At 38.7% G+C, this 60,089-nt stretch overlaps 6 protein-coding genes across 9 annotated transcripts in view; 3 read left to right on the plus strand and 3 right to left on the minus strand.

Moving 5' to 3' along the window:
- Window positions 1-4,945, minus strand: part of LOC105056659 (pumilio homolog 23) — a 19,888-nt gene extending 14,943 nt beyond the window's left edge. The window contains exons 1-5 of one of the 2 annotated variants that reach the window (XM_010938943.4): window positions 4,737-4,945; window positions 3,648-4,011; window positions 3,085-3,448; window positions 2,706-3,011; window positions 2,445-2,612 (exon numbers count right to left, since the gene is read on the minus strand). In XM_010938943.4, coding sequence (XP_010937245.1) covers window positions 2,445-2,612; window positions 2,706-3,011; window positions 3,085-3,448; window positions 3,648-3,982 — 1,173 coding nt within the window. In that variant the 5' untranslated portion in view covers window positions 3,983-4,011; window positions 4,737-4,945. The remainder of the gene's footprint in view (window positions 1-2,444; window positions 2,613-2,705; window positions 3,012-3,084; window positions 3,449-3,647; window positions 4,012-4,736) is intronic. The other variant, XM_010938945.4, reaches the window with a different exon arrangement.
- An 8,003-nt stretch (window positions 4,946-12,948) lies between these two features.
- On the plus strand, window positions 12,949-19,915 carry LOC105056661 (pectinesterase). The gene is made up of 2 exons (XM_010938947.4): window positions 12,949-14,133; window positions 19,002-19,915. The coding sequence occupies exons 1-2, from the start codon at window positions 13,083-13,085 to the stop codon at window positions 19,697-19,699; spliced, it is 1,749 nt and encodes a 582-aa protein (XP_010937249.1). The 5' UTR covers window positions 12,949-13,082; the 3' UTR covers window positions 19,700-19,915.
- A 4,545-nt stretch (window positions 19,916-24,460) lies between these two features.
- LOC140853081 (uncharacterized) lies at window positions 24,461-25,060 on the minus strand. Its single transcript, XM_073247185.1, has one exon. The coding sequence runs from the start codon at window positions 25,058-25,060 to the stop codon at window positions 24,461-24,463; it is 600 nt and encodes a 199-aa protein (XP_073103286.1).
- Window positions 25,061-28,241: 3,181 nt separating this feature from the next.
- LOC105056660 (probable pectinesterase/pectinesterase inhibitor 13) lies at window positions 28,242-31,619 on the plus strand. The gene is made up of 3 exons (XM_010938946.4): window positions 28,242-29,258; window positions 29,366-29,526; window positions 30,732-31,619. Exons 1-3 carry the CDS (start codon window positions 28,408-28,410, stop codon window positions 31,430-31,432), a joined length of 1,713 nt encoding a protein of 570 aa, XP_010937248.1. The 5' UTR covers window positions 28,242-28,407; the 3' UTR covers window positions 31,433-31,619.
- Window positions 31,620-37,091: 5,472 nt separating this feature from the next.
- LOC105056662 (alanine aminotransferase 2) lies at window positions 37,092-44,031 on the plus strand. Of its 3 annotated transcripts, none has more exons than XM_010938948.4 (15): window positions 37,092-37,465; window positions 38,169-38,219; window positions 39,390-39,440; window positions 39,606-39,671; window positions 39,746-39,807; window positions 41,093-41,171; window positions 41,255-41,359; window positions 41,452-41,562; window positions 41,738-41,875; window positions 42,268-42,342; window positions 42,487-42,607; window positions 42,706-42,860; window positions 43,029-43,103; window positions 43,361-43,564; window positions 43,716-44,031. In XM_010938948.4, the coding sequence occupies exons 1-15, from the start codon at window positions 37,295-37,297 to the stop codon at window positions 43,830-43,832; spliced, it is 1,581 nt and encodes a 526-aa protein (XP_010937250.1). In that variant the 5' UTR covers window positions 37,092-37,294; the 3' UTR covers window positions 43,833-44,031. The 3 variants fall into 3 exon arrangements, 2 of the variants coding, with proteins under 2 accessions (XP_010937250.1, XP_029123827.1); XR_003802390.2 differs by having other exon boundaries at window positions 37,108-37,465; window positions 43,018-43,103; window positions 43,716-43,817; XM_029267994.2 differs by lacking the exon at window positions 41,738-41,875 and having other exon boundaries at window positions 37,118-37,465.
- A 3,584-nt stretch (window positions 44,032-47,615) lies between these two features.
- LOC105056664 (proteasome subunit alpha type-5) lies at window positions 47,616-59,254 on the minus strand. The gene is made up of 9 exons (XM_010938949.3): window positions 59,098-59,254; window positions 58,919-59,000; window positions 58,745-58,825; window positions 52,603-52,716; window positions 52,414-52,515; window positions 51,800-51,858; window positions 48,509-48,611; window positions 48,251-48,316; window positions 47,616-47,991 (listed from the first exon to the last, which is right to left on the minus strand). The coding sequence occupies exons 1-9, from the start codon at window positions 59,109-59,111 to the stop codon at window positions 47,899-47,901; spliced, it is 714 nt and encodes a 237-aa protein (XP_010937251.1). The 5' UTR covers window positions 59,112-59,254; the 3' UTR covers window positions 47,616-47,898.
- Window positions 59,255-60,089: the final 835 nt, after the last annotated feature.

Below are 60,089 nucleotides of genomic sequence, written 5' to 3' on the forward strand. Positions count from 1 at the left end.
AGCTCTTAACAGATAACTCTAAAACTAGATTATTATGTTAAGTTGAATCAATTGTTCCTAGTGAGGGAGAGAAAAAAAAGAATCAGACTTCACAGTGATGTGAGGGATTGGGGCATAATGTGCCCATTCCTTGTGGAAGAAGCCCAGCTGAGAGCATGTGAATAGTAAAATCTAGGAACAATTGGAAGCTTCCACAACTTTGATAAGTCGCACATTTTGTGAGGTATGGGATATGATTGGAAGAATGGAGATCTTTCTGACATATGCTTATGCTAAGTGAGATTTGATGGGCAGCCTCATCCAACTAGTATGGGACCACAAGGTATGTGGCAGTAGCCAATCTAACACTCACTATACGAAAGTGACAACAATTTAACCAGATTAAACCCAAGGAATTGTGGTTTAGACTGTGCTAGATTCATTTTGCTTGACATCCAATCCAATGCCTCTGTAGAAATTTTTGTGGAGGAATATTCTTGTCAGAATAAAAATGGTGGAAAGCAAATTTTCAAAAGGTTAGAATCAAAAAAACTCACCTCAACAAATTTTCACTTTATTTGCTCCACCAACAACAAACCTAGGCTTGACATTTGGAATGGCTTAACCCTCTAAAGACACCCATCCAAACCATGGGCACCACCCTATTTCCGAGCCAGTTAAGTTTATAAATTATAATATCAAGCAAGCCACTAACATCCCTACCTCCGAACTACTAACATCCCTTTACCCCAAGAGCACAAGAATTGCATACTCACAATAATAACTAGCTAAATAATGCAGAAATCTAACTTCTAATCTTTGCAAGCCTTGATCATGTGCCTATGAGCCCTACAAGCATCCAGGCAACTCGCGACCATGCCAGTAGGCAGGTTAATTTAAGCCTAAAAGATCCTAGCATCTAGGGAGTCAAAGTCATAGTTTCCTGCAGAGAGACAAAAGAACAGAGTGGAAAAAGAGATTTCAAAAATATCATTATCCCATCACGACAGCCCCAAGTTTACCATTATAAACTGTATAACAAAAATGACAGCCTCATTCACTCAATCCAGCCTTCGACTATATTTTTTTAAAATAAAAAATGCTTGCAAAAAATAAGAGAAAAATGAGCTATAACAATTGCTATTGGCTGAAAAATAGCAAGTAACATCAGCAGAATAATGGTGTTACATAACAAATTCATAGTTACTAGAATATAATACTACTTAGGACATGTTTGGTTGGGGGGAGTTGGGCGCTGGAATGGAAATAGGAATGAGTGACTCCCACTCCAGCCTTTTTGATTTGGGGGAGTCTCATTCTCATTCCAAGGGAGAATGGGAGTGCCCCAATCCCCAAAACCCAATCCCAGCTCTCCCCCTGGTATGCAAATCCCATTCCACTAAGTTTACTTTAAAAATTGATTTTCTAGAAATACCCCTCTATTTCATTGATTTTTCAAAAAACACCCCTCTACATCATTGGTTTTCCAATTCCAATTTCAGGTACGAACCAAACAAGTTGGGGAATATGGTCATTCTGATTCCCATTCCGACCTATTCCAATTCCGATTCCAGTTGCAAACCAAATGCACCCTTCATATCAATATGTATACATATCTTTAAAAGTATTGAGAAAACCAAATAGAGACCAGTATGACAGTTATTAACATCATTAGTATGCCCATAAAGTACCCATGGTAGCTGTTAACAACATAATCATGAATATTAACTTAAATAAGGGCACAAATCAGCAACTGCAATTATTCAGGTAATTATTTATTCAGTTAGTATACCCACTTAGTGCCTTATCCACGTGATGTTACACTAATATGAATGATGATTAAGAAGATATCATGATATCATCCCTTACTCAACAAAACCAGGATGCAGTAAGTATATATCCACCCGATAACATGGTAGACAGGACTATAAGTAATATCTGAAGGTATAAGCATTCAGTAATTCTCATAGATTAACAGTTGAGGATCATAAACTTTGTAAGTCACTCACAGTAATTTGTTTGTAAAGTATTCGTCCCAGAAACTGATTTAGGATCAAATTAACCAAATATGATGTATAATGAGGTGTTGGCACTCCAACATGGTGTACAATGATGCACATAAACCAGCAATTAGTGCCTTAAACGTACATTACTAAACCAAAACTAAGTTGTTACATGTCACTGTTCCAAACTATGAAGGAATATAGCAAGTAAAGGTAAGTTAAATAGTTTCGATTTAACATGAGGTGTATGCACAAGAGTTTAAATTTCAAACAAAATTACATAAGAAATTGCACTCACCAGCGATAGAAACAAAATCCAAAATATTATTCTTAAAGTATATATGAGAGTACAAGTGGAAACACTAAGTCCACAGAAAGACATACGAGAAAAAACTTTTGCATTAAGATGTCAATTTTGAGCAAGTATAATAGATTATTAAATCAGAAGGATGAGAAAAGCACCTCCAATAGATGGCTAGAAGCAGTATCCTCAAGCAAAACTATAATTTCTTGTTTTCTTGCACTGTCAATGATATTTTCCTGAGCAATGTTTTCCTCATAGCAACCAAGAACGATCAAAATTGCATGCAACAATTCTTGATCATCCCCAACTGACAACTTTAATGCACTCTGCAAATGATGTAATTAATAAATAACACAAAAGCCACCATATAATAACAGTCACATACAAACACTATTTATGTCATGTGATGGAACACATGCCTGCAAAACCAAACTGCTATACTTGTTGAGTCTTAGAGTTGCAATCTCGTCTTTGGCATGGTTTAGCAATTCCCTGACGAGAAATTTAAATGTAACAGCAAACCCATGTTGAAAATTCTTGGAATTCTTTCCACTTGATTGTGCTGGCCCACAATTCAACCGTTCAGCGAGAACAGCAGATGACTTAGTAACATGAAATTCTTCCAAGGAATCTAATGGAACTCCCTTACAAAGACAAAGAAGACTTCGGAGGACATGAGATCCACAGTGGCTGCACATCACATTGACAGCATCAAGAACAACCATCTGACAGAACATAAAGATGTGAATTAGTACAAGAATACCCTCAATGAGAACTTAGTAAGCATATAAGATATACCTGACATAACTTGGTCAATGTTTCTTCGATATAAGAATAGGATCCTTCATCCAGAAGATGTGTGGCTACAGACTTGAGAGCTGTCTCAGCCACATGAGATCCAAACTTATCCATTGCAATGGCAGGAAATTCTTTTGCACAGTTTTGTAGAAACCCACATAGCTGATCCGAATCACAACCTTGTAGAAGATTTTGCAAGGTGTGACTAATAATCATGTCGGTTGCGAGTTCCACTTCTTTCCCTCTAGTTTCTTCTAAGGCATTGCCACAGATGGCAGAATGCTCCTCCAAGTCAACGCCACCATTTTCAAATAGATTTGCAATTTCTGAGAAGTACTTTGCAGTTTCTGGATCAACCTTTTTTCTGCATGACAGCTGTGATCCATCAGCTAGAATGAATAAATGATTTATCAGAAATAAGTAGCCTTTGTTAATGGGTAATCATGCCAAGAAAATATAATGTCTCGGCTTAATATCAAGGAAGAACTGGAATTTGTGGTGTTAAATTTGAATACAAACACCAGAACTCATGCGAGAAGTACCATAAAAGAGTTGACTCGAACCTGAGTGTGGGGGCTTTTGGTTCTGATGGATAATGATGCTTCAAGGACCCCTTAGTTTTCACACTTTTGCAGGCTACCCTTGATGAGTTTTTAGGGGAACCATCTTTAACTGCATTTGAATGCCCTCTGCTCTGCTTCTTACTCTTGTTCTTTTTGATTCCCCCTTGCTTCGATGAGAAATCCTCAGCCACATTGAGTGGCCCTTTTCTAGGCTTTTTATTTTTATCCCTCTTCTTTCCTCTTCTCCTGGATAATTCCTCCTCTTCACCCATATCCAATGAAGTATTTGATTTGAGTTCTTTCCGTCGAAGGGTTTTTGAACCAAAACAAGCCATAAAATGTTCGATCAAACACGGTACAACAACTGAAAATTTGAAAAATCAGCATATTTAAACTCCAAAAAGTAATATTGTACTAGAATAAGCAAATAGAGGAAATTCAATTAAGCAGTGCAACTCATCATGTTGCAATTGTCATCTTTTTATCATGGAAAAAAGTTACTATTTCCCAGCACATATTACAAGCTATCCTCCCAACAAATCTATACATTAGAATAATTTAAGCAGCAAAACATATCCTATTCGGTTCAACCTTACAAAAACCAACCGCATTGCAATCATTTACTTGATTTTAAGTTTATTTATCAATTTTGGCAATTCAGTACTTAAACGAATTAGATAGAACATGGAGATAAATAAGCACATAAGGAGGGGATAGAAACATTATTTTTAAAAAAAATATATTTGTTTCTTTCATCAAATTGCCTGCAGTATCAGACATACTAGCATTCTGAATCGAAGGCATGGAGAAATCTTATTTGTCATACAAAACAATATCTTAACCAGAATTATCCATTAGAGTTGCAGAAAAATTCTTATTTTTTGGGCCATAAATTTGATGATGCACTTCAACTTCTACCGCACCACAAAGTCTAATCTTTTTTCTTTTTTTTTTATTTCCACCACTCTATCGTTTTCTTTAAGTTAAAAAAAAAAAAAAAAATTATCGACCAGATAAACTAACATGAGAAGCATTAAATTCAGAAAAGGGAATGAGATAGAAAGTTTGGAGCCGAAGAAAGATTCAGACCTTGGAACCACGACCGGCGATGTTGCGCGGGAGGTTTCGTGGAGGGAACTGACTTCAAAAAGCGAATACGAAACCCTAGCTCCCCTAGAACCCTTAGAACTGGCTTCGTTCCGGCGGAGGGGTTCGCAGGCCCAGCCCTAGATCCTTCTCGCTTTTGGCGATCAGCTGTGAACGGCGAAACGGCAAAGCCGCGCCTTTCATGCGGCTTTTCGTTTTTGTTACGCCTCCCGACCCGGTAAAAGAAAAGCGGACCGAACCAGACCGGTCCTCTTACCCACTCCGGAACTGGTCCGCTTCGGTCCCCTTCATAGAATTTTCTTTGTGAAAAGTGAAAATCCCTTTGTTTTCTTTTTCCTCAGTCAAGTAATAATAATAATATAACAACAACAACTCTCGTAGACTAGGTTTTTACAAAATAATAAATATTATGATAATACACAAATTTCATGCAAAAGAGTTATTTCACCTTTTCTTTTAAGTGGCATTGTGAAATACACCTGATTGAGAGAACATAAGAATCGCATATTATTTTTTTATAAACTTATTATCATTTTATCTGGATTTTTAGTTATGTGGGCAATATTTTTATGTTACCATATCATGTCATAACAATCATGAATAGCTTATACACAGAGGGCCATCTTTGTTTTGCAATGTACAATGCGAACCTTTCATAAACCATGGCACATGTGAGAATTTTAATCTACCTTTTGCTTTACTGATTATTATACGTAGAAACTAGCCAAAGACCCATGTAAGGATGTATAAAAATAAATTTTTTTTATGATCGAATTGAAAAAAAAATTATATTTAAATAATAAAATAATATTCATTCAAATTGTTAGAATCACTTCGTATTCTCAACTACCTATATAAATATATTTTAATTATAAGAATATAATAACACCATATATTAATAAGATAATTTAATATGAAGAAGTGTTCTTTCCAGATGGCACAACAAAACTCATTTGAAAAACTAAGTTGGCAGTACTTTAATACTCCTTCATAGAATATTATTTTATATATATATATATATATAGTTTTCAAATATGTTTAACGAGAGTTGTGAGTTGCTGATCACAATGCTAGTGGTCATTACTTTGAAATTATTTTTCAAAAATTAATATCACAACTGTATAACCAAGATGAGGATCAATTTAATCGACCTACCAAGCAAGGCTATGTTGTGGAGTGCATAAGGGAGGAGACGAGTTTGAACTAAATGGAAACTAGATTCAAGCCAAAATTAAACTATGGTCCAAATTACAATATTGCTTAATAATGACCCACTAATGTTGGGTTGAGAAGGAAGCGGAATAGGAATAGCCTTATCGCCTAATATGTTTGATTCTTGACCAAAATCAAAATCAGAATGAATTTGAATATCAAAGAAAAATAGAAATTGGGTTTGGGAGGATTTGAGACATTTCGATCCTCTGGAACCGAAATGAAACGAAACTTCCTCCAACCAAATAGTTAAAATGGAAATCACATTCCTATTTCCATTCAATCCAATTCTCCAACTAAATATGTCCTAAGTTTGAATGTTCCTCTTTTTTTCTCTTTATTTTCCTTTCTATTTTCTTATATTATCACTAGGTCAGCTCAAATCGCCTCCCAGGAATCCTTTGCCTAAACCTTGAGTCAAGCATGGCCAAGTAAGTGCACCCCTCCTTAATTTGAAGGAGCTTCTCAATATGAAGTGCAAGAATTTCCTTGAAAAAAAAATTATGAACTTTGATGTCAAGAATGTGACTACAAAAATTCTAATGGGTGTAAATTCCTTAAAAAAAGAGAGAAGCATAAAGTTGGTAAAAATTATAGACACAAGGCCTATGTTGGCATTATTGTTATCATTGTATATTTGTTTCTCGACAGATTTAGAAAATATCACATGGAGACGTGATGCCAAAGATGGTATTTCAATAAAGCTTCTCATATTTCTTGCTTTTATCTTGACTTACAACAAGCTCTAACAAAGATTTTATGAAGAATTTCAAGAAACAAAAGGATTTAGCTAGACGCTAAGAAAGATGAGTTCTTGCACCTAAGCAAGGAGAATATTTGGAGAAGAGATCGAGAAGTGTCATTCTTAGAACGTGAAAAGGATTCTCTCTAGGATGAGAGCAAGAAAATGAGATAACTTTTGTACACCCCAATCTATTATAAGTGCCTTGGAACCTGGACAAAGTTCAAGAGATTGTAATTCCCCAAAATCTATTGCAACCTTGAGTTGATAGCATATCTAGTGCCAAAATTGGTGCATAATGTGTAGTCGTATTATATAATGCTGGAACTGGGGTTGGAACTAGGCTGAATTGAATTGAGTTTTCCTATTGCTCAGACCTAGCTTGAAAAAAATTCTAGATTCCAAGACAAGCTAGGCCCAAAAAGTCTTATTAGGCTCTGACTGAAGATCGAAGCTAGAACAAATTGAGCCTAACCTTGTTGAAAGGCTGGGCTTGACCTGGTCCCAAATCCTTACAACTACTGAAAGTAAAAGGTTGTCATTGCCATCGATGTGCCTTCCACCCTCCTCATCCTATTGTGCAGGATCCGATACCACATGGTGCAGCAAAAAAAAAAAAAAAAAGCACAATACAAATACGTAGATTGACCTCAAACCTATCTCTATGGGGCGTGCAAGCTTCACTATGAGAGAATAAAACAAAAACAATATAAAAAAACTCACCACTCAATCTTTGTATAAGAGTCTCTCAACAAGAAATTTCAAAACTCTCACAAAAGCTCTATAAAATCTCTCTTGAAGTCTTTCTACACCTCTAAGACATCACCAGCTATCCAATGCAATAAACGGCTCATCAATCAGAGCTATATAGATTCCAAAATCTCAAAGACACTGTTACAATAGAAATACAGAGTCCCAATCAACTTTAGAACAATCCATGGCCATCCGATCGTAATCGATTTGCACCAGAGCCATCCAATCATACACTAGAGCCTCTAATCACGCCTGATCACGCTTAGATTGAGTTCCAACCATCCGATCATGACTGCATGTGATCTGGACCGTCAGATCGCATAAAAACATCCATAGACCGTGGATGGACTGCATGATCGGTGCACGCGGTCTCCATAGACCACCCAGCACCCTGCGGTCCACGGTGGACCACGTAGGGCACTAGACCTGGGCGCCCACATGTACTGGACCTACCCACGTGCGCTCGCACTGGACCCGCCTGTGCATTAGGCCGCGTGCGCATCTCCACCGGGCCCGACCACACTACTGTCGGCCTCCGCCATCTCGTGCATCGTGCCATCTGCTTCGAGCTTTTTTTGCACGTATCTTCACCTTCTGGACTCCGTTTGAACTGTTCTAAAACTCATTAGACTCCATTTGTCGTCCTGAACCTCGTTGTGGACTCAGTGTGGATCGAATCTTGAGACATCAAATCTCAACAATCTCTATCTCGACTCGATATTCGACCTCCATCTGTCTCTGAGAACCTGTGATCCGTCTCACCCTACACCCTAGGGCATGCCTGCTGTCTCATGGATAGGCAAATATGGGAGTCGAGTCAGATCATTCGATCTTACCTCTATCATGGGCTGTGTCTACTTTGATCCTGCTCGGGATATCATCCTGCAGCAATAGGAATATCATCCTACGATGTCGTCTCTCGTCCTTCCGAGTCTCCTGTCTAGTGTCCGATCCACCTTCACCTGGAGCTCCACCTCGTTTTGGGCTCCTTCTGACTCCTGAAACTCCACCTCGTAATGGGCTTCTCGTCAGGTAGTAATGTCCTCCCGTCCTCTTCTTTTCCTCCAGAATAACTCTATCGCCGCGCAACACCTTCAGGATTTCTCCATTAGTTACCATCCTATAGCCTCTCGAATCCAGTCTACTCCGTAAGATAAGATTCTATCTGAAATTGGGTATGTATCGGACCTCCTCCAATCTTCTCACTATACAATCATGTGTCCTCCAGCTGATCGTTCCAATAACTTTGATCGCATAGCTCGATCCATCCGGTAGATAAATAGTACCCTCACTGCTCTCTAGGGAATCAAACTACTCCTCTCTGCAACATACATGATAGATACATACAAAATCTAAAATTTACTACTGGAAAGAAGTAGATATCTCGTCAGATATCTCTAGGACATCATCCTCTGACTCGCTACTGACCGTCGCTACAATAGCCCTCATCCGATCTCTAAATTGAGGACAATCTCTGCTAAATGTCCCAACTCGTCACATCGATAATATCTGATCTTGCTCAAGTCTCTCATCTTAGACTTTAACTATCCTCATCGCGATCTCCTGTCATTCTGTCTGCCGCCTCCTGTCCCTCCAAAAACCACTAAAGCTGAGCTACCGCCTGAACTCGAAGCTAGGTCCTCCTTCTTGAGAATCTCATTCTAGAGAATCACCACAGTGACCTCGTCTATCTTGATAGTGCTTTTTTTCACTAGAAGAGCAGTCACAAAAAACTCATACGAAGAGAGAAGCGATTTTAGCAAGACCAGTGCCCTAGTCTTCTCCTCAACTTTCTCGCCAACGCTGAAGAGATCGGTGAAGATCTTTTGGAAGTGGTTGAGATGCTCTTGCATGCTCTGTCCTTCAGTCATCCACAGCTGGTAGAACTATCTCCAGAGAAAGAGAATATTGGTGAGAGACTTCGCCATGTACAACTCCTTGAGCTTCGACCATAGCATCATTGAAAAAGTCTAGCCAAGTACATGGATCACCACCTCATTCATTAGGTACAAGTGGATCGTACTCACCGTCTGCATGTGGAGCCACCTCCAATCCTGTACCTCCATAGTAGTCGACTTCTCCTTGCACAAGAGAACATCAATCAATTTTTGCTAGATGAGCACGTCTTTCATCCTTGCCTGCTATAAGGAGAAATTACTCTTTTCATCAAACCTATTGATCTCTATCTTGATTGTGCTTATCTTCTCCATCTTTTATTTCGATCACCATCGCTGCAACCTATGCTCTAGCACCACCTTGCTCTGATACTAATTATTGTACAGGATCCAATACCATACGGTACAGCAGAAAAAAAGAAGAAACAAAATAAGAAATATAATACAAATATATAGATCAGCCTCAAGCCTACCTCTACAGGACGTGCAAGCTTCACTATGAGAGAATAAAATAAAATCAATACAAGAAGAACTCACTATTCAACCTTTATAAAAGAGTCTCTCAATAATAAGTCTCAAAATTCTTATAAAAATTCTCTGAAACATCTCTTGAAACCTTTCTGCACCTTTAGGACGTCACCAACTATCCAATGCAACAAACGGCTCATCAATCAGAGCTATATAGGTTCAAGAATCTCAAAAATACTGTTACAATAGGCATATAAAGTCCCAATCAACTCTAGTACAATCTGTGGCCGTCCAATCGTAACCGGCTCGCACCAGAGCCGTCCGATCACACACTACAGCCTCTGATCATGCCTGATCATGTCCGAATTGAGTTTCAGCCGTTCGATCACGATGGCATGATAAATCTAAACCATCGAATTGCGTAAAAATATCCGTAGACCACGTGATCGATCCATGCGGCCTCCATGGACCACCCAGCACCCTGTGGTCGATGATGGACCGTGCAGGGCGCTAGGCTTGGGCACCCACATGCGCTGGGCTGGCACATGTGCGCGCTTGCACTGGGCCCGCCTGCGCGCTGGACCATGTGCACCTACGCGCATGCATCTTCGCCAAGCCCGACCGTGCCACCATCGGCCTCCACCGCCTCGTGCATCGTGCTATCTGGTTCGAGTTTCTTTCATCCGTATTTTTACTGTCTGGATTTCGCTTAGACTGTTCTTGAGCTCGTTGGACTCCGTTCGTCATCTTGGACCTCGCTGTGGACTCAGTGTGGATCGAATCTCGAGATATCAAATCTCAATATATCTTGCTTATGGAGTGAGAGCAAGAGAAAGAAAGAGGGAGAGGAGAGAAATGTGAGATAGAAGAGAGATCAGAGAGGCCAAGAGAGGGAAAGAGAAGAAGGGCTGAGGAGGGGGGGAGGGGGTGGCCGCGAGTCAAAGAGTGGAGAAAGATTAGGAGGTTTGGGTGGAAGGAAGGGGGGGGGGGTGGTTGTGTGTTGGTGCGGGTTGCGGAAGAAATTAGAATAGAGAGAGAAAGGTTAGAGATTGGACCAGGCTGTGCCAAGTCGGGCTCTAATTGAAGCTCCAGTCCTATAACTCGAGATTGAAACATTTTGGGTCAGATCCAAAACATAACTCTATGATGCCGGAGCTATCCATTTCCATCTCTAGTTACTAATGCCAAGATTAGTATATATTCCTGAAAATTGGTGGCTATGAAGGAGATATTTTTATGATCTCGAATATATAAAAGAACCATTTACATGATATATTGTCACGATGAACCTAGTTACTAGTGCCAAGATTAGTATATATATTCATGAAAAATGATGGCTATGATGGGGTTGCTTCTACATTTTGGATGTGTAGAAGAACCATGTGTAAACATACTGCAATGGTAAATATATTGACATTAATTATCACTATTACAAAATTCAATCCAAGTGCATATCCCTTTTTATCAAAACATTACTTTTAGCATGAACAACATTACCTGTATATGAAATATAAGATAATTTTTAAGAAATAAAATAAATAATAATATCATATTTTGCCAATTTCTTTGAGGATGGTCTAGATATATTACCCATCATTTTTAAAATTTTGATAAGAAAAAATTATGCGAACAACAAAAGAAAACTTTGCGCAAGCACTCTCAGGTCCGGCAATGTTACGTTTAAACAAAGGTATGAAAACATGAATGCATATTAGTATTCTTTTGATAATATATTTATTAAATATATTATACCATTTAGGTATATTGTATATATACAATTGCAAGAGTCCCGATATAAAATATTTAAAAATTCAGCAGAAACATCTGTTGTCGAGTCCCATACTAATTTATATTTACAAGCAATTAGTATAATTGATTGTAAATATGTTTGAAAGACTGAAGACTACAATACATTACCGAAATTGCCACATCCACGCCAAGACAGGCAGATGGAGATAATGGAATCGGGTATTCCGATATTTTATTTTCTCCGGAAACGCGCGGAATCCATGCCAAAAAAAAGGAATATGTAAAACTAAAACATGGAATCCATGCCACCACACTTGCAGGGTTGTCACGCATCTATTCTGGTGCAGAATTAAAGTAGGTTCAAATTGTTAAAATGTCCGAGTGCTCATTCCCGGTGGAAACGAGGCACGTTGGGTTCCACATTAAGTTCCTTTGATCAGAGCCCACATGGGCCTTTTTATCTTTTATCTTTTCTTAGGCATGCAAGCTAAAAGGCCATGTGATGGATGTTGTTCCAAGGAACAAGCTGACGACAGAGAGCTATATGTCTCTCCCTCTCTCTCTCTCTCTCCAACTACTACATGATCTGGTTGTGGGGTGACAACTCTCTTTTGGAGCTAGCATGAACCTCCACGTTTTCTACGCAGCATGCTAACAAGAGACAACTTGTTACATGTCGTTGTCTCGGTATATTATCGCATATGCAGACAACTCATGCTCGGATTAATCCAATCAACAAGTAGTTGACACAAGTTAAAACCAACAAAACCCCTTTCAAGTCAAGGCGCAAATCACAAACGCAAAGAAAAATCGTATTTTTTCTTATGCCGGACACGTTTGCAAAAATCCACCTGCGTTCGATCAGATTGAAATGCCAAACCCAACTCACTTAAGAGTCGCTGGGCCTGGACTCCCCACAATTAATAAATGGCCTGGTACATGTCTCTGGCCTCGGAGATATATTGGAAACCTATATCATGAGAGAGAGTTTGTAAACGTGAAGTAGCATTGCAATTTGCACGCACTTCAGTAAAATAACAAATTTAAAAATTACTTCAAAGAGAACAAAACATGTAATATTGGAGGAGGAGAGCATAGAAAAAAAAAGTAAATTTTGGAGATGCGGAATCTAAATTTATAGAGATCGATCGGATCCTTTTGCACCAAAAAATGTACAGTACCATAGTAGATAGCCTTCAAGGGATGGCTACGACGAGAAATCGTTAATGCGAGATATGATATTTTATAATAACGAAGAAGAACTGTCCACCTTCAAGATGGCTATTGATAATTTCTACTCTGCTCTGTGTACAAAGTAAAAGCTGCACCACTGTACAGGCTTCCGTTTCAAATCCATCACTGGAAAGTAGAAGAGCACGAGTTAGGCTCCATGTCGGTAGATGGGAGGATCGGTTAGCCCCACTTCTTGCTCACCATAAAAACGACGATTCTCTCATCCAAACTGCTTCCGTTCCCAGTCTCCACTCTCTCAAAAGAAGGGACCAGAACATGACAACCCACCATAACTCCGATTCCAACCCAAAGAAGAGGAGGAAGCTCCTCCTCACCTCCTTCCTCGTCCTCGCTGCCCTCATCACCACCACCTCCATTCTCATCGCCCGCCGCACCGCCACCGCCTCTTCCGACGATCCCACGGTCTCCCACGCCATCCTCCGCTCCTCCTGCCGCTCCGCCCGCTTTCCCGACCTCTGCTACTCCGCCATCGCCGCCACCCCGCCACTAGTCCACACCATCTCCAAACCCAAGGACGTCATCCACGCCTCCCTCAACCTCACCATCACCGCCATCGAGCGCTCCTTCCGCCACGTCGAGCGGCTCTCCGCCGCCGCCGCCAACCTCACCGCCCGGGAGCGCACCGCCCTCCATGACTGCCTCGAAATGTTCGACGAGTCGCTTGACGAGCTCCGCCTCACCGACGCCGACCTCCGGGCATACCCCGCCGGCAAGCCCCTCCGTCGGCACGCCCTCGACCTTGAAATTCTGGTCAGCGCCGCCATGACCAACCAGGAATCGTGCGCCGATGGCTTCTCCCACGGAGACGTCGACCGCCGCCTCCGCAGCGAGCTCGTCTCCGGGCTCATGCACGTGACGCGCATGTGCCGCAACGCCCTCGCCATGATCAAGAACATGACCGGGGCCGACATTGCCGCTGCCGAGGCAGTGGTCGACGGCAGCATCGGCACCCGGGGGCGGCGGATGTTGGGGTTCAATATAGATGAGGAGGGGTTGCCGGATTGGATCGAGAAGAAGGATAGGAGGCGGCTGCTGCAGGCGGCTGGGGAGGTGAAAGCGAATGCGGTGGTGGCGGCGGATGGAAGCGGGGATTACAAGACGGTGGGGAAGGCTGTGGCGGCGGCGCCGGCGAAGAGCAAGACGAGGTGGGTGATAAGAATAAAGGCGGGGACGTATGAAGAGAATGTGGAGGTGCCGAAGAAGAAGACGAACTTGATGTTCATCGGAGATGGGAGGAAAACCACCATCATCACCGGCAGCCGGAACGTGGTCGATGGGAGCACCACCTTCCACTCCGCCACCTTAGGTCAGTCCATTCTTCCTCCAAGCATTGCTTTGATCTCTCTTTTAGCTAGTGTGACTCTATTTACTTGATTGACTTCCATTTTGTTATGTTTAGACGTTCTTTGCAGAGTTTTTTGATGCTTGTCTCTCTGCACATTGATGCCCCATTTGATTTTTTTCTTTTTTTTTTTTGACAAATTTATAAACCAGTCAGGTATTAAACATAAAATGACCATGAAATTAAGAACCGGAAATAACTGTCTCAAACAGAGACTGGCAGTCAATTGAGCTGTGAAGCCTCATTTTTTTCATTTTGATTAAATATTGGTTATCCTAGGAGAACTTAACATGCGGTACTTTAATACTGTTTTGTCGGTTGATGTTAGTCCTTGAATACTTAGAATATTTCCCAGACCTGCACATTTAAGTCCATGTTTTGCACATATTTATACATGCATGTTCAAATACATATTACAACTATTTTATAAATAATATTATATTCAAGTGTGTACACGGGCAGGGACAAAAAATTAAATGATCATTGAAATCATAAAGCTAGAACATTATTTGTCAATCAAATGGCACTGCATCTTAAATTGGATTTACTCAAAGGAATGTGTGACAGTTACCCCTATCTCAAGATTGCATTTGGTGCGTTGTCGGATAGCAATAATTTAAATTATTTGATTATTTAAATTATTTATAATTTAAATAAATTATTAATAATATTAATTATTATATTTAATATATATAGATAATATTATAATAAAATTATTAAAAATTTTGATTGACATATTTGATATGACAATCATATATAATATTAAATTTTTAAAATATTTTTAAATTAAATTTATTAAAAATTACACTCCATACATAAAATTTTTAAATTTTCAAAATAAAAGAATAAAAATATAATATATATTATGAAATATATTATATATTATATTATATATATAATATAATATATTATATTATATATATATATATTATATTTTATTATTATTTTTTTATTCTTATTTTTCTTCCTTCTCCTTTCTCTGCACGCCACAATCCCTCCAACCTCCAGTTGCTCCGCCCTTATCCCTCTGGCCACCTGCCCTCGTACCCCTGGCAGTCACGTCTTTGGCACTACCTCTGGCCCCCTGACCATTCGTGCCACCCCCTGCACCATCTTCTGGCGCCCCAGCGAATCCGCACCCCATGCCCTCCACAGCCACCTCTATCGTCGCCTTCACCTATATGCACCGCCGCCCTCACCCGCGGCACCGATCCCCTGCACCCCACCCCTCGGGGTCATCCGACACGGCGCTGCCAACGGCGACTAGCATCGCTTGATCTCCACAAAGCCCGATCTTCTCATTTCTCATATCAAACAAAAAAAAAGGAGAAAGGGACAGCCGGCTCCTCCACGCTGTGTCCTTCTTCTTTACATAGTGACTGCAGGCCACCATTCGGAGAGGCGGCGGTGACTCGACGGCAACATCTGGGCAGCCGGTGGTGTCGGACACTGCTCGCCGGCGGTCCGATTAACCAAACAAACAAAAAAAAAGAGAGAGAGGGGTCGTTGGATCCCACTTTGATCGGTGTTTTCTTTTTGCTTTCCAATAGTTATTGACGGCCGGTGGTTGAGAGACTGCGGCGGCCCACCGATTCATCGATTTTGAAGTCGCTGTCGGTTGGATTTTGTGAAAGAGGACGTCGGTTTTGGCCTTCCCTCTTTCTACTGCCCATCGTAAGGAAGAAGATCGTCTGAATTTTTGAAGATATTTTTATCTAAAAAAAATTATTATAAAATTATTAAATACGTGATAATCTGGATAATCATTTTTTCTTTAGTAATTCAGAGAATCCTCATAATTTAAATTATCAATCCAAAAAATATATCAACTGTGATAATTTAATAAAATTTTTTTAAAAAATTATTAATAATTTAAATAGATTTTCAGCTATCAAACATAAACTATACTGTTCAGTTAACTATTTGACAGAGTTTATTCTGCTTGTTGAATTTGCGATGATGATAGATTTAAAATTGGTGTTAAATGGCAATCAACCTCCGTAGAGAAACCCAATCTTTAAGGGCCTCATTGCCGGCCATCCTTGAAACTATATATATATATATATATATATATCGGTCGTGTTTCTGTAATCTGCATTTCGGGAACGCTTATTGGGTTTCGTTGCGTGAAAGGCTTTTGTGGACCCCTCCATGTGAAGGTGCGTCCACTTTTGTTCCAAAAGTCTTTTCTTTGGAAGAGAAAAAAACAAAAGAAATCTTTTTTTGGGTAAAGAAAATCTCTTTTTCAAGTGTCGAGCTGAAGCTAGTAGGGTTGGAGTTGGCGTCAGGACTGCACATGGCGCCAACCGAGTTGTTTCTTTTACCGATTTAAGCACTGGTTTGGTGATTGTTCTCATACGTTTTTTCTGCTAGCTAGGCTTTGGGCTACTACGAATGTAAGGTGGCCCAGACGCATCAAATCAAACAACGCTAGGACTCTGGAAAAATTGTTCGCAAAATCATGCACCGTGCTCATTAAAGAAAAAAATTAAAAAAATTAATGATTATACAACTAGAAAGGTTCCGTCCATTCTAGAATGTAAGCCTGGTAAAAGGAAGGGAAAAGAAAGACAAAAAAGTCCAACACACTGCCCATAACCATGCAATAAAGTCTACTTTAAATAGGCATCGTAGGCTGTCAGAAAGCACCAAAGCTACTCATTTTGCGAGAAGACGAGGCCATCTGTGGCTTCACACGGCGTAGAATTAGGGTACGGTGAATAGCTACGTACCGTCCGTCCTTACTCGAGCTGCCACCACCTTGTGGAGAAAGGGAGCGAGGGATGTACGGTGCCTTTGTCCAATTACTGGTGAACGAGGGAGACGCATTCACTTGCATGGGTCCATCTGCTAGGAGATATTATTACGTTAATTAGGTTGAAAAATATTTGCGTACCAGCAGGAATTAACTAGAAAACTCACTTGATTTTGACAAAATTAACCACGTCGCAGCAGGTCCTCCTTTCTTGAGGGGAAAGCTGGTCTTGTATAAATAAGAAAACAGATTAGGCCGCCATGCGCACCATGATCGCAGTATTAATGTTTGGACGGATGATGTGGGATTGAGATCCTCCCAACAACCTTACAACGTGTTGCACACCATTTCAATATTTTTTTAGATATTTTAATTAAGTGTATAATCCTCATAAATCATGATAAATATTTTAAACTATATAAATATTCTCATAAATTTACTATTTACCTATATACACTCATAAATTATTTTTTTTACATATATATCTTTATAACTATTTACAATTATATATATCCTAAAAAATTTGCTACTTGTATGTAAACTCTTATAAATTATTTATTTTTACATATATACCTCTATAAATTATTCTTTTTGCCATGTATATATTTAACTTAATAAATGTAGATGGGTAAACAAAAAAAAAATGTATGGATATATATAAAAACAGTACATTTTTGTGAGAACATATATATGCAAAAAAAAAAAATTATAAGGTTATATGTACATATAGCAAGTTTGTGTGGATTATTTGTTGTTGTGTATGCATTTTTATATTACTTCTTTTACATGTATATACCAATAATTCAATAATATTGGCAGATTCATAAAAAATAAATTCATACAGATATACATATAAATAGTAAATTTGCATAGGTACACACATAATTTTAGATATTTTTATAAGGGAATGCATGCAGAAAAATAGTATATAAAATTATGCAGACAAATTGCAAATTCATTTGCAAGAGTATGTATGCATGCCAAAGATAATTTTTTGATCCATAACATTACTCATTTTTTATTGAATTTTTATTAATTGATAATTTTAATTTTATTCTTATTTTTTGATTTTGATAGCATGAACACGATTATATTCAAGGAATTAATATGAATTGTTGTTTACGTAAAGGTTAAACACCAAATATGTAGTCAAACAAAGAATTTGTTACTGAGTCCCTTTTTTTTGTTGGTAAGATGTCAGAAATTTATACTACTTTCGAATAAATACAACCATAAGGATCATACTATACAATGTCTAAAAGCTAAGTAGGAGCAACTATTGCATATATAATTCCATGGTTGATCTGGTTGACCACCAAAGATGCCATTTAATTAGCAACATTGTTGACTTCTATAAACATGGTTCACCTTGAAGAAAAACAAGGTAGCCCTCGTGCGTGCCAAGACTCCTGTATTGATGGATGAGGGAAGATCTCAGAAGATGGTAAGACTGATAGCCATCTAACAATTGTTAAAGAATCCCCTTCAAAAATGATATAGGAGGCTTGCAAAATATCTATGGCGTGCATATATATGCTAATGCTTCCTCTGCAACATATAACTCTATCATTAGTACCATAATATCAAAGACGCGGACTCCACCTATAGCTATTAAAGCACCGCTAGCACCTCTAATTACTCATCCTGCTCTACTGAAGATAGCTTTGTTTTGAATGCTGCCGTCAAGGCTAACCTTGAAGAAATAGGAGTTTGGAAGCTCCCAAATGAAATAAATGTCTGAATTTTTTTAAAAAATAAAGGAAAACAGATCCATTATGGACAGTAAATCTCAGTAAGGCGATACATCATCACCACTTAGAGCCCCGCTTCAACAAGATAGTTGTTTAGCTCTTTTTACTCCAAAAAAAAAAAACACTTAAATTCACTGGCTTTCTACGATACCAACTCACCGACATGGCGACTTAAGGTTGAGAAGGGATACAAAAGAGTAGTGGATGAACGTATCTCGCCTCTTCTAACATATTGGAGGGGAGAACACATTCCCATGTACTGCCACCTATATATGTTTTATTATCCTTTCAGGCCTAACTTCACGTATATTGCCTGGGCCATGCAGCCGTGGTGGGCGCAGGGTTCCTAGCCCGCGGCCTCAGCATCCAGAACACGGCCGGCCCCTCGAAGCACCAGGCGGTGGCCCTCCGGGTGAGCTCCGACTTGTCGGCCTTCTACGACTGCGACATCATCGCCTACCAGGACACCCTCTACCTCCACTCCCTCCGCCACTTCTTCCGCAGCTGTCTCATCCAGGGCACCGTCGACTTCATCTTCGGCAACGGCGCCACCGTCCTCCAGGACTGCGACATCCAGCTATGGCGACCCGGTGCCAACCAGAAGAACATGGTCACTGCCGATGGCCGCGAAGACCCCGACGAGCCTACCGGCATCGCCATCCACCGCTCCCGCATCACCGCCGCCGCCGACCTCGAGCCCGTTAAAAGCTCGTTCCGCTCGTACCTCGGGAGGCCATGGAAGGAGTACTCGAGGACTCTGATAATGGAGTCGGAGATCGGCGACGTGATCGATCCCGCCGGCTGGCATGAGTGGAATGGCCCGTTTGGGCTCGACACATTGTATTATGGGGAGTATAAGAACACCGGGGCCGGTGCCGGCACGGCAGGCCGTGTCAAGTGGAAGGGACATGAGGTTATAACCGATGCTGGAGAGGCAGAAAAGTTCACTCCCGGGAACTTTCTTGGGGGTTCAAATTGGTTGGGTTCTACTGGATTTCCCTACTCCTTGGGTCTATCGTCTTGATCACTATATATATTCCGGGTGCATGGTGGCGACGTCTGATGTATTTGTCCACTTTAGTACCGGACTACTCTTCTATGTATTGCGTGCCATTTTGATGGTAATGAGAGCCGTATCCTTTTTTTTTTCTCAAGAAGTTCTTTCACACGTAATAACAAGGCGTAGTCGTTTTTGTAATTGGATCTGACCTGCATCTATTCAAGTTAATATTGCAGTTTTCCCCCATCTCCCTGCGGCTCTATGACTTGTTAAATTTGTCACGTTAGGGTTGGTCCGAGTTGATTGAGCTTGCCAGGATTGGACGAGTACAGGTCTGGGGGTTGACGCCACTGGCAGGGTTCAATGGCCACGTTACGGGCTTGATGTACGAGTTAGATGTTATGTTCACAGTTCACCGGTTCATACCTGGACACAGGCTGCATAAATCTACAATCGCATATAGGGTAGCCAATAATATTATATATAATTCTTCGTTGGATCAGGGGCGTATCTTTCACGTGGGAGAAGGAAGGTTTCGACTTCCTTCGTATGAATCCACCATTGGATCATCCATTTATAGCTTTCAGAGCTGTGCCAGCGGTTGAATTTACAGAGTTCCGAGTGCTTTTCACATCTGTGCCGTAGGTTGCTCCAACGGTGGATTCGTGTGAAGGAAGAAAGGTGAATCCTTCTTCCGTGGTGGCCGTATATAGCTTGGCCTATGGAAGTATCAATATTTTTTTTTGATTTCGTGGTAACCTTAGAAAGAAAAATATCATTATTATCTTTCAAAAATCGAACAAATATTCATTGCAATAGTGATACTACGTCAGACTTGTAACAAGTCAATCAAAAATAAAAAATATGTAAGATAATATGGGATACTATCATGAGAATCAATAAAATACATGGCTTACGTTTGTCTCTCCTTTAAGTGTGATAGAATTGAAGAATCTCAAATATAAAAATAATAAACACTCTTCTCTTATGGTGGAAAGATGACAAGAAGAATACTTGCTTCGCTTACAACAATGGGCAAATCACCTTCCTATTTATAGATGCCTATATGTCTTTTTATATTCCATAACATTTAATTCATGCATGGAATACTAAGGAGCATTTACAGAATTCTATGTATTTAACTCTTCATCTATCAAGAAGCCTATTCCTTTTTACAAGGAGGCCTTTCAGATTTCCAAGAGACCCTTTAGTTTTCCAAGAGGTCTTTTAGTTTTCCAAAGTCATTTAATGATAAGTTTAAAATAATCCAACAATTTTTTCCTTAAATTTGTTCTTGGTGCTATGACTCCAAGCATCTTCCTCAGCCTTTGATAATATTCACTTTTGAGTGGTTTTGTAAATATATCAGCAACTTATTCTTTTGATTTGCAATACACAACCTCGACAATTCTTTTTTTGACTTGATCACGAAGAAAATGAAATCTAGTGTCGATATGTTTGCTTCTTCCATGTTGGACTGGATTCTTGGCTAGCTCAATAGCAGATTTGTTATCAGCATTGATCTTTATAGGCTCTTTTTGTGGATGACCTAATTCTTCAAGCAAATTGCGCAACCATATAGCCTTACATACACATGATGCCGCTGCAACATACTCCGCCTCACATGTAGATAGTGCCACAATAGATTGCTTCTTTGAGCTCCAAAAGAAAGCATTAGCACCAAAATAAAAAAACATAACCGGAAGTGCTCTTCCATTCATCAAGATCTCCACCTCAATCACTATCAGAAAAATCAATTAAACTTGCATCATTGGAATGAGCGTAAAACATACCATGATCAAGAGTTCCTTTAAGATATCTAAGAATCCTCTTTGCCGCCATCCAATGTGACTCCTTTGGATGCTCCATATATCTACTAATCAAACCAACTCCATAAACAATATGGGGCCGACTTATAGTGAGATAGCGAAGACTTCTAACAAGACTTTTGAAGAGAATCGAGTTCACCTCCTTGCCTTTTCCTTCTTTATTAAGTTTTTCTCCATAAGCCACCGGGGTGTTTACTTCCTTACAACTCTCCATTTTGAATTTTTTTAGAATATTTCTTGCATATCCCCCTTGAGAAATGAAAATGCTATCTTCTCTGTGCTTTACCTCGATGCCAAGAAAATAGGACATCAAGTCTCCACCCGTCATTTTAAACTCCTTGCCCATAGCTGCTTTGAATTCATAAATCATTTTCTTGCTACTACCTGTCACAAGAAGGTCATCTACATATAAACATATAATCCAAATATCATCTCTTTTTTTCTTCACATAGGTGGCATATTCATAGGGGCACTTGACAAAACCGTATCCTTGGAGATAATGATCGATCCGTGTATTCCATGCTCGGGATGCTTACTTCAACCTATACAAAGCTTTTTGTAACTTATACATTTTATCTTCCATGCCTTTAAGGATATAACCCTCCGGTTGCTTAATATAGACTTCTTCTTCAAGGTAGCCATTGAGAAATGCTGACTTCACATCTATATGGTACATCTTCCACTTGTGATGAGATGCAAGTGAGAAGATAAGCTTCATGATGTCAAGTCGAGCAACTGGTGCAAAGACTTCATCATAGTCGAATCCCTTCTTTTGCTTGTAGCCTTTGGCAACAAAACAAGGTTTGTATCTTTCTGCTTCTCCATTAGCAGTGTGCTTCACTTTGTACACCCACTTAACGTCTATCGCCTTTTGTCCTTTTGGAAGTGTAGTTAACTCCCACGTATTATTTTTCTCTAGGGCATGGATCTCCTCCTTCATTGCCTTTCTCCATTCAGCTTTCTGTACTGCTTCATCAAATGTTAGAGGTTCAACATCAACAAATAAACAATATAAATCAACTTGTTCAACTGCTTCTGTTTCATCATAAAGATCATTAAGACTTCTAAACTTTCTTCCATGACTTCTTGTTGATATAGAATGACTTGAAGAAGCCGGTGTAGCTTGTGGTGGTGGAGATGATCTTGCTGGTGATAATATTGGTTGGAGAGCCTCCACTTCTATGTTTTCCTCAGCTTCATTATGAAGTGGTACATATTTGGTATGAGAATCTGTGCCACTCCAATCCCATACATCATCTTCCTTGAAGACTACATCTCGACTGATGATTACTTTATTTGCCATTGGATCATACAACTTGTAGGCTTTGGATTGCTCACTATATCCTATGAAAATACACTTTTGACTTCGATTATCAAGCTTTTTTCTCTTCTCTTGTGGCACTTGGGCATAAGCAATGCTCCCAAAAATCTTTAAGTGGCTCACTCCTGGCTTGTAGCTACTCCAAGCTTCCTTTGGTGTCATTCCTTTATGAACTTTGTCGGAATTCGATTGATGAGATAGGCTGCACATGCCACCGCTTCAGCCCAAAATTGCTCGGGAAGGTTCTTCTCTTTCAACATACTTCTTGTCATGTCAAGGATGGTCCGATTCTTCCTTTCGGCTACTCCATTTTGTTGTGGAGAGTATGGAGCAGTGAATTGATGTCGAACTCCTTCTTCATCATAATAGTTTCTGAAAGCATTTGACATGTATTCTCCACCTCTATCGGATCTCAAAATTTGTATTTTATAGTTACATTCTTTTTCAACTAAAGATTTAAAATTTTTAAATGTAGAGAGTGCAGCCGACTTTTCTTTAAGAAAATAAACCCACAACAATCTACTAAAATCATCAACAAATGTTATAAAATATTTGTTACCACCATGAGATTCCGGAAGAGGGCTGCATATATCAGTATGCACCAACTGCAATGGTCTCATTGCTTTCCAAGACTTTCCACCTTTGAAGGGAGCTCTTGTATGCTTTGCTAGTGTGCACTTTTCACAAACTTCATTTGGATAATATATATGCAGAAGATCTTTCACCATACCATCTTTAGATAGCAATTTCAAACTTTCAAAATTTAAATGTCCAAGCCTGAGATGCCAAAGCCAAGAAGGATTCTTAATATCCACTTGTAAGCATTTTTGAGAATCTGTCTTTAAGAGAAAAGGAAACATCCTGTTCTTTGCCATCAGGACACAAGCAATCAGCTTCCCATTTCAATCTCTTAAGGTTAGTGATGACCCTTTCATATGAATTATATAACCCTTCTCCAAAAGTTGGCCAATACTTAGAATATTACTCTTCAAGTCTGGCACATAATATACATTGGAAATAAAATCAGGCGTACCATTCTTTTGTTGAATCATGATCTTGCCTCTTCCTTTGACGGGAACTTTGGAGAAATCTCCAAACTTCACATCACCATGCACTCCTTCTTGCAACTCCACGAATAGGTCTTTTCTTCCACACATGTGGTTTGTGGCTCCTGAGTCAAGAAACCACACATTCTTCAAATCTCCATTTTGTTGGCATGCCAAAAGAAGAGTTGGCTCTCCTTCTTGATTTTTGGATTCGGAGTAGTTACTTTGCTCATTGTTCCAACACTCATAGCTATAATGCCCATATTTGTGGCAATTATAGCATTGAACATTGGATCTTGCTTGGTCATGACCTCCATTTAATCTTTTATCTCGACTATGTTCACCTCTTCTACCACCTCTTCCATTGTTGAAATTTTGAGTTCGGCCTCTTCCACCATTGTAGCCTCCTCGACCAAGACTATGGCCTCGACCACGACCACAGTTGTTGTTTCCACCATCTCTTATGTTGTTACTAGCATCTCGAAATGCTTGAGATTGCCCTTGATCATTTTTCTTTTTGATCTTTGGCCTCCACTTTTGATTGAAGTATTTGCTCTGTATTAGCTGCTTCAATTTTATTTTGCTTCTTTTATTCATGGACTTGAAGTTTACCCATTAACGCATTGATGGATAGAGTATCCACATCATTAGCTTCTTCAATAGTGACAACAATATGCTCAAACCTCAGTATCAAAGACCGAAGTATCTTCTCCACCACTCGAACATCATCTATCTTCTCTCCATTCCTCTTCAATTGATTTACGATAATCAATATCTGAGAAAAGTAGTTGAAGATATTCTCCGTCTCCTTCATGGTGGCGACTTCAAATTCTCCCCGTAGTTGTTGTAGTCGGATTTGCTTCACTTTTTCTTCTTTAAATATGATGGAGAGAGTATCCCATGCTTGCTTTGCAGAAGTTGCTTCAGCAATTCTTTCAAATGTCACCTCATCCAAGGCTTGATATAATTGAAACAAAGCTTTCTTGTCTCTCCTTCTTGTAACCCTCAAAGTCTCCTTTTGATTTTGATTGTACCCTCTCTCTTGATCTGGTGTAGGCTCGGTGTAGCCATCATTAACGATCTCCCATAGATCTTGTGAGCCAAACAATGACTTCATCTGGATACACCAATTCCCAAAGTTCTCTTTAGTAAGCTTTGGGATTTGCATTTGCACACCATCACTAGCCATTTCCCTTAGGATCAGTCTTCTCAACAAGACAAGGCTCTGATACCAAATGATAGAATTGAAGAATCTCAAATATAAAAATAATAAATACTCTTCTCTTATGGTGGAAAGATGACAAGAAGAATACTTGCTTCGCTTACAACAATGGGCAAATCACCTTCCTATTTATAGATGCTTTTTTATATTCCATAATATTTAATTCATGCATGGAATACTAAGGAGCATTTACAGAATTCTATGTATTTAACTCTTCATCTATCAAGAAGCCTATTCCTTTTTACAAGGAGGCCTTTCAGATTTCCAAGAGACCCTTTAGTTTTCCAAGAGGTCTTTTAGTTTTCCAAAATCATTTAATGATAAGTTTAAAATAATCCAACAAAGTGTTCGTGTACATGCTCCAAGTTTCAGCTCTTTTTGATTATGGTAAAGAAATAAGGAAGGTGAACCAATTGAAATAATTGCAATGGCATTTGATCAAAAAAATTATAAAAAATGAGAAAAATATTTCAAACTCAAGAGATAATAGTGATCCATCCGTTGATTGACATGATCACAAACAATTCACCTAATGCTTTTTCCTTTTAATTAGAATAGTTGCATTACCGCACAAACTGAAATGCTATCTTTCCGCCCCATGAATATATTATTATAGTTTTGTTGCAAGCAAGGGATTTAGCATATCATATGAGAAGCACCTTTGTGAATCTTGATATTTGGGCTGTCAGGTTCCTTAAATTAGAATGCTCCATATGCAGGAACACTTAGTAGTTCCTTATACATACACAAATATATACATACATACGTATATACATACATATCCGCACCCCTTGACATCTGCTAAATTTCTGATTCCTACACTGACCTTCCAATTTATGAAAATACCAAACACTAGCCAAAAATTTAACACATTAGCATGCTGTAATCTAATATATACACATACATACATACATACATACATACATACATACATACATACATACATACATATATATATATATATATATATATATATATATATATATATATATGTATGTATATATATATATGTATGTAAAGGACCGGAGGTCTCTATGCTGGCAGATTCGCCACGTGTATATATGGTATATTTACCAAATGTACATGAAAAATAATAAATAGTATTTAAGTATATATTTTGACTGGACAAATTGTATTTAATAAATATTAAAACGTATTTATGTGACATTTATATAAGGTATATCTTTGGAATGTCTGCCATGTGTAGACATGATATATTTACAATCTATAGATGAAAATGAAAAATAGTAATTAATAAATATTAAATAATATTTAAAAAATATATTTATGTCATATTTATACATGGTGTATCTTTGAAACGTTTATACATGGTATGTGTATAATAAATTGAAGGTTAATTTATGACCTCAGATAAATATAAAAGAGATTTCTTTCTTTATTTATTCTAGGATCTTGAGAGGAAAAGGTCCAAAATTAGACAAAATTTTTGGAGATTTAAAACTCTAAAAAAAAGATAGTTATTAGGTTTGACTAGGGCTCTTAAAATATGAAAAACTTTTTGGGGTGCCATTGTAAGATATATATGGAAGGAAAAATTTAAGTTTCTATAGAATTGTTAGGAATTTAAAACTCTAAAATATATGTAAGATTAGCTAGAATATGAAGACATAGAGCCTCTATTTTTCCATGTGTATACATGGTATATTCGCCATACATCTATGAAAATAATAAATAATATTTAAGTATATATTTAATTTTGAAAGGATAAATAGTATTTAGAAATGTATTTATGCCATATTTATATATGGCATTTTTTGGAACCTCCAGCAACTATTAACTATATATATAATATATTTGACAAGTGTATATGAAAATGATAAATGGTATTTAAATATATGCTTCGAAAGAACAAATAGCATTTGACAAATATTAAATAGTATTTAGAAATTTATTTATGTCATATTTATATATGACATATTTTGAAAATATTTATACATGGTATCTCGCGCATTGCATGGCTTTATGATAATATATATTAAAATGGAGGTTTTATGATAATATTATATATTAAAATGGAGGCACTGTCTCTAAGTTGGCAAAGCCTCTATATGCCACGTCTATATATAATTCTTGCATATTTTCTTTTTGATGGAAACTCTTCTGCATTTAATATGACGTTTATGGTGTATGCTTTGAAAATTACCTAGCATCATCGGGAAGATTATAAACATCATGTTTGAATTTTATGGTATGCAATTAATACGCTATGTCTTAGTGTTTGGCTTTCTAAATTTTTCTGATTTAGGTATGGATGGAGGTAATTGGATCGTAATAAATTTTCTTAACTTTGACGGTTCACGAAAAAGCTTAAAGGATAATTAGATCGGACCCAAACGGCCATCTTAGAATGTGTGTTTTTTCATGCTCAGGTTTAGCATGGTACTGCACAGGATGAGATCTTTTCCTTTTGAAGTTTTAGTTTGTACATTGAAGAGCATTAGTGCCGATATATACAAGAAACGATTGGATAAGAAGGAGCATATTAGGGCAGAGGGATAGGGGTTTTGCTATCTCTCTCTCTCATCTTGATCCTTGTTGACTACCATGGGGAAGCCAGAGCTGGTGCTATTGAACTCGATGACGAAGCAGGAGGCGTTTAACCTATTGATGAAAGGAAAGATGGGGATGTACGTCTATAACGTCACTCCTTACAATTATGGCTATGCGCCTACATCGTCTTCGACGTCCTCCACAGATCTAACCCAGGCCATTTCCCTCTTGATCTTTTGTTATTGTGCTTTTTACTTTGTGTTATTTTGATTGCATTCTATCTGGATTTTTTGGATAATTAAAAAAATGATTAGTTTTATATAAAATAATATTTTTTTATATATTATATATTTTTATACAAAAGATGTATTCTGAGGAACGCGCGGGTAATACGCTGGTCGTGGACTAACCTTGCCAACCATAGGAATGCCGTTTGAACAAGAAGCTAAGGATATCTTTGTACGTGGGGACAGGTCAAAGCATGGACAGATTTGGGCGGCAAATGCGGAGAACGGCTAAAACGTCCACCATGCATCCATTTACCCCCCGACCCTAACTAACTTCCAAAACAGGAAATAACTTCCGAAGACCGTGAGACCATATAAAAACCTGCAAGCCCTCCCCACCCCTCGTAGGTGATGAGAAGGGGGGGAGTCATGAAATAAAAGCCCGGGCATTCTCTCCTTCTTCACCCCTTTCTCGCTCTCTCTGCCCCAAACTATTTGGCAGGACCTCTCCTCGAGGCAGAGGGAAGGGGGGAGGAGCAGCCAACTCGTTCAGCTCCAATAGTCTCCTGGTAAAGCATGGCTTCCGAACTCGAACGGAAGCAGCGAAGGAAGAAGGTGATCGCCGGCTCCTCCACCATCCTCCTCCTCCTCTTGGTGGTCGGCACGGTGGCCACCACCGTGTACCAGGCCGACGACAAACCCGATCCAAACACCAGGACGATGCGCTCCACCACCAAGGCAGTGAAGATGCTCTGCGCCGGCACCGACTACAAGCAGACCTGCGAGACGAGCCTGACCAAGTTCTCGAACACCACCACATCCGACCCCAAAGAGCTTCTCAAGGCGGCCGTCGTGGCACTGATCGACGAGGCCAGCAGGTCCTTCTCCCAATCTAGCGTCTTCAAATCCAACGACAGCAGGGTCCAGGATGCAATTAACGACTGCTGGGAGATGTACTATGATTCCAAGGAGGATCTTGTGAAGACGCTGAACAGAATCATCGACACCGGCCTCGAGCACCTACCGGATCAGACCCTCAACCTGAAGAACTGGCTGAGCGCCGTCCACTTCTACCAGGAGACGTGCGTCGACGGGTTCCCGGAGGGTGAGCTCAAGAACAAGATGAGGAGTGCAATGAAGGCGACGAAGGAGCTCACGAGCAATGCGCTCGCCATGATCGGACAGGTTTCCGACTTACTGACGATGCTCGGCGTGCCGTCGTGGAGTCGCCGCCTCCTGTCGGTGGAGCACCGGCCGGTCATGAAGCGAGGATACCCCTCATGGGTTTCTGAAGGGGATCGTAGGTTGCTTAAGGAGCACCTCAATTTCAAGCTCAAGCCCAATGTGACGGTGGCGAAGGATGGGAGTGGGGATTTCGGCACCATCAATGAGGCGATCAGGAATATGCCGCTAAAATATAGTGGAAGGTAAGTCTAATTCTTTCTACTCCCGGGGTTGGTAATTTCATCGTATATATGATTTCCCAGTGATGATGATTAAGCTAATGCGGAGGTTAATATGTTCTTAAAAATAGATACGTTATCTACGTCAAGGAGGGGATCTACAAAGAGGCAGTGAATCTGACAAGTAAATATGTCAACATTACGATGTACGGTGATGGACCAAAGAAGACCATCGTGACCGGAAGCAAGAATTTCAAAGACGGCACCAAGACTTCACATACCGCCACATTCGGTAAGTCTATCAATTCTACTACAGAATCGGGCCATTATGGATGCCTACTAGTTTTTGAAATTTGTATTAATAAAATGGATGCCTAGTGGTTTTCAGAATGAAATGAATTGTTCAATGAAATGGATGCATTTGGTAGTTTATTTTAATAGTTATGCTGTGGACAGTTATGAATTATGTAGAAATTTAAAAAAAGAAGAAAATCTCCGTTGTGACACCTCAAATTCTCCAAAATAAGTTATTCTGGCGGGTCTTATTCACCAAAATAGCTTTTTTATGGCAAATCAAATATGTCATAATTCATGAAGAATTCATCATTATTTAATTCTATATTGACGAAGCAAGTGCACCAAAATATTCTTTTTTGATGAAGCATAAGCACTACAATAGCTTATCTATTTAGACGAATGATACAACACTATAATCTACTTATTTTGATGAATGACATGCGTCACAATAGACCTCTACTTTGTCCACAAATATTAATTGTGGTGTGAGCTCATTTGGCATCATTCTGAACGCTACAATAGGCCTATTATAGTGATTTTTCATCCTATTGCGGTGAATTAGATGCGCCACAATAGGCCCTATATGTAGTAGTGCAAGTTCAAAATTAAGGATGATAATAAACTTCAAATTGTTTTGAATCCGTTGCCCGTTTGGGTGTTAGGTTTGCATGCTTTCCTCAATATTCACTAAGGTAGCTATAGTTTCGTGGTTAGAATGTTAAGCTATAGTTGTAAATTCCTATTCAGAGTTCCTTTTTTTTTTATTTTTTCCTTTGGGAATCCTGAGCTTTTTATATACTACCAAGCAGCATTTGGTTCAGTTTTAAAGCGGGTAAAATATTGGCTAAAACCTTGAACCTACCAAACAGGCTCTGAAAAATAGGAGCAAGGAAAGAACAGTGATGTAGGGTAAAATTATCCAAGACTAACTTTTCAACCGAAAGCTAAGAACAGCTTTCAAACAAAACTAGGAACGACGTGACACGGACATGCATAATTACTTGTCTTTACATTTTTCCCCCTTAATTAACAAAATTGGAGTTCGAACCAGTCATTGAATCTTAGAGTGGCGAGGAAATAAATAAAATGGCGTCACTCTCCAAGGATCTAATGAGATAACCCCTCGGAGATTAGCTATTAAATATAAATAGGAAATGAAGGTGAAAATTTTCTCAAAGCCTAAGTTGCTTTATCGTGCAGTTGCTTCTGGAGAGGGTTTCATGGCCATCGACATGGGATTCCACAACACGGCCGGCCCGGAGAAGGAGCAGGCGGTGGCCCTCCGGGTGCAATCCGACCGGTCCATCTTCATCAACTGCCGGATGGCGGGGTACCAGGACACCCTCTACGCCCAATCCCACTTCCAGTTCTACCGCGGCTGCGTCATCACCGGCACCATCGACTTCGTCTTCGGCGACGCCTCCGCCGTCTTCCAGAACTGCCTTTTCCTCCTCCGCCGCCCCCTCGCCAAGCAGCGGAACATCGTCACCGCCCACGGCCGCAGCTACAGCCACGAGAGCACCGGCTTCGTCATCCAGCACTGCAAGATCAAGGCCGACAGAAGCTTGAAGAAGGCCGAGGAACAAAAGGTCGAGAACTACCTGGCCCGCCCATGGAAGGCCTACTCCAGGACCATCTTCATGGAGAACCAGATCAGCAGCTATATCCACCCGGCCGGCTACCTGCCGTGGGACGGAGACTTCGCCCTCAAAACTCTCTACTATGCCGAGTATAACAACAATGGCGAGGGCTCCAACGTCAAAGCCCGTGTGAAGTGGCCGGGCTTCCATGTCATCGATAGGAAGACGGCGGAGAAGTTCACGGTGGCCAACTTCATCGAGGGGAAGAGATGGATTCCCAGCAGAGGAGCTCCTGCTCATATGGATCTGTACTATCGCTGATGGAAGAAATGGGACAAAGCTGGTTGGCGTGAGAGGCTACTGAGAGGATGGGAGAGGTGGGTTGTTGGAATCGGTCATGTATCATGAGCGAGCTGGTGAAGGTGCATGGTATGGTGGGGTGGGGCTAGAGTGAGGGTTTCTTTGTGAAGCAACATGGGAATTGATTGATCGCTGGTTTTTAATTTGATATGGTTGTGTATTCTGGTAGTCTTGCTCCAGATAGTGAGATTTCACTTGCCATTATCGTTTTCCTTGTTTTTTTTTTTTTTCCTTGTTTTTTTTTCTTGGGAACTTGCTAGATATGCGTGCGAGAGGAAGAAAATCTTGGAGATAACTGGCATAATTTTCAACCAAAACAACACTTCATTGACCAATAGATCATGTACGTGGCTATCCGTAGTATAGATTGCGGACAAGAGAAAAGATAGCCTTGTAGTCCGAGTAAGAAGCCATTGCTGCATTGCCAAATGGGTGCATCCTTGTTTACCGATTCCCAGCTGTCGTCTCGTCTGTGCCAATAGCTCCAACGCGACCCAGCTTTAAAGTCTTGATTCCAGTATCTGGGCGGCTAATTAGTTTATCAGAAACAATGTTAGGCCTCTTTTAGCCACTAAATGAGTTATGAGCTAGCGTTTTAGTCATTCTATTCAAGTTGATATTAGATGGATTATGTGGGGCGCGAGTCTTGACTTAGTCTTTCCTTATTAAGTATTCGTGATGAAGGTTAACATAAGAATATATTCATCAATTTATGTCCGCGAACCTCTATAGGACCCCATGAAAAGTTCAGATATTGGATTCCACACTTTGAGATGGCATGGAGGGATGAAAGAGTTTGAGGAGCGCATGTACTGCCAGGAAACCTGAAAACGAATCACCAATATGATCAGCATCCTCCACATTAATCCTTCTCCTAGTGATCATCATCAGCATCACGGTAGCGGCACTGGTAAGCAAACACAATGACAATTTGAGCCAAAGGCTATCTCCGACATCTACTTCCAATTCTTGAAAGGTAATGTGCACTGTCCCACCCTATCCAGATTCTTGCTAGACGTTAATCTAGCATTTCTTCCGCAAAGAGCTCAGACTTCAGAATATCTCCTCCATTGTAGTCTAAATTGAAGACACCAGGGTCCCAATTTGCTATGCAAGATGGCAAGGAGTTGTTTGATGATGCTATCGATCAACTTTGTTTAAGGCTTGTTTGGATGATTAGGCTAAAAATTTCATTGATTTGTAGATTGGGCCAGTACAATCAACTAGATAATAGGAATACATACTGGACTACGTCCTTATATGTAGGCACCCAGGAGTGGTTTGGGAGTGGACCAGCCCAAGTCCCATAGAAAACAAAAAAAGACCTCAGCAGGCCTTTCTTTTTCGTCCTATAGAATTCAGAATGGCTCACTTCCAACCCACTTCAGAGTATATATATATATATATAGGGGTAGCTTAGTCTATATTTTTACTAGATAGCATGATGTATCGGTCCAATTTACAAATCCAATGAAATTTTCGGTTCAATTATCCAAACAAGCCCTTAGTTTCCTGCAACCATCTTCACAAGAAGTTCCAGATCACATTGAAGATCAATGACCGGAGGACATGGCTCAGTGTAGTGATCAATTACCTAAGATCAGTGCAAAATGCAATTCAATAGCTGATGTAGTGAAAGAAGATCGATTGATCTTTCATGAGAAAGATACAATCCGAGTCCATCAGAGATGGTGGGGGGATAGTGGATCCCCTCGGGTCGCTACAATGGATTAGACTGGTGACAACATGGACAATATCCAAATGGTAGGCCTGGTTGCAGGCCCACCATGAGTAGAAAGGAGGCCTAAGTATGGGTGGATTCCTTTGTTATTAATTTCTAATTAATCTTTACTAAAATAATTATGATATAAATCAATCTATTTAAGGTTATAAAGCTATGTGTAGGTGCAACAAATGTAGCAACATGATGCTACTTCCCCTCATGTACTACACTTAACTATCCTTGCAAAGGGTTTGATTATTGATGCATGCATCACTTGAAATTAAAGAGGCATCTGGAAATAGATATATGAGTTTTTCTTTTCTTTTTCTTCTTCTTCTTCTTTGGAGTTACGTTTGAATCCTGATTAATTGTTGGGGATTCTATCGTCCAACTAAAATTTGTCATCTAAAGCTGTTATTTTATAACCTGAGCATGTCATACCCTTGTTTAAAGGGGAAGACCAGGATTCAAGTCTTGAGTGATGTTATCTCCAAAGATTTTGTCTTATTTGGTGGAAATTCTCTGATGAAAATCTTGGGCTCGAGTCTCAGACCAGTCTTGTAGAGACTCCCTCCAATGCAGTGGGGCTCTCTTAAACTTAAAAGAAAAAAAATAAATAACAAAGAACAAATTCTTTTGCATCAAATCTAAAACTTGCTCTTGGACACCTCCTGCTGAATGGTTGCTACTTCAACTCACTAAGCAGTCATCACTTATGGTTGATAGTCCTTTCACATGTCACAGAATAGATCTTAAAGCTTGCTTCTCCCAATGCCTCCAACCTGCAACATAATGGTGGAAAGCTTGTAAGAACTGCAAAATCCAAATGCCATAACAGGCATTGTCACACATGATCACCAAAATTCAGCTATTTTTAAAGCTCATGATTCTTGGTGTACAATGTCTTCTTCTTATAAATGCAGGCTTTAGAGACAGATGTATAAAGTACTCAGTTCTTAGATGCATGTGGTGATCATTAAACAAGTGCAAAAGATTCGTATTAGATCAATCTTCACCTAAATTCATGAACAATATGTATATATAATTCCAAATGGTGAAGTTGATCGCACAAAGCTAGCCCTTGATCATTAGTTAATCTAAGTATTTTCTTAACAAGGTGTGAGAAAAGAACAAAATTATGGCACCATTTGCCTAGTTTATTATCTGATTTTGTCACTAACACAAGATAAATATTCTTTGAAAAATGTGCCAAATTGGAGCGTACATTGTCACTTGAATATAAAAATGGCTATTTAATAGATAGATTTGAAAAATATGTATTTACATTATTTTATAAACCAGTAATAATTTGGGAAATTTATTTTTTATGTCTTGATTAGATGAATAGTAAAAGCATAAATTTTAGCATACTATGATCGTTATAATAGGTTGTTGGCTAAATAATTGTTATCTACGTACACATTGAATATCTATTGTATAGGTAAAGCTTAGACTGAAAAAAGGCCGCATATTATCCAATTAAATTGAAATTATTTTCATATCTAGTTTAGATTGGATTTGAATAGAAATTTTTATATCGAATCAGATTCATATATGGATCCAAATATATGCTTATAATTATGTAGGATATTTGGTTAAAGAGCCTACTAGTCAACCACCATGATATCACTAACTTCTAATATGTAATTATCATTTATTATACTTATCTAAATTCCTTTTACATGATAAAATATGGTCATCTAAAATATATTATGATATTTCATATTTGAATAATTAATTATTTTCATAAAAATTCAGTCCTCTTCTTTTTGTGAATAAATAAAAATAATAACTTCATTTTATTCTTTGTAATATATTAAAAATATTTAAAAATATCTATTATTTCAACATATTTCTATATTCATATATATATTTCTTTAAAAATAGATAGTTCATGATTCTTTTTATTTATGTTGTAATTAAAAAAGTAATAGCAATATTTAATGTAAAAAAGCCTTTTATACTTTGTATTATATATTATTTAAATAATTTTAATTTTAATATACTTTTTGTAAAAATTAGGTTGGATCAGTGATCCAAACTTTTAGCCAAGTCGACCTGTATGCAAGTTGATGAATAACTATATCTTAAACTATTGCTTGATTATGGCACATTGCTTGCTGTTTAGATAGTGAATGTTGTATCCATTTTTTATTACTATATTATTTATTTAGTTTCAATTATTAAAATATACTTAATATCTAATTTATGTCCAACTAATATTCTACTTATATTGATTTTCATTTAAAATAAATATTGATATGCTTGATACTTGATTTATAATTATCTATTTAAAATAAATATAGATTCTAATTTTGATATCTATTTTAATATTTATATCTATATCCAAATTTATTGAAAAATATGAATATAAATATAAATATATATGTCTTTCATCTATTTTCAATCTTAAAGAGTCATGTCTAGCCATAAAATACCAGTATTTAACATTTTTCACATTGACATACAGGGTCCTCATATTTGATTACTCTATTTCACATCCATCCTGCCTAGCATATTTTAGTATAAAAAATAGGGTCAACTATCATTATGTGTATATATATATACACACACATATAGAGGCAGACTTGAATAAGGTCGATCAAATTTGAACTCACATTCGATCAAATCAAAAATGGACAATGGGGGTCTTATATCAATAATTTAAACGTTGGATATGATCTACTATCCCAAAAGTATTTACACATAAAAAATTATATGATTTGAAGATCCCTGACCTATGCATCAAGTGATCAAAAAATATATATAATTTAATTTTATTTAGACTGTCCAATTTTTGACTACTTGATGCATAAGTTAGGAGTTTCTAAATTATATGATTTTTTAAGTGCAAATAGTTTTGAGGTATTAGATTATATTCAACAGCTTAGATCATTGAAGTAGGATCTCTATTATAGAATTTTGATTTGATCGGATTTGAGTCCAAATCCGATCTACCTGATTCTAGTTTGGCTTTCTAAGCTTTCTCTCTCATCTCCCTTACCATAAATATAATTTTTTTTAACACATTCTTTATATATATATATATTGTGCAGAAGTAGAGAGTACACAAACTAAAATAAAAAAATACATAATTACCTTTTTTTTTTTTTTTTGGGTTCAAATGCCGGAAGGGAGTTACCAATAATAATCAGCGACCCTTACAATTACCATTAAAATGCTCGGCAATTATCAATTTAAACTATAATTCTCGTTTATCTTTACATATAATTCATCCCTAGCCCATTTCGACAGACTAGTTTTAAGATTGGCAGTATTTAAATACTTCCCCCTAGTTCAAACTTTGGACATCGCTGATTTTATAACTATTTACAATTCATTTTAAGTTGCTAAGCCCATTAAACCTAGGACAAGCTGGCCCATTATTAATACAATTTCAGAAAAATTATGACAAAAAATATAATATATTATATGAGCTCCTAAGAAAGGAGCCAAGATTGCATGATGTAAAGCATCATCTAAAGAAAAAAAAAGTAATTAAGATGTAAAAAAATAAAATTTTATTTATTTTAATTTTGTAGATCTCAAAAATTATAAGTCACCATCTACCAAACAAACAAAAAAAAAAAATCAAAAGTCTCCAACATTATCATAATCATTAAATTTGCTCTAATGTGCATGACAAGTATTCAGTTCTAGTTGTAACAACAAATTCAGGTGGAGTGGACGATAGATTTGCCAAAAAACAGTGGATGAGAATCCCATGGATTCAATGTTTCAGCGTCCCTGAAGTCGGAAAGCCAACTACTTAATTCTTTACTAAAACTTTCTCTGCCCCTTAATCACCAGACCCACAGCCTTACACGGTGCCTTGCCCCATCACCTGATGTCGAAAAAACACAAAAAAATTTGTGCTTTGCGCCCTGTTGCCAATTCGCCCACGCCATTAGCCTCTCGTCGCCTACTCCGTGGGCGACTCCATCCAGAAAGATAAGACCTCAAAGCTCTCTCTCTCTTTTTCTCTCTTTCTCATAATATTCGAGAATTTTTTTCGGTGGGCTATCGCTTTGAGACTTGGCGTTTTCTCGGACATCACGATTCCTCCTCTTTAAAAGCCGTTCCACGCCCTCCACTTCGCCATGCGCCGATTCGCGACGGAAAGAGCCAAGAAGCTCATCGTTGGCTCTTTTCTCTCCTCTCGATCGCCATCGCCTTCTTCGCATCTCTTATCCTCTTCTGCTGCCGCCGCGGCGTCCGCCATGGGCTCCACTCAATCCCCTCCCGTTACTCTGGATTCTATCAATCCAAAGGTGCGATCTTTTCCGGTTTGGCCCATCAAGATGCCTTTTTGATCTCATAGTTTGGATTTGCTGATGATTTTGTGTCTCGTTTTTTGCTGGTTTGGTCAAACGGCAATTGCTTTTCTATGTTTTGGATCCATTTCTCTCAAAGCTGGCTTTTTTATTTTATATTTTGCCGATTTGATTGCCAAAGATTTGCTTTTGATGGTTTATTTGACTTTGACTTTAGTATTTTCGTTTCATGATTTTTCTGTTCCTTTTTATCAGCTACAGCGGGACTGGATTAATAGGACTGCTTGTGGATCCCTCTTGTGATCATTGAAAGGCGATAGTTTCAGCCCCATGTTTGCTTCCTGATGGATTCTTCTTCTTCTTATTCTTAATCCTTCCATTGGGGTCCGTCTTTTGTTGTGTTTCATGAATGCGCTTCTTCTTATTCTTCTTCTTCTTCTTCTTTCTGAATTGGACTTCGAATTTAACAAATTTGAAGGCCTCCTTTATCACCTCCGCTTGGTCTGTTTGTTTTTCTTTTTCGTTGCTGGATCTTTTTTCTATCTGTCTGTTAATCAAATTTTTTGGCCTTTCCAGCAAAAAAAAATAAAGGCCAGATAGAGACATTTCTTTTTCCTTTGTTTGGTTTTTTCCCTTCGCAACACTGTAGGTCCATAAACTGTTGTTGTATACTTACACACTCTAACTCTTCATCATTCAGGTCATAAAATGTGAGTATGCTGTCCGTGGAGAGATTGTGAGCCATGCCCAGGTACTTAAAGTTTCTAGTCAACAAATATTCCATATTCTTTATTTTCTCTCTTTTTATTGGATATTGTTGTAATAATAAAAAAGTAGTGATTATAAGTGATATTGGATCAGAAATATATGCTGACTCAGTTATATGGTTCAAAAATAATCTGAGCTGCTGGAGTTAGAATGTTCTTCTTGTTGTAATATTCTGACTATCAGTTAGCACTGGCTGAATGCCTAATTATTTTTAGTTCAAATTCTAGACATAGTTTAGATTTCCTCTTTACTATGGATCATTTTGAGCATCTGCTTTAGCGAGCCTCTTAAACTACATCAGGGTGTATTGAAAACTGAATTCCCAAATCAACTTCTTCTCTCTCTCTCTCCCCTCCCCCCCTTCTCCCTGTCTCTTTGTTTTAAAGCCAATTGTTACTGCTATCTACGTCTTATTTGGCCTTACCCTCTGCCTTTTGTATTCTCCTTTTTTTTTACTTTCATGTATAAGTTGAGATACTCTTCACACTTGGCAAGTTGTAAGGCTGAACTGTTTAAAACTATTTTTTGATTTTACCCTCTGATGCAATGACTATCAACTGGTATTTATCACTTACAATTGTGCTCGAACTCATTCTACCACTCATATATAACACCGTGGATACACTACACTGGTTTTACTCTCATATATAACAGAATTCCTTTTTAATCTTTTTGGTGATATTCTGATATATACATATTCACCCTTTTCCATGGTAGTGAAAGTAACTTGTTCTCTAAATGCCTTGCCACCACTAATAATTTAAAAAATGTTTTCTGCAATCTGACTCTGTTCCATGTCATTTATGATTTCCTATCTTTAGCAGTTCAAGAAATTCAATTTAAGATGGATAGAGGAACATGTTCTATTTCTGGAACTTGTCCAATTAGATTGTTTTAGAATGAAGGGTATAGGAACCTTGTCAATGCAATGTGTTTCTGTCTTGACTCTTGACTAATTAGATTCTGTTTATAATTTTTGGCAACTTGTGTTTTCTCTATCTTGGCAAATGGTTATATCATGTGGCTCTTTTTTTAATTTGGAATTTGATATATGCATTGGTTGGATATATCAGAAAATCAAGCTAAGTATTCTGCTGACTGCAATTACTTTAAATTTCATATCTGCTAAAGAATCTCTCTGCTTTTGGCCCAGCGCTTACAACAAGAGTTGCAAACCAAGCCAGGTGCTCATCCCTTTGATGAGGTGTGTATTATTAATCCATTTTCCCATTGCATTATGATGTTTTGGAACTAACATGGCACTTTTAATTTGTGTTCGCATTAGAAAGCTGTCACTTCACATTGTGTATGTTTTCAGTTCGTTAAATTTGTTTAAAGTTTCATTTTAAACTCCCATTTGTTCTGGCAGATACTTTATTGCAATATCGGGAATCCCCAATCTCTTGCTCAGCAGCCAATTACATTTTTCCGGGAGGTCAGTGTGCTATTGAAGTTTAACTAGTATAGTGAGGTTCATTGTCTCTTGGATGCTTATGTATCCTATTTCAGGTACTTGCCTTATGTGACCACCCATCCATTTTGGACAAAAGTGAAACTCATGCCTTATTCAGGTAAAGTTAACCAAATCAGAATACATTGACATCAGAAACTAAGTTTGTCATCACCGGTATTATTCACAAGCACTGTAAGGGGCGATAATATAGAAAGATCTATTTCTTATGTTGTCTAAATAGCACTGTCTGAAGATAAACATGGTCATGGCTATTATGTGGTAGGATCATTTTTTTTTTATCCATGGATCTCTTTTTGCCCTTTTTCAATTCACTTTCTCGTGTCATTCTTTTTACATGGAAGACCTAAAAGGATTTTCCCTGGAGAAAGGTGGGGGCTTTCGGCTTTTAGATAGATAAGGAAGAATTCTCTCTTCTACTCACATTACCATAACAAAATCAAAAATGGGTTTTTTTGCACATAACCCCTTCCTTTATAGACTAACTGCATATGAATATTCCTCTTTTACCTATTTGCATTTCAATATGTTCCTTATCCCAGAATACTACCTGAACTAAACTTCTACCATCCAGAGTGGAATATGTAATGTGTTTTTCTCATGTCTCCCCATTCAGAACTTTGTAGTTTGTAGCAAGTGATCTACGCAACCCCCCGCTGCCATCATATATGCCAGTTTGATCTATAACCAAGATCTTAACCCTAGCAATCATGGTACCAAGGAGCTCAAAGCATAATGAATGTGACAATGAGAAGCACTTGTAGCTCATTAGCTAGATGCTCTGAAAGACTAAGGGCTAAGTAGGGGCATCAAAAGAAACATGGTAAATGTTCCATTATGGCTGACAGAACATTAATATGGATGCTTATCGGGGAATTTCTTTTAAAATGGGAGTAAGTTAAAATATCAGTATGTCAAAGACTGGTCTTGTGCATATACATATAAGGAAAAAGGGGTCATTTGCAGGAAAAACATATAAAAATTTGTAATGCAACATTAATTTTCACTATTTTTTTTGTCCATTCCCTATTTTGTTGCTTTATGACATATTGGCTTCTCCTTCATTACATTGTGTAGCTTATCTGCTGGTTGTTCCGAATAACTCCCCAGTTTAATTGCCTAGGCAATATAGAAATATCTTCTTTCACCTAGATCAGGTTAATTTAGTGTGGCCAGCTTCTTTAAGTAGTAAGAACTTCTATTATGCTGTTAAACAAACAAAGAAACTAAAGAAAGAGGATTTTTTATACCATTTCTACTTGATTATTAACTGTTGCATGTTCTTGCATCAAGATTTATAACCCTTGCGAACTCTTGACTTTACATTATTAGAAAAACTACTCATACTTAGGCTACCACATTTGAGCTTCTATATCTTGTTGCAGCGCGGATGCTATAGCACGAGCATGGCAGATTCTGGACTTGATTCCTGGTAGGGCCACAGGTGCATATAGTCATAGTCAGGTAAAAACATGCTCAGTAGGTGTCCCAAGAATATTCTCCTTTTAGTCCCATGAGCTTGAGGCTTTTTGCATTCTTTGTTCCAGGGAATCAAAGGCTTACGTGATGCTATTGCTGCTGGGATTGCGGCCCGTGATGGTTTCCCTGCCAATGCAGATGACATTTTCCTAACTGATGGAGCAAGCCCTGCAGTACCTACTTGACCTTTAAAACTTATGATAGTCCTTTTTCTAATGAGTGAAGAGAAATTACCAGCTTAATTCTTTTGCTTTCCCTCTCTTAGGTGCACATGATGATGCAGTTATTGATAAGATCCGAGAAAGATGGCATTCTCTGCCCCATCCCTCAGTACCCATTATACTCTGCTTCAATTGCTCTTCATGGTGGTTCTCTTGTATGTTCTTTACCTGGCTATTGAGATTTACTATGTATTCTTTATTATATTACAGAGATATGTCTGACTCATTGCCAAGCATCAAGTCAGTTCATTTAGGCTAGACAGATCAAGAATTTGCTTTGGAAGATTGTATAAAACAAACAAACCAAACAAAAGAATTATTTGGTCTCAGGTCCCATATTACCTTGATGAAGCAACAGGATGGGGACTGGAGATTTCTGAGGTTAAGAAGCAACTGGAAGATGCTCGATCCAAGGGCATTGCTGTTAGGGCAATAGTAGTGATAAATCCAGGCAATCCCACGGGACAGGTTTGTACTTTTTTTTTTTTTAATCCTTTTAGTCCCTCCTTTTTTGGGGTGCAAGGAGAGGTTAGGGGTTCATGAAAATCTTTGGATGGAGAACTAAGCATTATGTTATAATTTTGATAATATTTTGACATCAAAGCAAGAGAATGGGTTATGTTACATGTGCATGGACATTTAATCCTCTTAATTAAAAAGAATGATTGTTAGTAGTTTTCACTAAAAGTTGGTTATGCAAGAACAACTCTTCTATCCATGAGCAGATAGAGTATCTTCTTTGAGCAATGATATAGTACCACCAATATGTTTCCCTATTTTCTATGATAGCTTTATAATTAAGGTTTTGGCACATGATTTTTTTTTTCTTTATTCTTATTGTAGTAGTATTATTTCTCCAGGTTCTTGCAGAGGAAAACCAGCGAGAAATAGTGGAGTTTTGCAAGAAAGAAGGCCTTGTTCTTCTAGCAGATGAGGTGAGATACGTACTTAATTCTTTTGAGAAGTTAAAGCAATGTCAAAGGCCATAATCAGCTTATTAACTATATGCTGATGTACTCAAGAGTTTCATTGTACTCAGTGCCTCTGGTTACTAATGCACTATGTTAAAATTTATATAGGTATACCAAGAAAATATCTATGTTGAAAACAAGAAATTTAACTCTTTCAAGAAGATCGCAAGGTCAATGGGATATGGCGAGCAAGATATTTCTTTAGTATCATTTCAGTCAGTTTCAAAGGGTATGGATCCCTGTTTTAGATCAAGAAATGTGTGTTCAACTTTGACCTGAATGTCCTTGATTTATAGTCATAATAGAAATTGCTGTCATTTCCATTAGGGTATTATGGGGAATGTGGAAAACGGGGAGGCTACATGGAGGTTACTGGTTTCAGTGCTGATGTGAGAGAACAGATATACAAAGTGGCATCGGTAAACCTCTGTTCCAACATCTCTGGCCAGATTCTCGCAAGCCTTGTTATGAATACACCAAAGGTGAGTATTCTGTTGCGATCAACTTATTTACTATCTGGCAGTGACTAAGCTTAGAAAAACGTCTATTCTTGAGGACTCACCAAAATTATCCATGTGTCATAATGAGTGGGAAAGTTTTATTTCATTTACTTAATAGAGTTTTGTATGTCATTGCAAGAAAACCTGCAGGTTGGAGATGAATCATATGAATCCTTTATTGCAGAGAAAAATGGTATCCTGTCATCTTTAGCTAGGCGCGCGAAGGTTAGTTTTAACCATTCTTTGGTGATGTTTATTCTTCTCAGAATTTGAAAAAGATCAAGTGATTATTTGTCCAAGAAAAATTAGTGGTCTAGTTTCGTCTGATTCATGTGATGTGCACTGGCTCTTTTGACAAGTTGCATTGTTAGAAAAGGAACCTTTGATCTAAGTTATTCGCATATTCTCTTTTTGTGCAACAAGGGCTCCTTGATTTTTAAGCTTATGAAGATTTTGTTATCCTCTTCACCTATTGGATACAGGCTTTGGAGGATGCATTCAATAGCTTAGAAGGTGTGACATGCAACAAGGCAGAGGGAGCAATGTATCTCTTCCCCCGTCTTCACCTGCCTCAGAAGGCAATCGAAGCTGCCAAAGTAGTTAATGCGGCCCCCGATGCATTCTATGCTCGCCGTCTTCTTGATGCCACTGGAATTGTTGTTGTTCCTGGGTCCGGCTTTGGGCAGGTGAACTTGCTTATACTAAATCTATGAATATCTTCTTGTTTGTGATCAGCTAAAACTATGGAATGCACTGACCTCAAAAAATAACTGATGTCTGCAATTATTAGTTGGGTTGTGATACTAATTACATTTTTTCTGTTTCATTTGGAAATAGGTTCCTGGAACATGGCATTTCAGATGCACAATCCTGCCGCAGGAGGATAAGATCCCGGCCATCATCTCCCGTCTCAAGGCATTCCATGAATCATTTATGGAAGAGTTCCATGACTAGGCCTCGTCTCCAACTCACCGAGCCATCATCCCTGTGATGTTATCTCTCTGTCTCACGTATAAGATATTTGAATCGGAATAAGCAATCCATCCATCCATTCTTTTTCCCTTTTGTGGATGGACCAAGTGCACGTTGTCACTTGACTGTAATATGCTACAAGCACAGGCTTCCTTTAGAAATTTAATGTGATTTTCTCAAACATGTTTGGCCATTCAGTGACTACTTGTTGGTTGCAAATGTTGCTTCTGTGCAGGGTTTTTCATTTATATGAACTGCAAACTGCTTTGTTGTATGAAGGCTGTGCTGATGAGATTTGCTACGTTTTGAATGGATTGTCCAATCATCAATTTTAGTTGTAGGTGGCAACAATTGAAGTCCCAGCATGATAGGGCCTGTCCCAGCCATCCCATCTTGTTCTATTGAGATCCCGGCACATGAGACCGATACGGAACTCTAAGAAAAACCTATTTTCGACCTTCGTTTTGGCCATCGCTCCTTCATCTTGATCAGATCATGCACTGATGCGGCTGTTCTGATCAAGATGTGTTCTAATTTTTTTCTTTTATAGATGATATTTTGAATGGCTGAGTCATCATCAAGAGGAAGAAGAATGGAAGATTGAGTGAGTACTGGTTCTTTTCTTTTCTGTTGATGCATCATCATCATCAAGAGGAAGAAGCACGACCTTCGTCTTTTGATTCTAAATTTCCCACGAAGAGGAGAATCGCTTGAGAAGAAGAAGGGAAACGAGAGAAAGGAGGCATTTGAATTTTCTGACGAAGAGCCAATTAGAAAGAATGGAGGCATTCAAACTTTCCAACAAGAAGCCAATCAGGAGGAAGGAGAGAAGACAAAAGGAGGAAAGAGGGTTCGACTAATGAGTACAGCCCTAGTAACTTTTTTTTTTTTTTTTTTTTTTTTCATATGGGTTTGGCTGTATTTTTTGTGAAAAAAATGATTGAGCTTTTTTCTGCAACGTTATTCGTTGGATCGCACTCACATAACTCTCAAAGCACTCTGAAATCTCTCACTTATTGGCACAAATTACGATGTTTGTGTGATCCACAATTGGAGAAAAATGAATAATGAATCATTCCTTCGAAAGATATAACCCCTAATCTGACAATGATTAGACTCACAAAAAAATAAAAACTATATATATATATATATATATATATATATATATATATATATATATATATATATATATATATATATATATATATATATATATATATATATATATATCAGGAGAATTTGATAACCGTGATACTCTCATCCTGGATGATTACCTTGATAGGTATATATATATATATACCCATGAGACATCACCTTGCGATGCTCACAAGACTTGTCTGTTTGGGTAGGCCACACCCTTGCCCGACTAGCCCTCTATCGTCTCTTCGCTCCACTACAGAGATCAAGAACGCATAGAGTAGTCTAGACAAACTCCTCAAGGATAAAACCTCGAGATATCCCCTTCCCACACAATGTGGCTAGCTCGTCCAACCAACATTGCCCCGAATACCTCCACATGAGATCATTCAGACGTAGCACCACCATTGCCCACACAACTGTGCCACGGCGGACCCATCTCCTACGGGTCTGGGGGAGTCGGGTACGCGGCCAAAGCTCCGCGCCCCTCCTCAAACCAAGAGGAATCCTTGAGTATCCACATATATCATGGCGGACCACCACCATTCCAAATATCACGCGTCCCGAGCCCCCCGATATCATGCCACGGCCATGCCGCTCCTTGACGAACCATTGCTCCCTCACTACCCCAGCAAGGCATCCCCCTAAATCTCACCCTGGGGGTTCCAAATGATCGAGTAGTATTGCAAATTTTTGCCAAGTCAAATCCTTCGCAGCACCGTGCCACGCCCATGCCGGCACCCCCTGCGACATGCCTGCGGATAAGTCCCTGACAATTCTCCCCCACTCAAGCTGTCGACGTCCCCGTCGACGTCTAAGCCACTACTTGAACATTAGTCACCACAGTCAAATTTTCACTGTAGTAACTATAGATACGGCTCCTCAAGTCAGAAACACACGATCTTGATGTCCTTGATCCTTTCTCCACCACTGAGAATCCATCATCCACACCACACTGATTCCTCCACAAAACCAAACTGCTACAAAATCCAACACCAACCTCTGCTTTTGTCCTCCTCCAATGGTCTTTTAACCTTCAATTACATGGCATTCCTCGGACTCTTCCAAGGCTTAACTCTTGATTGCCCCAATCTAAGAGTGGCCACTGCATTCTCTAAGCTTGCTGCAGTCCTCTGACCATCAACATAACTGAAAACTTTGTGGCACTCCTCGAACTCTTCTGAGATTTTACTCTCGACTTTCTCAATCTAAGAGCTGCCATTGCCTCCATCAATGCAAAGATTCATTATCAGAAACATAAAATGTCACTCCTTGAACTGTGTCCAAAGCTTAACTCCTATCCACCAGTCTCAAAGTGGCCCATCACATGAGTCCCCTCTGGCAACTCACTTCCAAACACCTGGTCTTGTAACATACCCACCTTGCAGTCTTGTGGTAATTCCGACCTTTTCCATTCAACACCAAGACTTCGGACTCTACCACACTGCACCGATGCCAAGTACTCACAAGTCGCCTCCATAACTCTGCGTTGTCCCATACCAACACAGATACATGACTGCTTCCAAGCGGGATCTTGATATCCGATCAAAGCCGCTTTCCACTTTGCTCAAGTGCCTAGACAATCCAGTCTTCACTCTGAGCACCAGTTGTCTGTCTCTACAGAACCATTTGTCCATGCTGTTTCCTGCGATCCCCAACTCGACTGCTTCTGTGTCTTGACTCTGAGTCTGTAATGCCAATGCAAGGCTACCCCTTTGGCCTGCCTCACTCTTACGATTCCAGTGCATCGACACCCATTTGCCTCGACATCAGGACCTTGTAATGCCTCACAGCATGATCACCCACCCATTTGCCTCGACATCAGGGCCTTGTAATGCCTCACAGCATGATCACCCTGGTAGATGGAGAGGATGGTACTAGCTTTTCCTCTAATGGTATAGATGGTTATATCACAACATAACCGTGATACTCTCATCCTGGATGATTACCTTGGTAGGTGGAGAGGATGGTACTAGCTTTTCCTCCCCGATGAGTATAGATGGTGTCCTGGATGTAAAAGCAACGGGATAGGTAACTCTTAGGTTTTCAATTTTCAATAATTGTAATATGTTATCCCCACCAACGGACGGCAGTCCCTGGACAAAAGATTGGCGCCATGCTCAGGCACAGACCTCATAATTTTATTGCTGAGGCAGGCGTACGTTTATGTTACACCATTAAATGTCTTTTCTAATGCAAATTGCTCAGCCGAAAAGGTATATGGTAAAATCACCATAAGCATGTAGCGTTTTCTCAAATATGATTGATACTGGCCTTTTGAGCACCTGCCCTCATCACCAAGGACAAAAGCCTCAAGCCACCAACCCCACCAGCTGCCTGCCTTCCTCCAATGAGACAGACTGGGTTGGCCACTGCATATTACCTGAAGAAGGTAAGTACATTACCATCTTCAAATTATCAGTTAAAACATAAAACTTTTCCAGTCATAATACTCAGAGACCATTGAAGGCGTTTTATCTGTCAGATTACTTGACATGTAATTGTAAAACCAGAACTTCTGTAAAACTTGCTTTTGTGAAAACAGGCAGAAACCTCTTGCGCAAGACTCATTTTCAAGGATCCCTAACCTCCCAGTCGGCGCAAAACATGATGTGGCATCATATAAACTGAGTATCAATGAATGGATTTATTTGTAACAGAATAGTCAATGCTACTGACACATGACTAGCAAAAGAGAACCAGGCATTGGCAGTATAAATCTTTACCATGTCAAACACCGCATGCTAATGCTACAGCAAAAGAAAATCCTTTCTGTTGAACAAGACTAGTTTTTCTTCCCATTCTACCACCACCACCACCACCATCAGAAACATTCTCCAAATAAAAATGTTGGAAACAAAGGCAAGTTATGGTGGAGGGCAAATAAACAAGAAGAAGATAAATGGTTAATTTATAGGCGAGTGATGACAGACTCGACCTCAGAAGGGGAGTAAAGATGATAAGTTGGAGCAACCCTGGCAATGTCAACGTTGTTTGGAGTCACCTGGACAAAACATAAGTTATCATCAGCAATATATTATCAAATCTGTTTAAATAATTACAACTATAATTCGGGAAAGATAAACAATCAACTGCCTGAAAGAAGCCTGACTCTATCAAGTTGGGCAATTGTAATAAGGGAATTGATACAGAACAAGGTGAGACATTGCATGCCAACAAATGAAGCCAAAACAAAAATTCCCATACACATAAAAGAAGGGAAACTGAAAATAAAGGAGAAAAGAAAAACGGAGCTGTTCTACCTTCTCTTCCATCACTTGCTTCAAAATAGAGAGAGCTATGGTTTCAGCCTCTTGAAGGGTCAAGTCCTGCACCACCAGCTAGCACCATCAAACTATGTACCACTGAAATTACTAACGTAACTGAAAACAGTACATTGCATATCTAATTCAATTTAATCGGAAGCCCTGAAACGCTAAAAAAATTTAGTTCTATCATATCTCCATCCTGCATCCAAGTAATCATCAAAATTCTAAAAAATGGACAACTGGCTTACTGACCTTGTTGTATTGCTCCTGAAGAGAGCTGTCCGCTCCTTCTGAACCTGATCCTATTGCTTTTGCATTGCATTGCCAAAACGTGCCAGATGGATCTGTGTAGTAGCTGTACTCATGATTGTTCAATTATCAGAATCTCATAATGCACTAGTCATAAAAATAAAGAAGTTTGTCTGCATTTTGGATTGACAAACATTAACCTAGATAGGATGGCCTAAACATTGAGGTTGCATTTGGTGCATCGCCAAGCAATCTTGAAAGGTAATTTGGATTGCTTTCAAGATAGATTGCCACTATTAAATTGTCAGTAATGTTGATTATTGTTTGATACACACAAGTAATGTTGCAGTAAAATTAATGAAAATCTTGATTGACATGTTTGGTATGACAAATAGATTACCGGTAATGTAAAATCAAATTTTCAAAATATCCCTAAGTCAAAATCTATTAAAAATCTATATACTATGACTTATACTCAACATCATTCTAGCATCATGGCTGCCAGACGGCAATGTGCCTGGCCACCGGCCGCCACCCCTATTGCAACCGCCGGCTGCCGCCCCCACCATCACTGCAGACTGCCACCCCCCATCACCACCGCCACCGGTGGGTGACCATAATTTTTTATCCTTTTTTAATTAAAATATATTCATAAAAAAAAATCAATTAATTTTACTTCATATATTGTAAAACATATTTTCCGAGAGGACAACAGGATGCTCGATTTGATTGCTTCTCCACTTCTTGATGAAAGGATGAAAACACCTTGACTTTTATCTCATTTGCACCTCTCTGCACCTTTTATCTCATCTTCTTCGTCACTCACAAGCCCACCACTATTTTTATAAATAATAAAATAATATTTTATTATAATATTTTTTTCTTTCTTCTTTCTCCCTGTCTGTGGCTTCTCTGCACCCACCACCCCCTTTGGGCAGCACCATCCGCAGCTCCTCCGCGCCCCCCCCCCCCCAAGGCCCCTCCATCTCCCTCCGCACCCCCCTCTCGGCCACCTGCGGCCCCTCCACACCGCCCCCCCCCCCACCACGGCCGCCTGTGGCTCTCGCTCTTTGGGTTCTGCACCTCCTCTACTCTCTGTCCCCCACCCCCACCGGTTGTGGCTCCTGCTCCCCCACCCAGCGCCACGGCTCCTCTACACGCCCCTGTCCCCCTGCATGTCGCCCCCCCCCAAGCGCCGCGGCTCCTCTGTGCGCCACCCCCCTCCTCAGCAGCTTGCGGCTTCTCCGCAATGACATGGAGGATGGAGATGTTGTTGCCGGCGTTGCTGGAGCCAGAGGAGGTGCGCGATGCGGTGGGCCTGGATGGCAGGAGGAGCAGGCACGGTGGCGAGGAGGTCAGCGACGGCGGCGGCGACGGCGCGGCGAACAAAGGGTTGGGCAAAGAGGGTGCCGAGGAGTGGCTTCACGGGAAGAAAAGGAGTGGTTTTGTTTGATTTTTTGATGAGGATAATTTCGTTCAAAAATTTCATTGCAAGATTACCAAAGATGTGGTAATCTGGATAGCCACCCTCCCCAAGGCAATTTAGATAGCCTCATGGAAGGCAATTTAGATTGCCATCCAAAAGACATCAAACACAGTAATCTGATGGGCCTAAATTAAATTGCTCGTAATCTGGATAGATTGCCAGCTACCAAACGCAACCTGAAGGAAACATACTTAACACGTTAGATGCAGTAAAAACTCAGATGTAGAAAATCACTGACTTGAAAAGATGACCTTCAGGCATGACGACTCCTAAGAATTTGCTATAAGGGCCCGTTCTTTTTAGGATAAAAAATTTATCCAGAAATCTGTATTTTTCTGAATAAGTATTTTTCAGACAACATTTAGATAAAAAAATAATTTATCTATATTCTTTTATGTATTAAAAAATAGCTTAGGAATCAATTACCCATGTTCTTTTGCATTACTAGTTTCTCGAATAAATTACTAAGATCCATCCATATTTTTCATAACACCTTTTATCATATAAATATTATTATATATAATATAATAGTATAATATATTATATTTTGTATGTTATAATATATAATATTATATAATATATATTCATAAATGTAGATAATATATGTTATATATAATATAATAAATTATATTATATATAAAAATAAAATAAAATATATATTATAATATAGTATATAATATTAATATATGTTAAGTAATGCACTATTATACTATATTATATTAATAATATAAGTTATTAATATCATATTATATTAAAAAAATAAGATATTATACTATAACATTATATTATTATAATAATATATTATATTAAAATAATATAGTATTATTGTCCGATAATAATATAATATTATATTATATATAAGATAATATTATTATTATAGTGTTAGGGATATATTAGAAATGAAATAAAAAGATTATTTTCTCTATCGACGAAAAAATAATTTATTCACCTAAAAAAGCACGAGAACATGGATAAGTAGATTAATGGAAATGTTGACCAATTTTTCTATGATATTTACCTACCAAAGAATGGGCCTTAAAGAAAAAATCATACAAGGGAATAGCCACCCAAAGACATAGTCCTCACAGATACTAACAATTACTTGGGCACTAACACTACTATTTCTTCAGGGTTTGTTGGAGGGTTTATTATTATATCGTTGTTCTTTCTCATTATACACTTGAATGGTTACTCAGGAGTATTATAAATCCACTATAAGTGTCTAGGATAAATACAATGAAACTCGTCACCATGAGTGAACACCAACAACTGAAAAGGAGAAGAATCATCCCAATCACCATTCCCTTGATTCAGACAATAACCAGCTAACCATTCTTCTGGTGTTTCCCCACGCTGTAAATGTGAGACAGCAATCTTTAGCCATCTTCCAGATATCCAGAAAAGAAGGATCATGACGAACCATTGAAACAAAGTTGAGGTTCAGTAACTTGCCATCATATCTTTTTTGTGGACAAAGTTAGATCAGCAGATTGCAAGAACTACTCAATTATTGCTAACAAGAATAACAAAAATTTGGCCACATATTATCAGCAAAACTTCAAAATTCATGACTACTGTTTGCTAAGGACATAAAGATAAAAGTAAGGTTTGTTCCAGCAGTTGCAATTATGATAATTCATAACCATTAAATAAGCAGGCTGGGTAAATAATTCAATAAAGACCAGTAAAACATATATATATTGGACTTCTACTGGGAAAAAAGGGTAAAGAAATATTGGACACTAGAATTTGATTCATCAAAGAGTTGTGAAAAATATTTACATCACACTAAAGTGGCGGGTACTTACAGGCTGGGCCCGTTTTCATCATGACCAGCAATCAGAAGAGACACCCCAAAAGGTCGTGACTGGACAAAAAAATCCACTTGTTAGAATTTTTTTTCATGGTAACAATAAGAAGTTTGCTGTTTGACATTATACCCAAGAAGTGCAAATCAACCACAATAAAATAATGGCAACTAATGTCGAAGAAAGAAAAGTCTGGAAACTAAATCTTTGCCATATGTAAGTATTGATTTTCCGCAGCTTAACATAATCTTCAGTTTAGTCTTAACTGGGAGGCTTTGTCCCATTAATATGGTAGAGAGTCACCAAGTTTTGAGAACTATTTGCTTGACATCAACTCTTCACAAATTGTTGCAACATTCCTAAAAAAGGTAAATGTAGGTAGAGCATAAGCCCGCCATTATACCTAGAAGATCAGTTGGCAGGTGGAGTACTTATTATCTCCGTTTTCACACACACACACACACACACACACACACACACACAGCCATGACAAGTATCGCTGACTTGAAGAAACTCTAGGTAACGATTGAAGTCTAAGAAATACCTTATTTTACCATCTCCATGTTCAATATTTAAAGAAACGTGTCGGATGTAAAAGATTTAGTAATGCTAACCATGGATTCTTCATCTCCTTCACCAAATCGAAGAGCAAGATCACAAAGAGCTTGTGTGGTCGACTCAACAGTCATTGGCTCACCATAAGAAAACCTGTGATTCTGATGAACAAAGTATTTGAAGTTCGTAATTAATGCTTGCTAAAATAGCTATGCTACTAAGAAGATGCATGCGAAACCTAAGGGTACCTGAGTTTCAACACGAGCATGCTCAACAAGAGTCCGTGCATCAGCAATCAACCCACTCATTGCACAACCTATCTGCTCATCAATCTCCATAATTTTCTCCACACTGCTCGGCTCCTGCAAAAATAGACTGCAGTAAGTCCAAAACACAATGTTGAAGCCTTGAAGGCTAGAAGAACAAAAAGATGAGGTCACAGCTTAAACAATTGGAACCAAGTTTGTTAGAAGATACATCAGGAGCAGAAAAATAGTATTTGAGCAAAAGATGTTGCATAACCAATGCTGTGTTGGCAAATAATAGATGTCTCTACTAGTCTACAAGAATCTAAATAAACTTAGTTACAAACTTGTAGAAAAGTGCAAGTAGTAATTTTGTTAGAATGAACTTACAATTGGAAGCAAGGCTTTACTCTATATCAAACAAAAGAGAGAGTTTTGATTGAGTTTGTCAAAAAAATATCAAACAAAAAGAATAAGGTGTAAGAAACTTTAGGGACTTTCAAGTGAAAATGAATACAATTACAATAAAAATGTTGGCAAAGAATAGTGTACAAGACTGGATTAAATACACCATAAAATACATCAATGTCAAATATAATTGCACTGACCTAGTTACCATACCATCATAAGTTGGAAGAAGGCACAAAATTAATATGATACAGATGTCAGAGATGTTCACAGGAACTACTTGTTGGTCAGCCAACCACTGAAGCAGGTGCAAACAAATAAGAAGCCAAAATATATCACACGCAAATATCGTTCACAAAAAGCTGAAAACTGCCAAATTTGTGCATGCATGCATGCAAATATCGCTGACAAAAAGCTGAAAACTGCCATGCATGCATTTACCTCCATCTTTTTGTATAATTGAACACAAGCCAAGATTGCTTTCCACATATTGCAAAAGAAAAAAAGTGGCTATTTATTTCTTCTTCTTGTTTTAGGAATAAGAAGCAGTAACATTGTGAAGAAGGGAAAAAAATGTGTAATTCATAGCTTTGCATCAAATTACTTATGTTATACCCTTTATAGCTTGAGGGTGGGAGTAGGGTTGGAAGTGGGCTCAGGCCGCCCAAGGCCCATCGGGCCGAGCCGGCTTCGGATCGGGCTTCGGGATCAACTTGAAACTATTCAAGCCGGGCTCGGACCAAAAAACTAGAGCTCGTTTTTCTTTCGGACCAAGCTCGAGCAGACCTTTGGTCCGGCCCAAGCCCAGCCCTAAACTCAGCCCATAGTTTGGCTCGGGCCCCCATGCTACCCTCGAAGGCTCTGAGATCGTCTATATAAACCCCCGAGTCGTTCCTGCGAATAGAGAAAAAAACCCACCCAAAGGCCCCTGCTGCCCTGTGGGTTCCTCCGTTGGCTTCACTTCAGGAAAAAAAATGGCGAAGCCTCAGATACAGAAGAATGAGGAGCAGAAGCCCGAGAGCTAGAGAGGGGTCATCCCCCACCAGAAGCTCTGCCTCTCCATCGACATGGACAAGCGAAGGATCTATGGGTAGGGCCACCACTCCACCCTCTCCGCTCTTTCCTTTTCTTCCCTTCTAGTCCTCACAGTGACCATGGTAGTTCTGGAGAATGGAATTCTTCATCCCTTTCGACCTTTCATTCCTTAGGGTTTCAGGTGTTGCTTACTCTGGTAGCTAGGTTAGCCTATACCAGACCACCATGTATATTCTTCCGGATTTGTCCTACTTGGTGACCATCCCCAAGCCCTAGTCTCCCCTCTGCCTTCCTTCCCTCTCACATCTCTCGTTCAGTCATCCTAGCCTCCCTCCCCTCGCCCTCCGGCAAGCCCCCTAAGAACCCCCTTCTCTCTCACTCATCCAATCAAAGAACGTCGACATAGGGCTTGCCGACCCATGGCGACGAATGCGGTGAAGGGGGCCGAGGAAGAGGAAGGCGGAGGGGGAGGACGCGTTCGGGCCAAAGGGGAAGTGGGATCTTCCAGCAAGACAGACGGCCGCGACGGCCATGAAGGTGATGCCGAGGCTGGACATCGCCGCTGCTAGGTATGTCTGCCACTCCGCCTGCTTCCTCGCGATCTTTTCCGCCGTCCGGTCCAGCAAGATCAGCCGTGCCTCGTCTTCCACCACCAGATCGGAGCTCTCTATCCCCGCTGCCTCCATCTCCGAACGTCGGTTCTGCCCCACAACGAAACTGGCAGCAGCGGCCAGCGGTGTGGATTGTGGGCTGACCCAATCGGGTTCGGGCCGAACTCGGGCTCAAGCCTGCGTCTTGTAGAAAATTTCGGGCCTAAGCCCTACCCAAAGCCCGAAAAAAAATTTGGGTCGGACTCGGGCGGGGGTATAACCCGGCCCACTTCTAACCCTAGGTGGGAGAGCATAGGAAACAACCATTCTTCTTAACAAAGCTAGTGACACTTTAGTGAAAAGAGCTTGGCTAATCATGCTGTGAGCAAGAAACTGTGACCCATGCCATAAGTAGGGAGATTTGGCATGGAGCAAGTTGAAAGAAAAGAGGGACAGGGAACATGAAGGAAATAAAACTGAGATCAGTTTAGTGACCCCAAGTTCATATATTAGTGAAAGCATCATATGTGGAATATATAATAAATGGAAATAAAAAGAAAAAAATTTAGTAAAACAAATCTTACACATGATAATTGCTCACTTTAGGCTCTAAAGGCATGGAGCAAGAGCACATCTCAACGTCAGCTATATAACTCTCTCAATTGAGATTGTTGTGTTGTGTTCAAATTAAGGAAAGCTATAGGAAGAAGGCGGGACCTCTAAATAAAGAGAGTACAACATATTCAAGAGCCTTGTCATGTTGAGAAAGGGACTTGAACTAAGAATTGAGGTATTTTGAATTCTTTTGTGAGGCTTTTGGGGGAGGACATACAGCTGAAAGTGGGTTTGATAAATCTGAAAAAATCCAGATAGGGTTGGTTTCGGATATGAAAATCTTTATTGGATCGGATTCACATACAGATTCCTATACAAAGACACACAAAAAAATAAGGAATCTCAAAAACAGAAGACATAGCTTCCAAGTTCTTTTCTGGATTTGGATATCCAGAAACTAAGGTTTTTCTTTTATTTTTTTTTTAAGGATTCAGATATATGAATACTTAACACATTAGTGGAAAAACAAAACTAGTTTGCTGAATAAGAGAACACAACCTTGCCTAATATTAGCATGGATTAGTGCACATTCATGATAACCAGGGAGAGGACTGTTAATTATCTGAATTCTGCATACATGTAGAAGTTATTCACCTTCTCTAGAAACATCTACATGTCAAGATTTTATAATTCGACTCATGTTTTCATATATATGCTTGATGAAATTCTAGTCAAATAATTAAATTCCAACTCCTTCATTGTTCTCATCTTTTATGATTATATGATTTCCTGTTAGTTGTCCTTATTAAACTTTTGCCTAAAAATCTGATTTGCATTCAAAGTAATTTCTGATTGACATCGACATGCATTTTTCTTCTAAATCATTGATATTTGATTCATATTTGTATCTGTAACTGTCCAGAACATATATGAAACAAATATCTCTGTTTAGTACTTGTATCTCTATACTTATACACCTAATAAATATAGATACAGATATGGATATATCAATATGACAATATACTACTTTTCAGGCCCTGGATAAGGAGCCAAAGGTGAGAGTTCAGGGGCCAAAAAATGCATCTGTAAAGTTTATTTATTATTTTCTCTAACCAAGGGGGCCCATACCCCCCCCCCCACTTCCCACCCTTCTTTGGTTCCAGCCTTGGGGATGGAGGAAAAAGAGGAAGTCCTTATAAATCACTAGAATATATGTTGTTCCTCTTGGATCTATCTTTCTGCCAAAACACAGCTTATCATAAATTTCATTCTCCTTGTGATGAAGGATAGAACAAGGTTGATGTGGTCATGTTCTAACAATCCTATGATATAAATTCCGCTCCATATGATCTCACACAATAAAACTAACTCATCCCCATATCCTACCTAGTAGGCCAAAAGGAATCAATTCAAAAGATCATGATGGCAGAACAAAAGGAAGAACTACTCAACATGAGGTTTCGATGAGGGAGACCAAATAGATTATCGTAAGGAATAGTAGAATTTAAGGAATTGCAGCTCACTACTCTCAGCTAAACCTGAGATTAAGATATAGATGTGATTGGCCCACTATACTCATTCTGGTGTGTCTCAATGCTTGAAGAAGATGGGGCCCCCTATCGACATTCCGGTGTGTCTCAATGCTTGAAAAATATGGATTTCAAAAGGATCAAATAAAAAAGATATTCTGAATAATATAACTTTGAAGAAAAATAAAATCAACCTATATTTGTCAGATTTGGAGAAAAAATCAGCATAAACAATTTAATCCTCTTGTTTATTGAATTGAGAGATTCATGAATGGGGATCCCAATGCATGTAGACAAAAATATGGTCTACCAGGAGCGAAGATTTCAAGGAATGTTTGTAACATGCCAATTTTGGATAAAAAGACTATTTTCACTCCTATTCTTTTCAACAATCTCATAGTTCCATTATGTGAAATTCTCTAGTTTTTTTTCAAAGGGCCAAAAAAAAAAAAGGAAGAAGAAGAAGAAAGGAACTCTCTTGAACACATTTATCTCTATGACAGTCTACACACGAGACTCTTCTCCAAGCTTATGATGCAAGAAAAGGTATCAACTTAAGTAAAATGAGTATGTAACTAGATTATAATGGAAAAGCCTCTATGAGAAATAAGGGACATTTAGGTTATACAGATGGGATGAGGGACATTTAAAAGATTCCCGCACATGGAATAAGGAACATTGAAAAGACACACCATGATTTAAAAGCACCTAAAACATGATCTAAACTTCCAGAGATAACATACACAACATGCTAAAAGGTCATAAATGCAAATTTTGGCTTCTTTTCGGGACCATGTCACTGTTTTTACTATGCAAGGTCAAATGCTCGCTAATTACATCAATGATCACCTCCCATCCTTTTGTTTGGACATTTGATTTGCAAACAAGAACCAAATTCTGCTCCTTTATTTTCCTCTCTCATGATGGTCCGGAATAGCCATGAAACATTGCTCTACGAGACATCAGTTGCAAAAGGAAAAATGAAAAGGTGCAAAATTTCTTTTTTTTTTGTAGTAAGAAAAGGAAATTATTGGACAAAACTAGAAACACTGGTAGTCTTATGCCTCTATCTTAATTGGAAAACAAGTTGCATCTTTCTTGAATGCCACACAGCAAACTAAAAAATGAAGGTAAAAACTAATAGACCTTAACTTTTAGCAATTGAATTCCAGCATGAAGATGACCATCAGGTTAGATCAGTTAGACGGTTAACTGTCCCTTTACCTCTCAGATCTGGTCTTTGATATGTGACAGCTTAAAAGTACCTCTTGTGCCTGATAATTTGACCCAAATATGTTCTTCTTGGTGCAAACATAACTTCAACCGTGATCTTCGACAACCTATGCTCATGGTCGTGGCTGCGTTGATTTGGTGTTGCTGGGAAGAAAGAAATGCGAGAATCTTTTTAAACAAAACTTCTTCAGAAGAGAGGGTGTTCTGGAAATTGCTTCACCTAATCAGTGATTGGATGGCTCTTTGCAATCAAAAGGAGTTATTAAGCCTTTCAAAAATTGCTGACTACCTCTTCATCAGAGCAGTCTGATCTCAGCTATGATTTTGAGTTTACTGATTGTATTTTCTGATATCAAATCTTTTGTTTTGCTTACTACATCTATCTTCTCTTGTTCTCTTTATAACATTTTGTAACCACCCTGATGTTTTCTGTTCCAGCTGAAGCTTATCTGTATCCTACTCTTGTATAGCTCTTTATTAATAAAGATTGGGTGGCCTATAGCCTCCCACATTCACAAAAAAAAAAAAAAAAAGTTAGACGGTTAACATAAAATGTCAGATTTTGATAAATGATACAGAAATTACAGATGCTGTTCGTGCTAGACACGGATTCCAAATTAAAATCTAAAAAAAAGAGGGTAGACAACATTAAACTGGTTGACAAGTGCAAGTCATGATACACTGATCACACACAGGAAATTCAAATTAAAACCATGAAACATTTAAGTCGATAAGGATTCAAAATTTACAACTAGAACCAGGAATTTTGAAGAGAGAGAGAGAGAGAGCGGATACCAGCAGGGGGGAAGTCACCCGCTTCTCGACCGCAAGCACCACGCCTTCCTTCGTCTTCAATCCAATCGCCGTCGACCCCAACTGAGAAAGATTAAAGAAAACAACGTACGCATACTGAAAATTTCCAATGAAATTAGACCCAGTGAAAACCAAAAGATGGGGGAAATGTGCTACCTTGATAGCCTCGATGGCGTACTCGACCTGGAATAACCTTCCCTCCGGCGAGAAAGTGTTGACCCCTCGGTCGTACTCAGTCCTTGAATCAAAAAATAAAAAGGAGATCAGTAGTTTGATCGGAAATATACGAAGATTTACCAAAGACATGGGTGCGATTCGAGTGAAGGAGGGCTTACCTGGTGAGGAACATCTCGAAGAAAGGATTGGAAGCGCGAGTCCTAGAGATCGGTCGAGGGAGGGGGAGAGAGAAAGAGGACTGTGAAGGGGTTTTCTTTGATCCGCCGCGCGATATAAAGGTGGGCTGCTACTCGGAGAGGCAAAGCAGATGAGGAGGCCGATGGTAGTGGAATGCAGATCGAGGGTGTTTTTGTCAATATAAAAAATAATATGAAAAAAATAACGATAATGATTTTTTTTATAAAATAAAAACATTTATATATTAAATATTTATATTCATGTATATGAATGTCAAGTAGCCAAGTTGATAAAATCTTTAATACCGCAGCAACAAACCTATATTAGATTTTACTTGCAGGTAACTTGATTTTTAATTGGATTTCTACTCTTTTCTTTTATCAAAAAGAATTTTTTAGGTAGGATCTCCTCTCATATTTCTTTTCAAAAGTTGCATATATATAATTGTAAATATCTTATATTTATAATGTATTTTAATCATAAAATAAATGCTGCGTAGCGTATCAGGAGATATTGATGAGTAATATTGGTAAAATTGGCTGACAAGTAATATTAATAGAAATATATTGATGGATTCTAGCTATAATAAAAACTAGATGCAAAGAGTCCGAAAGAAAATATTGTATCAATTAGGATAAGTCATCAAGGACTCAAAAAAAATATCGATCTCAAAAAAATTAATTAATAAAATAATTTGAGTAGAATTATCATCAAAAGCTAAGCTATATGGTATTGGTTAAGTTACAAAGGTTTAAAACTAGTTCATATATCATCATTTTGCAGATGAAGATAAATGGTTAATGAAAAATTGAAGGGATGTTTTCAAAATTGAAATTAAAGCTCATAACTGGTAAGAGAAATTGAATAATGGTGATAATTAATTGGGACTCGTGGTGAAGATGAGAATGCAAATTGTTGCGGTCATGAATCAAGAGGTCGAATAGTTCGGATGGTTGGCTTATGCCTCCATATC

The sequence above is a fragment of the Elaeis guineensis genome, chromosome 13 (assembly GCF_000442705.2).
Source record: "Elaeis guineensis isolate ETL-2024a chromosome 13, EG11, whole genome shotgun sequence".
Taxonomy (NCBI): Eukaryota; Viridiplantae; Streptophyta; class Magnoliopsida; order Arecales; family Arecaceae; genus Elaeis; species Elaeis guineensis.

What these genes read in the sequence shown, in the direction of transcription:
- LOC105056662 (XM_010938948.4), top strand. Translation starts at nt 37,295, where the DNA reads ATGCGCCGATTCGCGACGGAAAGAGCCAAGAAGCTCATCGTTGGCTCT. An exon ending in CAATTACATTTTTCCGGGAG is followed by an intron (nt 39,672 to 39,745) that starts GTCAGTGTGCTA and finishes ATCCTATTTCAG; the next exon opens with GTACTTGCCTTATGTGACCA. An exon ending in CAGGCAATCCCACGGGACAG is followed by an intron (nt 41,876 to 42,267) that starts GTTTGTACTTTT and finishes TTATTTCTCCAG; the next exon opens with GTTCTTGCAGAGGAAAACCA.
- LOC105056661 (XM_010938947.4), top strand. Translation starts at nt 13,083, where the DNA reads ATGACAACCCACCATAACTCCGATTCCAACCCAAAGAAGAGGAGGAAG. An exon ending in CTTCCACTCCGCCACCTTAG is followed by an intron (nt 14,134 to 19,001) that starts GTCAGTCCATTC and finishes TGGGCCATGCAG; the next exon opens with CCGTGGTGGGCGCAGGGTTC.
- LOC140853081 (XM_073247185.1), bottom strand. Translation starts at nt 25,060, where the DNA reads ATGGCTAGTGATGGTGTGCAAATGCAAATCCCAAAGCTTACTAAAGAG.
- LOC105056660 (XM_010938946.4), top strand. Translation starts at nt 28,408, where the DNA reads ATGGCTTCCGAACTCGAACGGAAGCAGCGAAGGAAGAAGGTGATCGCC. An exon ending in CCGCTAAAATATAGTGGAAG is followed by an intron (nt 29,259 to 29,365) that starts GTAAGTCTAATT and finishes TCTTAAAAATAG; the next exon opens with ATACGTTATCTACGTCAAGG. An exon ending in TTCACATACCGCCACATTCG is followed by an intron (nt 29,527 to 30,731) that starts GTAAGTCTATCA and finishes TTTATCGTGCAG; the next exon opens with TTGCTTCTGGAGAGGGTTTC.
- LOC105056664 (XM_010938949.3), bottom strand. An exon ending in ATGCTCGTGTTGAAACTCAG is followed by an intron (nt 52,516 to 52,602) that starts GTACCCTTAGGT and finishes TTTGTTCATCAG; the next exon opens with AATCACAGGTTTTCTTATGG. An exon ending in GATGAAAACGGGCCCAGCCT is followed by an intron (nt 48,612 to 51,799) that starts GTAAGTACCCGC and finishes TCATGAGTACAG; the next exon opens with CTACTACACAGATCCATCTG.